Genomic DNA, 60,948 nt, shown 5'->3' with positions numbered 1-60,948 from the left:
TGCATGTTGGACTATTATTTACTTTTACCACAACTCACTTTTACACCTATCAAGGCCCAAATACTAGTATGCATAACGAGGCCCATCAGCCCATCAGCCCAAACACAAACGAGATGACGATATCACCAATACAAGCGATATTAGAATAAGTGCAAGTGATTTTAACTATTTGAGCTATAATTTATTTCTGACGACATAAATAAAAGTAATTTTTACATTCTCTTTTTCTCATCATGCAAAGTTGCATACAACTCTCTGTTTTCTAGCACTTGAAATTTGAAATTAGATAAATCAAAAGAAAATCACGAAATAAAAATAAGAAGAAGGGTGCAAAAGAAAACGGAGATGTGAAATCCCTACCCTTTAAAGACTAAATCACCTTCATAATTTACTTGGATTTTTCAAATGCAAGGAATTAAACTATTTTTCACTTGTTTAATTTACTTGGATTTTTGCATGCGGTCCAATATTCTAATAGATAGAGTGTTGAGTTTCCACTCATGCGTTCCGGATTCCAAATTTTACCCCCTCTAAATTATTGTAATAGTGTTGAACTCTCTTCCCTCCCTTATTAATAATAAACTTTTTACTTGACAAGAAGATTAGCAAATACATAAATGCATGGATTCACATAAACAGAAAAGCAAAAATTTAATTCATTAATTTCAATGATTCATGGTACCTAATTATTTGATCTAATATTTAATGATTCTTCAACCAATGTAGACCTAATTAATGTTGAAATCTCAATTCCTTTTCTGCTGGCTCGTACCATGCATCTTGCAAGGGTGGTTCTATCCGCATACTCAGTTTTACTTTTACATTTCTCTCTTAATTTTTGATCATCGGATCGAATAAATTAAAGAAGATTAATAAATAAAAATTACAAAGATGTGTAAATGATAAAAAAGAATGTATGAATAGCATTAGCAAAAACAATTGATAACCGGTAACGTTCTACAATTCTATACTTCAATTTTCAATTTTTTATTTTTATTTTTTTTTGTTTGAGAATTATATCATTCATGCAAAAATTATATTGTTTCATTGAATAAAGATATAGAATTTGGTGGCATGCAGCACATGATTGTGGCTAGCTATACGCAAAATACCATGCACCCACGTAACATTTGCACAAATTCCGACTTTGGAGAAATTTACATATTTAGAGGTTGTTTGATGAGTGCTATCCCTAGGGTAAAAGTTAAAAACAAATGAGAGTTACACTTTAGACGAGGGACACCCACTGAAAGACTTCGTCGGATCGATGAAACCCCTTTAATTATATTGTAATTAATTAGTTCTTAAACCCTAACACAAGTCCATATGTTCTGAACATATTTGCGAGCACTTAATTATATGCAAAGAGAGCAGTGATTAAAAAATCTACTACATGCAGCGGGCATATATATATATATATATATATATATATATATATATATAGTGGCGGATCCAGGATTTTAAACTCGGGGGGTCCCAATAGTAAAGGTTAAAAAATTTATAGACAAAAATAACATTGAAAAGTTAAATATAATACATTTTATTCAAAAATCATTTGCATAACAATATTACAAGCTATAAAATCCTAATTCAAGCGTCCACGACGAGGTTTCATGGTCTGAAAATGTTTCATGATAGCTTCATTACCAATACATGAAAAAACATCTTTCTCAATGTAAACAACTAAGCTGTCACTCAACCATTGATCTCCCATTTTGTTGCGAAGTGGACCCTTAATGATATTCATAGCGGAAAATGCCCTCTCCACTGAAGCAGTTGCAACCGGTAAAACCAAAGCCAACTGAACAAGCAAATATACATATGCAAATGTTCGATGCAACCCTTTCTTCACCATTTTCTTAGCAAGCTCATTAATTCCCCTCAATTGAGAAAAATCATTATCAGAACCCGAACAAGTAGATGGTGCTATTGGCTTTGGCTTGAAAAATCTTTCCATATTTCTTATTTCTACACATTTAACCAAAAACACAAAACATATACCAATCAACCAATAAACAAAAATTCCATCTAAAATTCAATTATAAAATGAGTATACAAACATAAAACACATCAACAATCATATCAATAATAGACTAAAAATCTCCACCAATATCTAATATAATTTAATTGAGATTAGATTAAAATACCAAAAAACTTGCTTGAATTTGGAACCAAATAGTGGTGGCTTGGAGAATTGAAACAAGTGGAGGTATAATATTGGAGTAATGTAATTATAATATTGGATTGGGTGGGATTAGAAATTTAGGGTTTTGGGTGAATATAAGAAAGATGAGGGGATTTGGGGGAAAAGCAGTGGAAGGAACGGGGAAAGGAGAAGTGAAAGGGACGACAGGAAAGATGGCCCTTCAAAAAGAATATGTAATTGGTGGACCAATTTCAAATGATGTTTCGACTATGAAGGTACATACAACATGTATTTTTGAGACTTGCTTTTTAATTAAATAGCACTCCAAACTGTATTATTTGCCATACTTGTTGTATGATTTGTAATACTGTATATCCTCAACAATACCTAGAGTCGTACAAATTTATTGATTATAACTTACATATATTATATGTACAGGGTGAAGATATTGATCATCATCAAGTGGTTAGTCCTCCTACTGCAACCAAGGAGGATAAGAGGATACGAGGAAGGAAAATGGCCGCGGCGAGGTTAGAAAAGGATGTTAAAGTAGTGGCGGAAGGCGGTGTAAGTGGAACTCGGAGGTCCAACAGCTCCGACCTTGAAGGACAATCTTCATGTGGCAATGTGGAATGCAGACAAAGTACTACTACAAGTCGATTTTCTGAGAAAATAGTCGATCATGATCATGAACATGCAGGTTTTGTAGCTTTTAGTCAGGACTACAATTCACCAAGGCACCACCCTCCTAAGAATAACTGAATGAACATGATTAATGAATGGAGAATTATATACTAATTTCAATATTGTACTAATTATCAACTTTCTAATTCTACTCTGCACTCTTTCTTAATTGGATTTTTTTTTTCCTCCACCTCAGTTTCTTGCAAATTTGAAATTTCTTAAATGTGTATAAGTGGTTGCCAAACACAACGATAAATGTGTTAAAAATTCCTTAAAATGCCCAGAAATACTAAAATAAAATTTGAAAAAAAGGAGACAAATTGATATTCTCACACTCTCTCCCGTTTCACACTCAATGTTGTATGGTAATCAACATTATAAACCACATTGATACATTTGGTAAATCATCTGGCTTACAGGACTGCTCCATTAAACTGTTTATCAAACCTGTGTTGACAACAACAATTAATCTCATGTTTTTTATGACTTCTTTAAACGTTCAAGGTTTGACTTCATATCTACCTTAACATGTTGTATTTTTCTTTTTTATTAATAAATTCTTCTCGTAGTCACTTTCGATGTAGTAATGCTAGAGTGAGATTAACTTTGCGGTCAAATTAAAAAAAAAAATTAAAATTATAAAAATTGGGTGTACATAGACTAGTACATAAAAGATCGATTCAGGAGCGCCAATAGCAGCTCCAAAAACAAATAGGAATTTGGGGAATAAATAATGGTTATTCTTTATTACCGTTTCATACAGTTCGTATCAAAGTCCAGGAGACTCTGTTAACTTTTCAGTAAATTATTATTATTCAGATCACATTGAATGAACTGAATGGTATTTTGTTCTTGCCTATGAGGCAGAAGAGCCTGATGATAAATTCACCTTAGCGTCTCTTTCGATTGTCCTGAAAACATGGGAAAGTAAGAATTAAAGAGAAGCAGAAGCAAATGGAGTGGTGCATTCTTTGAAACTCTCTTCAAGAAACTAACCTCCATAAGAACTCAAGGAACTAGCTTCCCCTTGCTGGTTGTTAATGAGGCAAAAGACTGAGACGCACATGGGTTACTACGTTCAAAGAAAAGGGCAACCGCCCTCATTGTCACCGGGGCAACATGATTCCCATTCATCTTTCAAATACGAACGAGAAGATTGTCACACAAATCCTCCAGTAGATAGTGTTTCTACTTTTAGAACAACTCTTGGTTTCAGCGATGGGATCATTTTGTTCAGCATTTTCCCGAGACTCCACAAGGATCTTAAACTAACTCTTGGGCGCACCTGAAATTTGGGACTGCATGTGTAGAAGCATCCTGGTTAGCCGGCACTCTTGTATAAGAACTCTTGGTTTCAACTTTCAGCTATTTAAGCCTTATCTTCACCAAGAACATCCTTGCTCCTAAGTCGTAAACTCTGCAACGAGAGTAAACAATTAATTTGAGATTTCTGCTGCACAGTCATAAAAATCATAACCACGTACAAAAGAATCTAGTTAATGAACGTCATTGATCAGTATTGTTCTTGAATGTACTTTGCATTTGTTTGTGCCAAGAAAATGAAAATAATGGATATAACTCGAGGTAGGGTGAACGACAACCTTACCTGAAAATCGGATGAGTGTTCGTTTAAGAGGAAGAAAGCAAAGGTTTGAGATGCTTTTCCCGCTCCTCAAGTTGTTTTAGCAACTAAATCTCAGCTGCCCTCTGGAAAAAAAAAAAAAAAAAAATTGGTCTGGTTGTCAATTTACAATTAGAATACCCACAAAAATGATAAAATGAATAAGAATTATAATTGGGCTCGTACAGCTAATCAACAATAACCTAGTGTTAATATGAAATAACTAGGAAAGGGGTCCTAGATCTTCTGACTTAATTTTCGTTTCTGGATGGATATGAAATAATTTATTTATCTTTTTGTGAGAAACTGGAGAGAGATTAATAGAATGTTATACCTTGTGAACGGAACTTTCTTTATGAGCCAGTAAACAGCTTTTCCCAATGGTCAAATCGCCTGATGCTAATAGATATAACTTTCCCAAGGAATTAATCAGGATGAAAGCCAAATTTGATCATCTTAGCGAGGAGTTCCGCTGCTGAATCGAAATCACCACCTTGATCGAAAACATTAAGCATCACCTCACAAAGTTCTTGATCAGAAGAAATCCCATCAGATAACATCATACAGAAAAAGTACTTTGCTTCAGTTATCCTACACCTTTTGCACAATCTATTAATTACAGCACTATAATCTCTGATGGAGATTTCAAATCCTTTCTCCACCATTTGAAGAAAGAGTCCCACATCCCTATATACATCACCCTTTGCACAATGTGCTTTTATTAACGTGGTATAGGCAAACTTTGTCAAATTGATATTGCCGTCATCGAGAGAAACCAGTAGCCTGTCAGCATCCTCTAGGTCACCATATACACAAAGACCATTGATGAGGAGATTATATGTAACAGGAGTAGGCTCAAGATTATGCATCAGCATCTCGTTGTGTAACTGAAAAGCTTTCTAGAAGTCTTGAGCTTTGCAGAAACATTTGATGATAGTATTATATGTGGTTTGATCCGGGGTTAGGCCTTAGCATACATTTTCTCGACTACGTGAACAGCATCCCACAGCTTCCCCTGTTTGCAAAGTCCTTTAATAACTACCGTGTAAGATACATGAGTTGGTTCTACAGCTTTTGCTTCCATGTCTCGAAGTAATTCAAGCATGCCCTTGATGTTTCCCTGTTCACAGTTAGCATTCATAAGAGTAGTATAAGTAACTGGACTGGGTAGCAATCCATGCAGCTCGATGGTATCCAACATCCTTCGAGCCTCAACTAGTTTCCCAATTTTGCAGGAACCATGAATACGAGTATTGAAAGTGACAGTACTAGGATTTATTCCCTTCTCAATTATTTGTTTATATAATTGTATGGCTTCTGCAACACTACCTAGTTTTACATACCCATCCATCATAATATTATACAGCACAACATCCTCTGTCACAGCCCTTGTCGTCAGATGATCAAAATACTTCCTTGCCTCATAAATATCCCCTTTCACACGCAGACCTAACAGAATAGCATGGTTTGCAGAGTAATTGGGAATGATTCTCTTCCTGTACATTTCTCTATATATTTCGCTAGCCCTTTGTACATCTCCATGCTTGCATAGACCCTGAATGAGGATTGAATATGATATAAGATCTGGCTCCAAGCCAACAGCTTCCATCTCATATAACAATCCCAATGTTTCTTCTACCCGTCCACTTTTACACATACCGTTGAGTAGTACACTGTAAATAATGACACTCAACTGAAAATCTCTTGAAATCATCTCTTTCCGCAACTTAAGGGCTTCGTCAATGTTGCCAACATGGCAGTGGCCACATATCATAATTGTATATGTAACACGATTCGGATTCAACCCTTTAACCAACATTTGCTGAATGACATTGCGAGCTCCACTCATCAAACCAAGTAGATGAAACCCCTTACAGAGAATGTTGTAAGTTACCGTGTCAGGCTGTACCCCATGCCTCTCTATGTCTTTGGTGAACTCCAATGCTTGTTCCAATGAACCTGCTACACATAGCCCATGAATCAGAATATTATAACTGTACAAATCAGGAACAAGTCCATACTTGAACATCATACAAAAAAAACGACTTTGCAACATCCACAAAACCCAATTTACAGGACCAAGACATGATGGTATTGAAAGAAACAACAGAAGGCCCAGTCTCCGTTCTTTCAGCATCCATGAGGAAAGAAACTGCATCTTGCAGACCGGATTGATGGCACAGTCCATCTATAAGTATGGAAGTAGTGTAGTCACTCTCCGGAGTTCCAGTATCTTTTATTTCATTATAAACATTCCACATGAGATCTGTATGCCTCAAAGCATAAACAACTACCATCATTTTTTCTTCTAGCTCACAGAAAGTAAGTAACAAAATAAAAAAATAAAAAAATAAAAATTGAGCTATTCAATAACTTCAACAAAACCTCATTACTCATTTCGGCCCAAAAATTTATCTGCCTTGCATAATCTCAGACCAAGCTGCAATCTATATGATAGAAGAAGCACTTAGAAACCATACCTTCTTCATCCACCATTTGCTTTACAACCGAACGCAACTCCTGAAACTGCCTATTCGCCGCCAATACATGAGCAACGATAAACTCCGCAATATTCGAATGCCGAAAGTCACACTCATTCCTCAAAAAATTGAAGAACCCGAAAGCCGAATCCGGGCTCTCAAGACTCAAACTTTCAATAATCAAATCCACCTCTGACTGATTCAGCTTCGAGATGAAGGTTCTAAAATAACGATTACCCAAAAAAATTTCTCAAACCAAAGATTCCCAAGCCCGCAATGACTCCGGAGACGTTGCTTGTAGGATTTGGGACGGCGGCGGCAAGCTCGTCGTCTAACTTTTCAGCGGATGCCGAGGGTTTAGTGAAGATGAGGCAAAAGAGGGGAGCGAGAATTTGAGATTTTTGTAGGAAATGTGAGGACTTCCGTTTCTGGATGTGATGGAGCGTGAATTGGGGATTAGGGTTTAAGCATGAAAAGGCAAGAGCCCTGTTTGGTTCCTGGGAAAATTGGAAAGCTGATAGAAATGATAGAGACCAGAGATTGGTTCGATGTTGGATCAGAATCCAAGCTTTATTGATGGAACGGCGGCGGAGGGGGGCGTTAGGGTTTAAGGAAGCCGTTGGCTTCCCGGCAATTTTGAAGGTTGGTAACCAAAAATACGAAACGGCGTCGTTGTGCTTCAGTTTTAACTTTTAAACGTTGCTTGTTTAGCTTTTGCTGACCAAAGATTGATTTATTACTTTTTTTTTAGCTGGAGAATTTTTCTATTGACATTTATAGTCCTGACCAAATGGTATTTTTCTTGAATGTGAAGTTCGAATTTTGTAGATGTTAAATTCGAAACCAATTTTTTATATTTTGAGTATAAAAATAATGTTGTATAAAAATACCTAAAATTAAAAATCTAACACACAAATGATCACAAAATCCCACCACCTTTATAACTTTGTCTATGATCCAATGCCTCGGAGACTCCATAAATAATGGCAAGCTGACCCATCACTTACCCAGTTTGCTCCATGGATAATGGTCCCAAGCAGCCCCCAAGAAGAAGAAAATTTGACGAAGTGAAAAGGGTGAGAGTGAGAGAGTAGGAAGCTTTTGATAGACGATGATGGGATATCTTTTTCTGTGCAGGCAACCAGTATGTCTCAAACCCTATTTGAAGTTCCAGCTACTGTTTTAGGGCTAACAGCTACAGAGAGAGAGAGAGAGATCGGGAGGGACCCATCATCCCATGACGTGCTTGCTCACTGAAACAAACACCACAACTACACCAACAAGAATAAGGATCATCTTCTCATCTTCTGAGAATTCTGGAGAACTATGAATCGTATTCGTTTATCGTACATCGTGTTGTTAGTTTTTATCAGGTACTGTTTATGTTTATTTTAAATAAAAAAAATTAAAATGATTTCTAACCGTACAATATACAATAAACAGACATGATTCACAAATCTTTGGAATCCTAACAAAAAAAATCCGAGGAGGATCCAGATTCACTACTACAAAGAATTTAGGAGGAGTACAGAATGGCCCATCATCCCATGACTTGCTTGCTCTCTGAAACAAGGAGGCAGATTTTGTGCCCTCTAACTTCTCGTGCATTTCTGTTTGTGTGGTCAATGTTAAGACACGTCAACATTTTATATTACTATTTTTTTTTGTCTTATTATTTCTATAAAAAAAATATAAAATATTAACTTAACTTAACCATGACCACACAAAACAGGAGGGCACGAAAAGTGGGAGGTGAAAGAGTCTGCCTCCCTGAAACAAACACCACAACTACGAAGAATTTAGGAGTAGAGAATGGCATGGACGTCCTACATCACATCATCCCATGACTTGCTTGCTCCCTGAAACAAACACCACATCTGCAAAAGCATTTTCACAACATTTTGATGATGAAGACATTGCTCTTTCATTAGAAACTGCTCCTTTCAATCTTCACCTTTTCAGGAAAAAAATAAAAAATAAAAAAGGAGAGAGATTTATTTGCAGAAAGTAATGTGATGACAACATAGGTTCATGGTTTGCTAAATGGTGACAAGGTTCTAAAAAATGCTAGGTGTTAGTCGGAAGGCAGGTTAGGGCCTAGTGATTAGGCAAGGACTAGGCGGGGGTCTAGATGAACAAAGCGGATTTAAGTAAATCTATTATATATTGTACCAAGTGCCTATTTATACTTAAAAAACACATAATTGTATTGGGATACATAAATTGCACAAAATAACATATATTATAAAGTTTTAGAACAAAGTGAAACAATAGGGAACAAGCATATAAAGAGTGTTCATTCAAGTATTCAGTAAGTCTATTACATTTTATTGAAAAAATAAAATACAAAATGAAAATTATCGATTTTCTATCTAAGTGGGAGGTGTGACCTAGACAGGCTAGGCAAACGCTTAAGCGGGTCTAGGTGCCATTTCTTAATATTCAAATACTTAGGGACTAATCGGGGTGGTGGCCAACTGCCTAAGCATCTAGGCAGGGTCTAGACAACACTGGATCGAGATTTTTAGAACAATTGTAATTATAGGGAATAGTGCACAAATAGAATCACTTAACAAACTTTGAATTGAAAACGGTACAAGAGGATACTAAACAAACGATAAAAATGGACCTAACTTGTGGTTTACATACGGTATATTGTTCGTGTAGTATCTCTCCATTTTTAATGTCCAATTTTTTGTCGGTTCTATTTCATGCAAATTCCCTTACTTATTGGCCAAGCAACAAAGCCCCCACATCCTTAGAAACATTAAGTAATCCCATGAGAAAAAGGATAGAAGTACTAATTAATTAATATCACTAAGTATATTAGGGGATAGCTCCATTAGGTCAACAGTTTCATTCATTCATAGGTGTGCTTTTTTCTTTCTTTCTGTTCTTATTTCAATATTTCAGGTGATCTATATAAATCACAGGGGATCAATAATTTCGAAGCCCTTTTAAAGGAAAGTTAATGTTTTGCCTCTCCAATTTTTCTTGTAAACCAAGGAGAAAAAATGGCAACACACATTTATGCATGAAACTCACATTTCACCAAACCAACTAAAAGCATACAAACTCTTATAAAATCTCAGCCCATTACAACATAGCTACTCCATTTGAGTTATTTGTTTCTATTTATCTCCTTACGTCTTCTGCAAGTAACAATGTCTGAAGCAAATATTGTAAGAAGACATGTAATTCTGGAGGAGAACAAAGTTGTAAAAGAGAGAGAGAAGACGAACAGTAGCTCTAAACTCCTCAAGAGAATTTACCCAATTGGCCTTCACAAGAGCACTTCATCTCTATCCCTATCCTCATCTTTGTCATACTCTATGTCGGAGAACTCGTATGATTATTTTCTCACTGATTCTAACTTCCCACTGGATCAGAAGATTTCCGCGGCTTTCCGGTTCTTTGCGCAACCACCTCCAAGAAGAGAGTATAATTCTCCAGTGGCTAAACTGGCCCAGCAGCAGATTAGTCTGGCTCAGGATGCTAATGATGGGGAGTTGAGGAGATGCAATTGGATAACAAAGAATAGTGGTGAGTTTTATTGTTTCATCAAATAATGCAGAAAACTTTGCTTTCTATATATTTTCATGCTTTCTCGAAGTATATATGCGTGTCATTTTTGCACATAAGCCATGCTAACCTTTATCGTATCGTTTCAATTTCATCGGAGACCCCGATGGGACTCCTATTTCCTATATTCCACCCTTTGAAAAAATATTTTATGACTTGCTCTGGAGAAAAATGGAAAAGGAAAATGGTTGTGGGAGTTGGTACGTGGAATCTATGGAAAATGATAGTAAACATATTAAACAACAAAGTCATCGAGGATTCTATAACCCTACAAACTAGTTGATGTTACAAAATGTTACAACAAGGTGTCGGACGTATATGAATACTTAAAAGTCATGGCTAACGATATATGCAAGTTAACATATATATTCTGAAAGATAATAATACAGATGACAACGATTATGAGGCAATTAACATTTTATTGACTCTAGAGCATATTAGAAAATTCTTTAAGGTTTTATAGTCAAAATGGTCATTGAGATTGACATAATTTTTCACTTTGATTTGATCTCTGACATTAAAAATTGATATAATGGTCCCTCAGTTTATCTATTGTAAATCATTTTGGTCATTCCATTAAAAATTTATCAATATCCTCATTAAGTTGGAAGGTTAGTTTGACAAAAGTACTGTTGAAAATGTGGTCACATAGTCGTTCATGTGACCAATTAAACGAGAAAATTGACAGATTTTTAATGAAAAGACCAAAATAATTTACGGTGGACAAACTTAAAGACCACTTCTATAAATTTTCATTGTCAGGGATTAAAATGAAGAATTATGTCACTTCCATGGACATTTTGACTAAAAAGTCTTTCTTTGCCTGCTACAATTAAGTTTTTGATTGTCTACTGCATAGCGTTTGGCAATGGATCGTGTTCAAAAGGTTTAATAAAAATATATTCGTTTTTTTCTTGGCTCACCCCGCGACACGCAACATATACACGTCGACTCGTCGAGTCTTATGTTCGTGCGAGTTTCAAGTTGTGTAATTGTGTCATGTTTGAACTTGTCAACTCTCCACAAGATAAAACTATCATTAAATATGTACACTTCAAATAAAATAAATTGTTTTGCTGGAGTAAATAAAGAATTTTAATGCAGACATGCATTGATCTTATTATTTCATTACAACAGATAAAGTTTATGTAGTGTTTCACGACGAATGCTGGGGAGTTCCAGCATACGATGACAAGTAAGTCCATCGAGACTCTTACGGTCCAGTCTAATTAATAAAAAATTAAGTGGTATTTAATTAAATAAATGTATCTATATGCATGCAGTCAATTGTTTGAGCTGCTTGCACTGTCTGGTATGTTGATGGACCACAATTGGACTGAAATTGTGAAAAGAAGGGAGCTTTTCAGGTAACCTAGCTCTTTTCTACATATGTCACTAGAATTTATGAAACTTTGAGTACTATTTCAATGATCTTATGATTTAATTTGTGACTCAGGGAATCGTTTTCTGGATTTGATCCGAACAAAGTTGCGAAAATGGGGGAGAAAGAGATTGCAGAAATAACCTCCAACAAAGAAATAATGCTGGTAGACTGCAAAGTGAGGTGCATTATAGACAATGCCAAATGCATATTGAAGGCAAGCAAGAAAACTTAAACATAATATTAATTATTTAATTACTTGCTAACACTGTACCGAAACTTAATTAGCTATCTAAATCAATGCAGATTGTAAGGGAGTTTGGATCTTTCAGCAGCTACGTGTGGAGTTCTGTGAATCACAAACCGGTCATAAACCGATTCAGATACCCGAGAAACGTTCCTCTGAGGACCCCGAAAGCAGAATCCATGAGCAAGGATTTGATCAAGAGAGGATTTCGGTACGTTGGACCGGTGATTGTGTACTCGTTCATGCAGGCTGCAGGGCTGACAAATGATCATCTGGTGGATTGCTATAGGTACAGTGAATGTGTAAACCTTGCAGAAAGACCTTGGAGACATATCTAATTAAGTCTACTTATTTAACCTTATCTGAATTACGTACCAAGAACAATACACACACACACACGCACACACTGTATATGCTTTTTCAATGTAATAAATCAATAATTTGAATTATGTATTATAATTACAGCTCTATTTTTTACTTTCTGTTTTTTTCCTTGTTTATATAAATTGAGATTGACCCAAAAAATATTATGAACTCAAGAAAGAATGATTATTTGGTTGGTGCAGAAATTAACAAACCATTGGTTTGTTTTAATTTTTTTTATATGGAAAATCTTTTAATTATCATAATTATTGGTTCATAAGGTCAATGACTGACACGTTTGCAACTGCATTACGGTTGCTGTTGTTGGCAGCGCAGCCTCGAACTTATTGATAATTCAAAATTATAGTTATTTCAACTTAGTTTAAGTTCCAGTAATGTGATGCAATGACGATACACATTTCTTATGAAGTTGATAATTAGTTGTGATCGGTCAATTGTGGTGGCGCAACTCTGTTGTTGCTTGTGGGTTGATTATCTCTTTGTAATAATGTTGTTGCTAACATTTCGTTTTTAACTGGTGTTCATCTCGATTTGTAAATGGAATGCCTCAAGTTCGACTAACATAAATAGCAAAAACCAGCGATATGATAAGTATATCAATAACAAAATTGACCCAAAAAAAAAGATAAGTATCAATCAATCCAGTAAAAGGCTCAATATAATTGATCCTTACACTAACCAGCCAATCCAAGCACCACTTGTGGGTTCTCCCTACCGTGCTAGTGTTGAAAATCTGCTTTCCAGGCTCCCATGACAATTTCTTCAACATGACACAATGAACACATCTGCAACAATTAAAGCCTTCTGATTGAAAAATAAGAAAAACTCCTCCAGATGACTAACATTGCATTGACAAAAAGATAAGCAGTCGTTAATGACGAGAAGAACTTCTATGCACTTGGGACTTGGGGTGTCATGTCATAAGTGGTGAACTTAAGATTCAAACATTGGGGGTCTAGTGTTAAACGTCTAAATTTTTTAATACAAAAAAAGCGTGCAAATAATTTGTTGTTTATTCACTAGGTATCGTCAAACAATATATGGGCTTGTTGTCATTAACCAAACTATTGTGCACATGTTAACTGATATTGATGTATGTTAAAGCAATCTGATGAGTGTTATCGAGAGAACTTGTTGAATGCTCTCGATGTAACTTGTCAGGTGCTGCCAAAATATGCATAGCAGACATTACATCAAACACTTAATGACATAAAAGGAACTCACATCAAACATTCGAAAGATCCTCAGAAAACCTTCACATGTATATTTCTCAAACTTCGAGTAATCCTAGGACCACCTTGGTCACAATATATATCCGCCACTGCATGTCACAGAGGTGGAACGCAAACTAATCACGTTGGTATCCCAAGCGTGGACAAATTTCTCTCGTCAGTAACCTCATAAAATTCATTAAGTGTACATACTGCATAACTAGTATGCAATGAGACAAGTCCGAGTCCCATGTTTTGTCTGTCTCCGTTCACTTGTTAATGGCATCATTTTGTCTTGCTGCATCATAAACCCTAGTTATCGTAAATCAAGTGGCAAATATAGTAATAAACAACAACTCGAATTCCATTCCTTATCATTGCAGTCTCTCCGTCGTACGTCCCACCACCAATTATACTAATTATCACTTGATTAATCTATCTATTAATTATATATTAATAATATCCATTCATGTGGGGTCTGCAGTGCTCTGATTAAGTAAACAACAATTCTCATCTTCAGCTTGTATGGGAAGCCCTTTGACCGCCCTCATAGATTGTCAGTTGAAAACCCTTCACCCATATTTCAATCTCTATCTTCTTTCAAGATGAAGTCCAGCAACCATGAACCTTACTCATAGTGAAAGCAATGAAACCCCACCGCTAAGTTAGGCATATAATTAAAGTTGGCCACTTGGCCTTTAATCTGTAGAGTTACCGACGGTCGAGTCGATCACTATTAATCAATATCAATATTGTACTCAAAAGACCTCAGTACAATTCAATATAAATGGTGATTAATACAATTAGGTTTCTCACGTAGAACTTTACATCTTTAGTACGCGTTTTCACGTGAAACCACTCCTTGATCACCCACGCGTAAAGCAACTCCGCATCAGCAATCCTTTTGTTTTTATTATTTGATTTGAGTTTCCGGGATTACATTCAAGTGTCCAGACTCATGACGTTGGGGTTTCAAATTCATTGTCTAAACTCAGGTCTTTAGGGTTTTCGATCCATAATTTCAATTCGAATTCAATCGTGCTAGAAAAATAAGTCTGCTCTGATACCATATCACGGTTTCATCAGGAACCAATAATACAGTGCATGGAAGCGTACAACAAAAAAAACCTTGAAAAACAGCAGGCAAAACAATCCGCTGCTCGAGGGAAGAAACGCAAAATACAAAAAACGTGTACTATCCAAGTGACGGCTTTCGTGTACTATCCAAGTGTTGGTAATATCACGTTTTACTTTCCAGTTTTGAACAACCGTGACATAAACAAGACTCACGTCTTTTCCAAATAGAATTAATTAATTATATAAAGTTGATGCATAATTTAATCCCTAAAATTGAGACAAATAATGCACACCAAAAATTCAATATATTAATCTGTGGATATTTTGCAACAAATAGGGACGTCATTTGAAACATATATTATACACTCTGAATACTGGCATCCACTTAACTCTTTTTCCTTTTGGCTACTAATAGGTATTTATTATTTAGGGCAATAACAACCAGGTGCAATTAATGACTTACTTCAGGAAAACCAAGTACATTTGAGAATGAAACGGAGTTTTCAAGAACTTATCATAAGTGATAGAGTAAGCGATTCGATAAATCCATAATTCGGAAACCCCTTATTGACGAAGCCACGTGAAGGCGAGGAGTGGCGGCCGCCACTTCCCTCACTGGAAAACACGATTGGAGCTCTGGTTCAGCCCCTCCCTTCGCCAGAAAACTCGACTCGTTCTGCCCCTTCGGCATTTGGTTCTGATGCGCGCAGATGGATAGTGAAGAAGAACATGTTCCCTTTTTAAGCGAATGGGCCAAAACGACTCGTTTGGATCCAATGCAATTAAAAAAACACGTGCCCTTCCTTTTAATAGCCACGTGATTCTCTATTTTAAATATAATCCTCTCCCATATGCTTTACAAACCCCCTAATGCCCAATACCCAATAAGCCCAATGTGCTTTTTCCCCTATTCCAATACCCTTTTTCCTTCCGCCGACCAAGCCACCATCACCTGCTCTGCTTCTCTCCTCTCCACCACCACCACCTAATTTCTTAATTTCTCTTTTTATTTTTTATTTTTTTATAATGTCCTAATTTCTAAATTTAAATAATTTTTTTAGTCGTAATCCAAATTAATAATATAGAATGCTATGAAAATTGATGTATATTGAATGAAAATTTTAGATCCCTAAGATATTATAATAATCATAGATTGTAATTGATGTTGTTTTGATATTAATTTGATCATGTGTTGGTTAGTTTATATATAGACGCACTTTAATTTCATTAACTGATATGAAAATATTGTTTAATGCATAGTTTATATATTAATTCGACCTCAGTGTATTTATCTTAAACTCTCACATTATCTGTCACATCCTGACACGGGCCCCCACCACATCCTGGGTTTGACTCCACCGCTTTGGGCCCCAATCATGCCCTCACGATTTTATTTCTGGGAACTCACACGAGAAATTTCCCGTGGGTCACCCATCCTGGGATTGCTCTCGCGCAAACTCGCTTAACTTTGGAGTTCCGATGGAGCCCGAGCCAGTGAGCTCCCAAAAGACCTCGTGATAGGTAGAGATGAGAATATACATATAAGGCTTAAATGATCCACTCTCATGAGCGATGTGGGATGTCACAATCCACCCCCCTTAGGAGCTCGACGTCCTCGTCGGCACACTTCCGGTCAGGGATTGGCTATGATACCAAATTGTCACATCCTGACCCAAGCCCCCACCACATCCCCAGGCTCAACTTCACTGTAGCACGATATTGTCCGCTTTGGGCCTCGACCACGCCCTCACGGTTTTGTTTCTGGGAACTCAAGCGAGCAAAACTTCCCAGTAGATCACCCATCCTGGGAATGCTCTGGTCTCTTTCTGGCTTAACTTCGAAGTTCCTATAGAACCTGAAGCCAGTAAGCTCCCAAAAAGCCTCGTGCTAGGTAGAGATGAGAATATAAATATATAAATATAAGGCTTACAAGATCCACTTCCCTTGACGATGTGGGATGTCATATTATCTATAAATATTGTATTAATTTTTAAAAAATAAGGTAAATATTGTTTCATGCTTATTTTATAATAAAAGAAATTTATTTAAATCCATCTAGGCTCCTGTCCAAATCTTGCCTAGTCACCTAGCTGCTAGGCTCCAGTTCGTTGTCTAACTAGCGCCTAATGTTTTTTAGAATCTAATCCTAACCATTTTAAACTTCTTACATGGATTTGATATTACGGCTTACAACCACTTTAGTGAAGCGATTGTTTTCTGTTATGAATGTTGACTCAAAACTTTGCACTTTCCAATGTGAAAGCAACCGTTTCGATTGAACATTGAACTCTTTTGAATTCCTCCCTTTTCCTCGGTAAATCCTGACTTCGTCACTGCATTCGAGGACACGTTGGTCAAAAGTTCTGAAAGCAAGGTTCGATCAGTTCACCGTTGGTCGGCAAGTGTGGTAGTTCTAATGATGATTCTGCACATATTTCACCTGTAGATTCAATTCAGTATTATTATATGTCTAAGGTCCAATATTGAAATAAGTTTAAAGGTTTACGTACCCAACCGCTGAATAAAAAGAGTGAAACAAAGTGTCGCTTCGACAAGGTGCAATGAGTTAGGCCGGTTTTCTTTTTTCTTTATCCAATTTCGGTTCCCTTGGGGACATAGAGTTATGAAACCAAAAGCATAAAAACACCAACTTTCTACTTTAAAGGGCAATGAAAACACGTACTTTGAAACAAGGCCGGAATTTACATAATCCTTCTTTTTCTTGATTTCATTCTACAAATTATTTATCCGACAACTCCATCAAGGAGTGAAAGAAAGCGAAGTTAAAAAGAAAAAAATGGAAACAAAAAATACAAAGAAATACATCCAATTCTACTCTCAGCTCCTCTCGCTCAGCTGATTGCCCATGAATATTTACGGTGGCAGTTTTCCTCCTACAGTCACTCGTCACTACAAACGCCTTCCAACTTCCGAGGGGGCAAAACCATAAACCCAAATGCCAAATCTAATCTCAACAAAACCCCAACATATCCTTCCACTCCCACACCCAAACCCTACTAATCTTATTACGCATCGTCTTCAGTTGCCTCTTATCATAGACCGCAGCAAGCGTTGCTGTCTCAGTCTCAAAACTGGCACGACGTGCCAAGCCTCTGTCTCTGCCTCTGACCTAGGGTAACAGATTTGCGTTTGGCAAATGCCGGGTACAGCATATCTTGAAACTTCTCCAGAAACAAGGTCCAGTCATCCTCGCTCATGTCAGCCAGCTTCACAAAGCTCATGCTTGCAGGAAGCTGCTCGCTTGCACTCCTGTGCCCCGATGATGTATTCACCATGTATCCGTTTCCTGGTTTGGAACCCATATGCTTCAGGTGGCTCTTCTCTCCCACCAAAACTGTGTTCTTCAGTGACATAGAAAGCTTTGAAACGCTTGGGACCTTTTCTGGAGTTGGCAGAGTTGCTAATGCCCCTTGCTCTTCCACTTCATTGTCCTCTTCCTCCTCGATGCTTTCTTCAAGTTTAGAGAGAAGCGAGCGGCCATGCCCACTCCCATTTGCAAATGGAAAAGATGATGCCCTGGTCAGATAATCATCTGCTGCAAATTTGAAGGTGCAGTCTTCCTCTGCTTCCTCACAGTCTATGTCAAATAAGAACTCCTGATCTCCCGAATCAGCCTTGGGGGACAGCACCTCCTCCCTCTCTGCTAACATCCTCCTTGCCTCCATACAAATTACCTCAAGTTCACTAGGTTCCTCCTCGCCACTTCGAAATTCCCTAGTCATCATCTCACCTACTTCAGCAAGACACAGACCATATGCAGCAGACTCCTTCAGGAAAATGGTGCAAAGAACCAAAACCCTGAGACAAGCCTCTCGAATCATGGGAAGCTCCCTTCGCAGCATCTCACAATCCTCAAGCGGATCAAGCTTTTCTATGTACTCAAGCTCATCATCTGAGAATGGAATAGAAGCCTGAGGCCAATGAATCCACTCAAAGTAGGGGTCCTCCAAAGTTTCCGGCAAACAAAGGCCATGGTCAATTGGAATGAGCTCCACTTGACCAAACATCCCGACACCGTCCAGTTTCCTAACTAAAAGGTTACCTGCATGCCTGTCAGTGTTAAGAATCCTAATGTCTAATATCCCTATACGATGCACAGAAGTTACAGGGAAGCTGGATGTCCCATGATCACTGGCATCAAAATCATGTTGTATAAATTGTTGGCAAGATGCAATCTTGCTAACCAGCTTCTTCTGGGGAGTCTTGTTCCCGTTCACCCCATCGTTTATGTTAAAGATAGAGTGAGTGATCTTCACCAAGGCAGTGGGAGGCACATTGGCAAAGTGATCTTTGTCAAGCAGGTAAGCTGCGACTTCTCGGAATCCAGTCTCCCCAACTCGCACCGAGCGCTTCAAACCTGGTTGCCCAAGAGCTTTACCAACAAAACCTTTTGGGTTATTAGGCGCAAAAGGTTCTTCATCAGTTGGCTTCACTATCGAAACACACTCACCTCTGCTGTTCCTGAAATAGTATGCACCTCCAAGCCCACTATGAACAGGAATTGGATCAACCCCCATCTTGATGGCCTTCACCATATCCTTGACCACTTGGCTTGTCCTAGTAAACCGATCTGAGTTCCCCAATATCTCTATAGGACCACTCCGATCTCTCTGCTGCAGATCCCTTCCAGTAGGCGAGAGACATGGAGTTGACGAACTTCTATGCATAAGGTTCCTTGTGAGAAGAAGAGGGGAGTCATTCCTAACTGCACTCAGATCGTTCTTCAACACCACATCCCCAAATGTCAACGAGCTTCCATCAGTTGGGACATTGAGAGCAATCTGCAATCTTCTCTTCACAGTATGGACATTATCACTGCGATCCAAATCCATCCCCAAGACACATCCACTTTCAGTTTGCACAAAAACTCGCCTCCTACCAGTGTGCTGCTTCCTTTCCATTCTGTTGCTTCCATGGTACTCCCCACTGAGCGGATTGCTAAATAGTGCCACTGCCATCTGGGTCTGTACTGGGCTGTCCAGCTTCTGAGACATAAAGCAAATGGAAGTGACAGTTTAGGAGGCCGGCAAGAGAGGCGGCGGTAAAAGAGAGCTTCTCCCCTTCCCGAACGTTGCCAAGCTCCAAAGCAGCCAATGATGGAATGAGTAGAAAATTCGATTCCAAAATGATCATAAGAGAAGGACTTCCAAAACCCACCAAGATTCCGTGAGCAAAATCACCTAAGGAACAAACGGGAGACCGAAAAGCTTATGCTGGAGCGCAATGCTACATTGAGTGAGAAGCCACTGCCATCCTCTACTAAAAGATAAAGATTCTGCATCGAAACGTAACAGCCGGATGTTAAATTCATTATTTTTCCATGGAAAAGAGACCTTAGAACAAAGAGTGGGTCAAATACAGAAATCAGTTCACTTAATTAATTGAACTTTACACAAATTAACATAAAAACAAAGCATCCATAACCTGTAAATAAATTCAATATACACTAATTCATTGATTTAATGCTCCAAGCATCCAAAATCACCAAATGCACAAATTAGAGATTAATGCACTTTACAGTTTCTCAACACCCAATTATTCTTAAAAAATTCGATTAAATTCGAAACGGAACACTTTTTAAATCCGAATCACTGAAACTGAAACCAAATCCTATAAAATTTCGATTCTCCGCCCCCAAATCAAAATTACTGAACCCTAGCATTGATTCGACTCGATCGACAAGGAGAATATCAACGACAATGCAAAATTAACGATAAAATGACAACATTGAATCGCAAATGACAATGAAGAACAAAATCTGAACATTATTAAGGTGGGAAACATCGCAGTCAGAGGCGGCGACTCACCAGAATGCAAGATCTGGACGAGCTATCAACCAAAACGCTCCGAAACGATGAAACGAGAACGGCCGCTAAAACAAAAAGACGGAATCCTTGGCGCACGCCTCCTTGAAATTTGACTGAGAATAACGGAGGCTTAACGGACCGCGCGAGATGCGAGTGGTTTGGGGGAGGAAGGACGAGAATCGTCCGAGTCGACTCACAAAAACCCTCGCGAGTTTTCCTGCGTCACCGTCCTTCTTCTTCTTCTTGCTCTCTGAGTCTGTCACTAATCTTTGCCTTCTCTCTCTCTCTCACACCAGTCTCTGCCCAGCCCTCGCTACGATCTTTAACTCAGAGCGTAAAGCCGGGTTAAACAAACTAACCCTGGTTAAAATCTGACCACACCCTCTCTCTCCTCTCTCTCTCTCTCTCTCTCTTGCTTCTGCGTATTTGATTCGAAGACTCTAGAACACGTAATTTGGGCCGCTGGATCGGTGGACTCTTGGCGATCTTGGACCGTGTGATGAAATTGGTCCACGGTGTGGTGACGTGGAGATAAGGGACCGGGTGATGATATGGCATTTGTCACCGTCGCTTTTTAATTAAATTTTTTTTTTTTTTTTTTTTTTTAGTTTTTACAGTTTCTATGCCGGTCTGATAGACGAATCTCTCGAGCCCACGGATGGGTCAACAGTTGGGTTTAATGTTTGTATGACGAAATTGACCCTGGAAAGTGCATGCCACCGCTGCCCCTGGAGAGTGGGAGTGGCAAATTTTGCTGCTGCGGAATCTGGGAAACTTGTGGGGCCGGGTACGATAGTACATGTGTTGCTTTTCGGTGGACTGATCGTACGGTTTGAAGAGACCATCTTCGATCAATCGAAGGAGGGAAGCATTGTGGGATTTCAATAAATTAATATTTTAATTAATAATGCAGGTTATATTTGTTACTATTTTTAACTGAGAGTCAGGTCAAGCATAGTCTTGTCACAAAAAATCATCTTCAACTGGACTAAAGGGTTATAGAGTCAAACATTATTTATTATTTTAATTGAATTACTATGATTACTTAAATTAAATTACCTCAATAATTTTATGTTATGTATTGTCAATAATTTTCATGTTGATAAATGTTTTTAAAAATGTTGTTTAAGTTTTATGTTGTTAATTTTTCTTTTAATGTTGTTTAATGTTACTTAATATTATTTATTGTTGTTTAATATTGTTTCATGTTACTTAATGTAAAAATAAATAAATAAATAAATTGTAAAAAAAAATCAATATGACGTCAACATGTGGCCCGGCCCGAGGTTGGCTGGCTGGCTCATTTGGGGCAGCCGGTTGGCCCTTTGGCTCTTTTTTGTCTAGTGGGGCCCACAAGCCTTTTGATTTGGCCCTTGGTTGGAGACGGTTTTCGGCCTATTTTTGGCCCTCTTGACCTTTCGGTTAGAGATGGTCTCAGAGAATTTATTGGATTTCTTCTTTTTATTGGAAAGAGAATTTGTGGATTTCTTTTACATTTTGTTAACTTTTATTTGTTGATCTCTTTGAATTCATTTGATTTGATGGTTGAAAATTGACAAAGATGTGAAAAGTAAAAATGAGTATGTGGATCACATTACTGTCTCATTTTCGGATCAATAGTGTATTTACAGATGGGTAATGCAGTAGACTAATTTTTTAGAACAAAATTGTAAACATGTTACTTGTTATCAATAGGGAAGAAGTGAGTTTTTAAACATTTATTTGAATTTCAACAACCACATCATGTGGTTTATTGTTGTAACATCCCACATCGCCCAGGGGAGTGATCCTTAAATGTGTATTCCCATCTCTACCTAGCACGAGGCCTTTTAGGAGCTCACTGGCTTCAGGTTCCGTAGGAATTCCGAAGTTAAGCTAGAAGAGGGCTAAAGCAATCCCATGATGGGTGACCCACTGGGAAGTTGCTCTTGAGTTCCCAAAAACAAAACCGTGAGGGAATGGTAAGCCCAAAGCGGACAATATAGTGCTACGGTGATGGAGCGGGGCGGGGAAGTGATTCGGCCCCAGGCCGGGGTGTGATAATTTGGTATCAGAGCCTAACCCTGGTCGCGTATGTGCTGACGAGGACGTCGGGCCCCTAAGGGGGGGTGGATTGTAACATCCCACATCGCCCAAGGGAGTGATCCTTAAATGTATATTCCCATCTCTACCTAGTACGAGGCCTTTTGGGAGCTCACTGGCTTCGGGTTCCGTAAGAACTCCGAAGTTAAGCGAGAAGAGGGCTAGAGCAATCCCATGATGGGTGACCCACTGGGAAGTTGCTCGTGAGTTCCCAAAAACAAAACCGTGAGGGAATGGTAAGCCCAAAGCGGACAATATCGTGCTACAGTGGTGGAGCGGAGCCGGGAAGTGATTCCTTCCCGGGCGGGGATGTGACAATTGTGGTTTGAATAGATGATCTCCATAAAATAACCCAATAAAATTACTCTATAAATTGGGTATGAAACAAATTTCAGAAGGAAGTAATTAGTTTTTTTTTTTCGCTAACATTGGTATAAATCGAAAGAAATAAAGAAATAAAATACCATACAAACCCTAAAAATAATAATTGAATCCAAGCTAGAGATTTTTAAGCCCGTTGTGCCGAAGTATGCTTCGAGCAACTTTAGTTTTGGAGCGAGAAACATTGATCAAACAAACATGATTAAGTTCAAATAAATTTCACCTACGGAGAACATATTTTCATTTTGGAGTGCTAAATATGTTCTCATGCTTGTCACACTCAAAGATTTACGATAAGGTGGCTGGTAGATTGGCCAAGTTGGCCTTGTTTTCTGTTGGATAGTCTTACTCAATCCGAGGCCAAAATTTGAGAGGAGTGTGCAATAAGTAAAAATAAATGTAGATAGCACTACCTTTTTTGTTTTGAGTCCTTTTTGTTTGAATATCCTTCAAATTTAATCGAATTTGCCCTATTTAAACTTTGTAAGTTTTCTTAAGATGCATATAAAACAGCTATCGTTTCATAGGAAAAAAAAAAAAAAAAAAGAAAAAAAAGAAAAAAAAAAGGTCAATGGGAAGATAAAGTCGAATACTATTCCATTTTAATACCTTCTTCCAAAATCCTTGTCAATTACTACTTATTAATAAAAATTGACCAATAATTATGATTCCTTTATGGAGAATAAAACTTTGCATGCAAATGAGCAGATTTCACCTTCAAGCTGTGGAAGGTCCCCTCATTTTTGGTTAACCTCTCAACTTCTCAAGCAAAAATTTCCATGACATGCAATGCAATTGATCTTTCAATTCCAAGTTGCATAACAACTGCCTTGAACATGCAAGAACCTGTAAGACAGAATGTGTGTTCGAAATCTATAAAGAATCTATTTGGGACCAGTTTCCGAAAGATATATGGAACTTGTGTGTGTTGATTTTTACACTTATGCGTCTAGTTATACGCTTTCCAACCTGGTTTCGTATGGAAATTCTTCATTGAGATATATGACCTCAAAGTTAACGAGCATGCAAATATATTTTCAAATTTATTTACAACGAATGAAATTGTATGAAATGAGTATGAGCATCGTTTTCATTGATATATCGAGCAACTAACGGAAAATTGTTTAGTTCGTGATGATTCATTCTCATCTTTGATGTAGAATAGCGGAGTGGATTGAAAAGGAAATGGACCGTTGGAAGACAAAAAGACGCAACGGGAATTTGCAAATTTGGCATCTGAGTTCCGATTTGGGCTCATAATATATACGCAGAAAGAGAACGATGTCACGTTCAAACTCACTAATTTGTTGTGACATAAGATAGATTTTAGCAATCTGATACCGTTTAGGCTTCCAAACTACGTGTTAATATCTATAATAAAAATTAGACCTTTCGTTTTGTTGTTCGCTTTCAAACTCAGGAAGTTGTAATCCGTTTATTTAAGTCATTAATTGCTTCATTTGGATTTCTTTAAAAAAACTGTACATTCCAAACTTTAGGTTCTTCAATATTTACATTTAAAATCATTTAACTTCGTACTACATCAATCTTATCTCTTACCAATTCATAATTTCTTCAATTCGAATTAAATGAACATGTCATCACTTTATTTAGTTTACATCATCTTCATAATGGAACAGAATCCACGATTTTATCATCTTGTTGACTAGATAACGACAAAGATTTTAATATTAAAAAAGAGTCTAAATTACGTTTTCGGTTTTGGAGGAGAGCAAGGACGGTGATATTAGAGCAACATTAAACTATAAATTTAAATAAAGTAAATAGGACACTTCACCCATAGCAATTTTTATTTTTATTTTTATTTTTTGAATAAACAATATTTTCTATACTAAAAAGGAAGAAGGTGATCTTAATCTCATAATAAATCTAAAACCTCTCATTTACAAATGAAAAGAAATACTATTAAATCGTGATACTAAGGTACCATTTGGTGGGCCTTAAACGGATGGAACGAGCTGTTCCACGGGACGAGATTTGGGTGAATTTTCGTTCCACCTCACCACCCTGGAACGACTCGTTCCACATTCGTGGAACACAAAATTATAACCTCTCCGTCTCCTTCTACTTCCTCCTTGTTTCCATCCGAGGGCATCTTTGCTCCCGCTCCGTTCTGTTCCGTCCTGTCTCGTCCCGTCTGCATACCAAACGATACCTAAATGAACACTCATAAAAATTAGCCATATGGCTCGATTACAATATTAATTAATGAATTAAGAAGTTTAAGATAGGTAGGGCCGGCACATGGGGCTCCGTTACAAAATTCCTCTCCTTCTCAATCAATCCAAATCCCCAAAGACTGCAGTCGACACACGTGATGGTGACAACGAAACTAATAATTACTTTAAAATCCGACTTGTCGATATTATCCTTGCCAGCTGCATTTTTTTAGTACAATTTTCATCTAATTTTTTATTTTTTGTTTCTATTTTGTATTACAAGTGGTGATATTATGAAGCATCGTGCTCTCTACTACCGTTTTAAGAGGGTGTTTTCTACGGAATTGGATCTTCTTCAAGACAAATCTTTGGGATTCTTCTGACCTAATAATACGGGTTGTTGGCTTTTGATCCAACGGTTGCAAACATGGGATCTCTCTAAAAGTTATAAGAATTTTAGCCGTTGGATCAAAATCCAACAACCCGTGTTAATAGGTTAGGAGGATCCTAAGGCTTTGTGTCGGAGAGGATCCGATTCCGTTTTCTACGACGATTTTGTTGTATTGAACAATTCTACCCAATCGTTGAAATGCTTTTGTAAGTCTTCTCGGTTATCAGAAATAGGAGTATTCTTGATTTAACCGGATACATATTAATTTTAAGTATCAACAGTTTAAAATCGACACAAGTTCATGTCTAATAGAATGCTTAATACACCAGGTATTGGTAATGCATGTTTAAGTGACTGTCTTCTGTTGATAAATTATGAAATATGATTACTTCAAGAATTGCTTATTAATTTGGTTTTTTGCAATTGAATTTGCTGGGTTTATATATTCGATGAAGATACCAGATTTTATAGATAGAAGAAATTTGATATGAGGTGAAACTATTTTTTTTTTTTTCTCTATCAATCAATATTTTATTTATGCGAAACGGACGTTGTGCTACAAACCTTTCGTGGGGACCGTGGGGTTGAAGAAAATTATGTCCATTTTTTAATTTTGGATTTAGAAGCTATGAATGCTAAAATGTTAAATAATAATATCTTGCCATACTTTAGATTCGTAGAACATTTTCGTCCACATTCATGGAACAAATTTTCTCTATCCATTGCCAATCAGATGGCGGACAAACTAATGAAAGTGGATGCCCATAAACAAGCCATATCGTAGAGCCACACCGGTTTGCCCACAGACTGGATACATTGGATTAGAGCAAGTCCATCCTAAAAAAAATACGCCAGCATCCAAGAGGTAGATTGTCTGCCTTTTCATTTTTATACTCTCCTTATACCCTCATGTTTGTGTGATCACGGTTAAATCACGTCAACATTTTATATTCCTATTACTTTTTGCTTTATTATTTCTATAAAAAATTAATATAAAATATTAACGTGACTTAACCATGATCACACATCACAAGAGGGCATGGAGAGAGTATGGAAATGGGAGGGCAGACAATCCACCTCCCCAGCATCCAGCCCATTTAATCCACTTAGTGAACAGTGATATACCCCAATGAACAGTAATAGGTCAAATGCATCTCCACCCCTAAAAAAAATAGCCTAGTCAATTTTATAAAAATATTATTATTTTTTATTATAGAATAATAAATAATAATAATTTTATTTTTAATTTCTGACGAGCAAGCAAGTAAACATTGAGCAACTGTTTTGCTTTCTCATCTGCTTTCCACGGCAGTACCACCACCACCACTGCCATCTCTTCTCCTCCACCCTCCACTTCAAACCCCCACTAAAACCTTCCCCTCACTCCCTCTACTTCCTCAACCTCCTCAACTAATCCCCCAAAGTACCCATTTTCTACTTTCCCCAAATCAGACTGTTTCGCTTTCAAATCCTTCTCCTCCCCATCTCATTCTCCCACCACCATCGCCGCCGCCACCACCACAGCTGTTGATTCCACTATTACTAATTCCACTACCACCACCACTACTGATTCCAATACTACTACTTCAACAACTTCGTCATTTCTCAAATACCCTCTTAGAACAGGTAAGTTTCTGAGCAGTGAAAAGCTCGAGCAACTCAAACTCCTCAAGGATTTCAGGTACTACCATGAATTGGAATATGGGTCGACGTGGGTTTGGGTGATGAGGCCAAAGGAGTTGGACATCACCATCGGGTTGCTCGCTGAGTCATTCGCGGAGTCGATGATTTTGCCTCCGACGCCACGCTGGCGTCAGCATGGCGTCAAATGAGCCAGTCCATGCCTCTGTCGATTCTGGGATGGCCTGGATACCAGCTTAGGCTCGGTGCTAACCTATATGCTGGGCTGGAATGGATTGGTTGGGTGGCGGCCTAAATGTTCCCTGGTGGAACTGCTCTTAGCGTATCTCTACCCTAAACAAACCAACAGGATCCTCTCCAGATTCCATTAATAAGGATCCTAGAGATCCATGAATCGTGTCCGTTCATCGTATAACATGCAATTAGTTTTTGTCAGGTACTGTTTATGTTTAATTTTAAATAAAAATATTTAAAATAATTTATGACCGCACAATGTACGATGAACATACATGATTCACATATTCTCAAAATCCTTACAAAGAGGATCCGATGAGGATCCAGATTCCTAAACAAATATAGTGGACAAATCCAGTCAATTGCATCATGCCACGTAACACCCAAAGATTCTCTTGTTTCATCAAACCAGTGGCGCCGTCTGATTGGTTAGCCAATGTCACCATCTATGAGGGTGCATATAGAGTTTCCAATGGGCAGTGAGCGCAAATGGATTTGGCATTTTTAAGGGTCAAAGTCAGAGACGAGCAGAACAATTTGTCGACGAGCAATGTTATTCATGCCATATTTTTATATCACATTTCTATACAATCTTAGGTGATATCTGATGTGGACATCCACATCATTTGAAAATTTTGCAAAACCCAAGGAAATGAAAGAGAAAGACTCATCGTATACCATAATCATCATTTAATTAACTAGATTTTCTTAATTATTAGTCTATTAAATAATGAACTAAATTTAAAATTCTGATTAATTCAAATGATGTGACTGTCCGCATCAAATGCCACCTAAGGTAATATGAAAATATAATATAAAAACATGGTATAAATAACATTACTTTTTGTCGAAACAACTGGGACTTTTACTGCTTGTTTTGTTGTTCAGAGCCCGTTCTTTTAGGCCACGTTGGGTCGTCATCTTTGTTATCGTGTATTGTTCACGTGGATCAACCTCCATGCAGACCGAGGTGCATCAACCTTCATGTTGCATATCGAGATTTAAAAAAGAGAAAATTAGTATCAGGTTCCTAGTTTTACTGTTCATTAATTAAAATCTTATTAATTTTTAGATTTTGATCAAAGTTTCTAGCATTAATATGTTAATGAATTACATGTAAGTTATAGTAATTGATTTAGAATTTTAATACTCACACCCTTATTAAAATCCTAATTAATTTTTAATTTAAACATTTCCAAAATAAAAAAAATAAAAAATAGAATTTGTACCCATTAAATTTTTATAAAAAAAATTTCTATTTTTTAATCTTATATCTACCCATTCTTAAATATACCAATTTATTATATGAAAAATGTACCTTTTTTTTTTAATATGTCCATTAACTATTGTGACTCCGGACCTTATTATTGATCACATTTGCTTAAGTTGTTTGTATATTATCATAGTGATACAGTGTACGTCATGCATTTTCTCGATCAGTTTCTTTGCTTCTGAGTTCTAACTGCCCAATTTATGAACAGGTTATTATACTCTCCGAGCCAGGTGCTGCAGACTGCAGGTGTTGATCTGTCGCAGGCTAGTATCTCAGTGCAGATTGATCTTGGGAATCGTGCGAACCGAGGGCTGTCCTCTGGAACACCTGCTTCTAAAGTATATGTTGGGTATTGATGACCTGGGTGGTATAAGTGGTTCCATTTATTTGCTTTTCTTTCCACTGCCTGACCACTCTCTCCGTTAACCATCTTTCTAAACCATGCGGGTCTGTTTATTTCAAGTTACAACACTCTTTCCATCCATTCCTATGGATTTGTAAACCTGTATAGTTACACTCTTTCCATCCATTCCTATGGATTTGTCAACCTGTATAGTTACGCTACAAGGGACTGTGCTAAGGTTTTTCACTCGTTCTCACAGACAGGAAAGATAAAGTCTCAAAATTTTTGTTGCTTTCCAGGATAATGAGAATCCCCATTCAAGCAATCAGACGATGGCGCATTTTAGGGACGCTGGCTGTGGAGAGGACTCCGATCAAGCTCATAAGCGCCTCAAGACATAAAACTAGTGTGGAGTCTCCTTCTTCTCCGCCGTCACCCATATTTTTACTCCTTTATTCTGCTTTGGGATGTCTTAGTGTCCATCTTCTGGTTAGTGTACATGCAGTGCTTTGGTTTTTTCCTTTACATATTTCATTGAACACATGTTGAGAACAATTTCCCTCAGTTATAGATTTTTTGAGGAAGGAACCCGTGTTAGGAGATGCCGTCACCCATATTTTAGTTTTATCGTACATAATTGTTTCGAACGTATCAATTGGAGCCATTCAGGTGCCATTTCGTGGTAATAAAGTTGTTAGTTCGTGTCTCAAGCATTATTTGTTGGGTAATGCTAGAGAGATCAATTTTTTTAAACCTAATTTACAAACCGAATGATGTGGTTGTAGATAATTAAATTATTAATTATCGATTAACGTGCTTGTTTCTTATTGGTGACACGTCATTTGATTTACAAATTAAGTTTAAAATTTTGGTCTTCTAGCACTATTCTTATTTGTTTAGGGCAAACAGTGGCATGCTTGCATCAGTGGCAAGGATCATTCAGTCTCGATGGACTGCATGGTGGAACATCACAAAACCCTAATCTTCTCCTTGTAATGTTTACTTCAAATTTCAAAGAAAATATAAATAAAGGAATAGTTATTTTACATTTAGTGATCCTGGCTAGGGAAGTGGAATCTAAGGGTACATACCAACCACACTACCCAATTTTTGGGTAGGGGTGTCTACGTTATTCGTTGAGCAACTTGTGGGTACCTTTTATAATAATATGATACTTCTTATATTTTGGTCTGACACTGGTCTCACGGTGTGAAAGCTACACTAATCAGACATGTTCACCAAAGTCTATCTCCGCTATACCACAGGTCTTTTGGTTTTTAAACAATTTGTGGCAAACATTCCTGGGGATTGCTATAGAAATATTCTTCATCCTTAGGCTTGCCAGGCATCTCCAATCTTGGAGCTGGGCTTCCCATGCGATCAGCGTGCCCTGTTTTCACTGCCTGTGAAAATTCATCCCAGCTCAGACTTCCATTTTTGTACTGGCGTATCAATTCCACCAGAAGCTTTCTGTGTAGCCGAATTGTCATCCTGAATCCCAAGTACCTGCGCTCTCGCGCACGCTCACACATATGTATGTATAATTATGTATCAAATGTCATTGAGAAAGAAATTAACATAGTAATATATTGGTAACGTATGTTACATACCTTCTATGGCCTGCAACAGTTATTGCCATGTTTCCTTTATAAGTAGGAATGAAGATGTCGCTTTCCAGTGACACCATATAATCCAATGCTGCCATTCGGTTTGAATGGTTCCTAAAGGGCTCGAGGTCGGAGGATTCCAGCAACGTCTCCTTTTTAACCTGTTTGCAGACGATAATAAGCGTCAAACATGGGTATAATACTTGTAATTGAGTTGTTTCTTGAGGTTCAAGCAACTAACCGTATGGGGAAAAGCTAGTCTCAGAGGCGCCATTCTTCTTTCTCCGCCGTATATATCGCCGGCAGCGATATAAATTTGGATGCCAGGATCAATATCCAAAGCCCTCAGTGCAAGTGCAGTTTCCTCAGGAGTTAAAGGGCACGCCCCAACTCTTCTTTTCCTAACAGAGTCTATTATTTTCTGCTTCCACCGAGGGTAAGCAAACCTGTTTAATATATTAACATCTACAAGTTAATCGTATTTGAATTTATGAAAAGAAACAACTAAAAAGGAACTAAAATTAAGATTGAGAAAATCTTAAAATCTTTAGGGTGGTCTGATCACGTTATGAAGTTTTTACAAACGAGCCGATCCCCGCATTTGGGTTTTCACGAGACCCCACATTGTCTCTATGCTTTTGAGAGATGTCATAAGAATGACGTGATCATACTGCCCTACCAAAGATTTTCTTCTCACTCTAACCTCATATTTGTTAATTCTTCAATTTCTTTGGCATTGCAACCTTCCGTACAACCAGAAGATGCCAACATGTCCATTTCATATCTCAGATGAAGAACTAGGAATGGACCCTTTTCCCTCAGAATCCTAACAATCTTCTTTCCCAGTTCCTCAATAGGAGGAGTGAATCTTAGAGCTCTGTAATTCGCTTTGCACCGCAGTTTCTGAACCTCGTTCGGGATCCCATTATTCGCAAGCCTGGCATTGGTCTGAGTGAAATGCAGCACTTCATACTTCTTTATGCGGGGAAGAATCTGCGTACGAATCAAGTATTAACAAAAGATTAGTGATAATTAACATTAATAGTATAACACAAGGGCGATGGTTAAGGAATTAATCTTGACTACCAGTTCGTAGTAATATTTCATGTTGGCCCAGCTAACAGGAGCCATGGAATAGAGGGTAGCTATCTCTACTCTTCTTTTCTGCTTATCAGGCAGAGCTTTTAGTATCCTGACTTCATCTCTCAGAGATGCAATGAAGTAATCCACATCAAATATATCTTCAAATCGACTGCAAAATTAAGTATTCAACTCTGTCAGATTTAATTTATTGTTAATGAAGGTACTTGGCTGGGGTTGCCTCACTAGTGACTAGGGAGAAAAACATTTGTCTGACCGACCATATACGGTTATTGAGAGAATCGGATGGTATCATGGGTAGGGACGGGAGAAAAGAAAATATAGACGACCCTCTTTAATTGCGTGTGATCGCACAACCATGTGGTCTAACAGGCAAACTCTAAAATTTGTTCTAACTCAAGCATCTTTTATACCGAGTGGGACCAGAGTTGAGTTGGAAGATAACCAAAGGGCAAGATCTTATGCTTTTGTAATGGTGGTTTGACAAGGCACCCTACTCAAGTTTAAGTGAAAGACATAGGGAGAGAGAGTTGTAATTTGACTAACCTGCGATCATTCCAAAAGGAGGCATTGTCCAACTCAGGAACTATAAGCGTGACATTCAAAAAACTTGCAATAGCTACCATGTCACAAATCTGCAGTGTAAGATTTTTAAAAGCATTACTTGAATTTTCAAGAAGATTAATGCAAATTAAGAATAAAATATAAGTAGAAAAGTACTTACACCAACCCGCATTTGATTCAATCCTCCATTGGATGAGACCATCAGATATCCATTATTCTCAAAATTCCCTGCAAAAATGAACACAAGTCTTCAAACCAAATGTTGACAATTATAAGATACCATGTTAGACAACTACTTGCCCAAAAAGCTTAAGTTATCAAAAAGCAAGCCAACAATGTATATCAAACTAACCGTTGGCATAAATAACAAGTATTATTAACCTTATGAGAAAGTTGCGGACACTCACTTTCAGTTCCAGTAATTTGTGGTGGAGTGATGGTTTGAGAATTCGAGCGAAACATCAAAACCCGGGTTACATCGCTGAGCATGCTCAGCTGCACCGCGCAGACGCAGATGAGAATCAGCATGGTTGTGGCTGTAAAAACAAACAATTTGAGTCTGCATAACCGTGACTGCGCAATGATCTCGCCTTTGAAGTTGGATCCTCCTATCAATTTGTCCACTTTGATTCCTCCAAAGTACTTCAAATATTGTTCCATCTTATGTTGCTTCACCTTGGCTTCCCCAAATTCAGACTCTTCGACACCACCTTTAGTTTTTTCCATCTCCACAATACTTCTTCAACTATATTTATGAACTAGATCTTGCATTGACAGCAAATATTAAAAAAAAATTGGAAATTTTGAGGCGGTTTTTTTCCGACCAGCTTTTTGTATAACAAAGCTGGCCTGAGGAGCCACGAGCTAACAATGGAGATACATTGTTGCTTTTAAAGGAAGCTCATGCACTCTCATCATTCATAAACATTGAGAGTTGTATTAATTCATTACCGTTAGGCATGAAAGGAAAGAGAGAGAGTCACGCATCAACCATTCATTTGCAACAAAATTAATGCAAGGCAATTACAATTTCATACTAATAACTGTTAGACAAGCATATTTTCACAAAATTAATATGCATCGAGTCATAATATTGATAGGAAAAACTGATCTTTAAATGAATCTAACTATTTTTTTTATCAAACAATTTGTACAAGGTGAGAGCCATTGTGTTGTAGAATTTATCTTAGATATTTTTTGGTGTGACGCATTGAGGCTACATGGTGTTATCACTTTATTTAAATTATAACTCATATCTATTTTTATTTTTTCATCTTAAGTCCATGAAACATCAAACATGTTGGTCATGCACTCATATTATAAACTCATAAAGTAATAATACTACATGACAGTGTGACCGTCACCTCAAAGTTATGACATGTCTGAAAAAATAAAAAGGTGAAGTTCTATTATAACACCTTTCCCCATTTTTGAATGTTTTGGACAAACACACTTTGATTAATTTTGACGCACCTTTTGTAGTTACACCATTCAAAGTAATTAAGAATATCAAAATAAAAGCAGAAAGATATAGATCCGATTAAAATTTTCAAAGCGTTTGTGAGTAAACAATCTTACACAATCCTGTAATAAATATATGATTGTGCTTTTCAGAAAATAAATTAAATGATTGTGAACTAGATGGATGATAGGTTTTAATCTTTAATTACAATCCGAATCTTGGAAATCTTTGGTACCACTTACGTCAAGTTAATGATTAATACAAAGCAAACCTTAAAAGTTTACAAGCCAATTACTTATGAAATTCACAGCAAATGCCAGGTTTATTAAAGACACCGATAGATGTATTGGGCCCAAATGTATTAATTATTTAACGATAATAACACTAATTCTGTTATTTAAGACTGAAAAGGAAATGTGGTGGATTTAGTTTGCTTGACGAAACTGAGAATGTGATTGCATGGCTACAGAGAGTTGTGCCTCGTACACATGTCACATGTGATATATATATATATATATATATATATATATATATATATATAATTTGACAGTCAATTTTCTTGAAGTAACAAAATAAATAAAAATTAAAAGAAAATAGTGTATGAGTTTCACATGATTGATGTATTTAGCTAATTTAGTTTTCATTTCATATTATTTATATTTATTAGTGACTAGCGTCTATTGATATTTTTTTTCTTAAATTTGAAGCACCTTTACATCAAGTGCTCAAACTGCTCCCAATTGATAAATTTTTCTAGTTTATTACATTGTTCATCGCGCATTACAATTTTGTAGGTAAGCCATGCCATATTTTTGTTGTTGAAGACATTAAACAGCCTTTCACTCGTTCTCACAGACAGGAAAGAAAATTGTTTAGTTCGTGATGATTCATTCTCATCTTTGTTGTGGAATAAATAGCTAAGTGGATTGAAGAGGAAATAGACCGTTGGAAGACAAAAAGACGTAACGGGAATTTGCAAATTTGGCGTCCGAGTTCCGATTTAGGCCCATAATACATCTTCAGAAAGAGAACGATGACACGGTTCAAACTCACTAATTTGTTGTGACATAAGATAGATTTTAGCAATCTGAGACCGTTTAGACTTCCAAACTACGTGTTAATTTATATAATAAAAATTAGACCTTTCGTTTGTCGTTCGCTTTGAGTTATTCTAAGGGAGTTGTAATCCGTTTATTTAAGTCATTAATTGCTTCATTGTAATCATCTTTCATCAATTAATCAAATAAAACTTGTGGGATTTCTTTAAAAAACTTGTAAATTCCAGACTTTAGGTTTTTCAATGATTTACATTTAAAATCATTTAGTTTCGTACTACGTCAATCTTATCTCTTACCGATTCATAATTTCTTCAATTCGAATTGAATGAACATTTCATCACTTTATTTGGTTTACATCATCTTCATAATGGGACGGAATCCATGATTTTATCATCTTGTTAACTGGATAACGACAAAGATTTTAATATTAAAAAAAAAAAAGAGAGCGTAAATTACGTTTTCGGTTTTGGAGGAGAGCAAGGACGGTGATATTAGAGCAACATTAAACTATAAATTTAAATAAAGTAAATATGACACTTCATCCATAACAATCTTTTTTTTTCTTTCTGTTTTTTGAATAAATGATATTTTTATGCTAAAAAAAAAAGATGAACTTAACCTCATAACGTGATTCAAATTCGTTTTTCGTAAAAATTGAACTTCAAACCTGACCAATCGTAACAATTAGCCATATGGCTCGATTACAATATTAATTAATTAATTAAGAAGATTAAGATAGGTAGGGCTGCCACATGGGGCTCCGTTACAAAATTCCTCTCCTTCTCAATCAATCCAAATCCCCAAAGACTGCAGTCTACACACGTGATGGAGAAAACGAAACTGATAATTACTTTAAAATCCGACTTGTCGATATTATCCTAGCCACCTGCTTTTTTTAAGTACAATTTTCATCTTATTTTTTACTTTTTGTTTCTATTTTTATTACAAGTGGTGATATTATGCGGCATCATGCTCTCTACTACCGTTTTAATGGCGTTTTCTACTACGGTTTTGTTGTATTGAACAATTCTACCCAATCGCTGAGCCACACCCGTTTGCCCACCGACCGGATACATTGGATTAGCATATACTTACCCTAAACAAACCAACATGATCCTCTTTGGATTTTTTTGTGAGGGTCCTAGGAATCCGTGAATTATGTTTGTTCATTGTATATCGTGCAATCATTTTTTGAGATACTATTTGTGTGTTAATTTTAAATAAAAATATTTAAAATGATTTCTGATCCTATAATGTACAATGAATATACACAATTCACAGATCCCCATAATGCTCACAAAGAAGATCTGACGAGAATCCGGATTCCTAAATAAATACAGTGGACAAATCCTTGTCGATTGCACCTTGCCACATAACACCCAAAGATTCTCATGTTTCATCAAACCAGTGGCGCCATCTGATTGGTTGGCCAGTGTCACCGTCCACGAGGGTGCATATCGAGTTTCCGGTAGGTGGTGAGCGCACATGGATTTGGAATTTTTAAGGGTCAGAGTTAGAGATGGACAGAACAACAAGGACTTTTTTTTTTGGTCGAAACAACTGGGACTTTTACTGCTTGTTTTCTTGTTCAGAGCCCGTTCTTTTAGGCCGTGTTGGGTCATCATCTTTGTTATCGTGTACTGTTCATGTGGATCAACATCCATGCAGACGAGGGTGCATCAACCTTCATGTTGCATATCGAGATTTAAAAAATAGAAAATTAGTATCAGGTACTTAGTTTTAATGTTTATTGATTAAGACCTTATCAATTTTTAGATTTTGATCAAAGTTTCTAGCATTAATATATTAATGAATTACATGTGAGTTACATAATTTTTATAATAAAAATTAGTAATTGATTTAGAGTTTTAATACTCACACCCTTATTAAAATCATAATTAATTTTTAATTCAAACATTTCCAAAATATAAAAAATAAAAAATAGAATTTGTACCCATTAAAAGTTCAAATTTTTAATCTTATATGTACCCATTCTTAAATATACCAATTTGTTATATGAAAAATGTACCCTTTTTTAATATAAAATGTACCCATTTTTTAAATAAAATTCATTCAATCTTTTCTCTAATCCATTTTTTAAACTTATATGGGTACATTCTATTTCGTTGATTTGAGAATGTATCTACGTCAAGTTTAATAGAAGAAATTTAATAATGTTATTAAGCCTATTATCTTTTATTTTTTTTGGTTTTTGAAAAATGTACCCATGCTTTGGTACAATAATTTTTTGGTTAGTTTTGATGAACGTACCTATCACATCCTGGCCCCAGAGGGACCACTTCTCGGGCCCGCTCCACCACCGTAGCATGATATTGTCTGCTTTGGGCCCCCCAGTACACCCTCACGGTTTTGTTTCTAAGAACTTACACGAGAACTTCCCGATGGGTCACCCATCCTGAGAGTGCTCTCGCGCGCTACTCGCTTAACTTCGGAGTTCCCATGGAACCCGAAGCCAGTGAGCTCCCAAAAGGCCTCGTGCTAGGTAGGGATGAGAATATACATATAAAGATCACTCCCCTGGGCGATGTGGGATGTCACAATCCACCCCCCTTAGGGACTCGACGTCCTTGTTGGCACATCACGACCAGGGTTAGGCTCTGATACCAAATTGTCACATCTCGCCCCGGGGGGGGGGGACCACTTCCTGAGCCCGCTCCACTACCGTAGCATGATATTGTCGGCTTTGGGCCCCCATCACACTCTCACGCGCTACTCGCTTAACTTTGGAGTTTCCATGGAACTCGAAGCCAGTGAGCTCCCAAAAGGCCTCGTGCTAGGTACGGATGAGAATACATATAAAAATCACTTCCCTGGATGATGTGGGATGTCACAGTACCCATATATAGATATATATACACAATATATAGGAGAGTATAATTTATCTTTAATATTTTTAATCCCATATATTATGAGTTTTATTTAAAATCTCATTAATATAAATAACTACAAATTTCATTTTAATTTAAAAATATAATAACCTACATAAAAATATATTATTACATTAATATCAGGGACTTCAATTAAAAACTAAAAATCACAAAGACTTCAGTCAAAGAACATTGGTAGGTAAGAACCGCATCCAAAGTATCCCTTTAAAATATGACCGAAGGATTATGGTTATGTAATAAGGAAACGATTTTAAATTCAACTTTCATGAATTACAAACTCGATCGTTTAATGGCAACTGACTCATTCAATGATACAGCATATTCTCACTATAATAGTGTTGTTCGAAGAAAAGCGTTTTGGTATAACTCTCAAAATCACTTGAATTTGTATTAGAAATTTGACGTACTTATTACAAAGCGTTTGTAAGGAGAAGCACATCGTAGATAAACATTTCCAAACGGACGACCCTAAAATAGCATATATATAAGTACTTTCAGTGTTGTTGGGGTCCTTTTCATCAACGAAAAAAAGTTATCAGGCTAAAATTGCGTTCTTATCTCAACTTGTTACCCAATTTCCCGCTCAAAAAGAATAAAATATATACATTACAGTAGATTTAATCATGCAGAATTGACTCAAAACGAGTAAGCTAGTGTTTCCACACATTTTTACTTTAGTTTACAGAAGTACGTTGACTTCTGAGTCCAGTATAATCTTAATTTCCTGAGGAATTCTGCAGATACATGTTTGACTGCTACTGCTACCTAAACAGATTTAGTTCCCAAGATATTGAATTTACAAGTATTTCCAGACTGGGTGTCCAGACAAACGTCACAATCTAATCTACCATCGTTGGTTGGAACTTCCACTCGGAATCAATTTAGTCAAGCTTATACTGAATTAGAACTTAACAAACAAAGGTGATTGCTATGATTCTCAACAAACAAAGGTGGTAAGGTGGTAAAGAAGCAAATCTAATGGCTCGTTTGAAAGCTTTTAAAATGACTAAAACCGCTTTTAGAAAAAATAAAAAATTTTGGGGTTTCAAAAGCACTTAAAGTACTTCTCACAAGAAATTCTTATAGATTGGTTCCAAAAACATTTTCACAAAAACATTTTCACAAAAACGTTTTCGGCCATTTTAAAAATAGTTTCAAACTAGCCTTAAGTCTATAAGGACAAGGTAACCTAGATTTATTTTCTTTCAAAGGCTAACTTATGACGTAAACTGGATGTACACATAACTACTCTAAATTATGGCTCGTTTGGAAGTGCTTTTAAATGACTAAAACGTTTTTGGAGAAATTGATTTTGGATTCCAAAAACATTTTAAATGTTTTTTTGGAATAAGCACTAGATATATGCTTCTTACTAAAAGCATTTAAAGTGCTTTTCCATTGTCCATTTGATGACAAAGGATTAGTTTCAAAAATATTTTTACCAAAAATTTTTTAGTCATTTTAAAAGTACTTTTAAACAAATTGTTAAATGATGATTAGAAAAAAATGGGCCATACACAAGGTGTTAGTAGCTACAACATATACCAAAGTCTAAAGCCCACCTAGTAAATTATGGGCTGATTAGTGATGATTTTTTTTTTTTTTGTTTTGAAACCAAGATCCATATCATAAAAAAGCCTACAGAGAGGCAAACAACATAACAATACCAAGCAGTGTCAAGGGATAAACCACAACGACCCCTCCACCAAGTAGAGGCGTCACCCCCAGCACCACCATAACCCATTAATGAGGGCAAGGTAATCCGTCATTGTTCAATACATAGACCAACGAAGATGGGGGCCTAACGACCCAAACGACATCACTCATCTCCGTAAAACCAATCGATGCAATCTTGTGAGCCACGCCATTAGCAGACCGTGGCACCCAAGACCATCGACAATCAATGAAATCCCCCCCCCCCCAACTGTTTAACCCTAGCCAGCACCGGGTATGCCTCCCAACTACCCATTGACAGCGAGCTAGACAGACATTTAATCGCATCCAGAGAGTCGGATTCCAGAATTACATACCTTACACCCAGCTCTGCACCTAGTCTGCACCCGTGCAACAACGCATAAGCCTCCGCTGCTGCAGCAGAAGGAGCAGTAATAGGATGCCGCGCAGCAGCCACGAACTTATTCTCCATGTCCCTCACAATTAATCCAGCAAAACCCATCTTTGAAGCCTTGGACCAGCTAGCATCCACATTAATCTTCACAAAAGGGTAGGCCGGAGCACACCATCTCGTAACCTGAGAGTTCCTCCTGCCGACACCCATTCCACTATCCCCAGCCTTTGCCATTGCACCAAAAAACGAGCTCACCGCCGCAGAGACATCAGCCAGGACCTTTAACGGGTTAATGGGCACCCCTTTGAAAATAAAATCACAGCGAGCCTTTCATATGCACCAACAGGTAAAAACAATATAAGATTGTCTCCACATTATATCTCCAGAGTTGCAAAAATTCGGAGAGAAAACCCCCTGAAGCCAGTCCGACCAAGAAGGAAGAGAAAGACGATCCATTTTATAACCCAAAGCCCCTCAAAACCAGATTGGCTCAACCCAAGAGCAGGAAAGGAAAATGTGCTCAATAGTTTCATCATGGCAGCAGCAAATAGGACAATTAGAGGTTTGAGAGGACCTTCGTCGGAACAGTGCATCCCGAGTAGGAAGACAATTGTGAACAGAAAGCCACAAGAAATGCCGCAACTTGGGGGGCACCTCCAGCTTCCAAATCCCCTTCCAAAACGCTTTGGGAACCCCACGAACAGAAGGCCGACGCAAATCCCTTCTCGCCAGCGATCTTCCTTGCATCCATCTGTATCCCGACTTGACCGAATAAGAGCCGTTCTTACTCATATCCCAGATAAGCCTATCTTTACGACTTAAATCTCCAAGAGGCGTCGCCTCAATAGCCTGCATAGCCTCCCCCGATATGAAAGGCTGTAAAAAGTTAATATTCCACCGCCCCGACTCCGGACAGATAAGTGCACTGACCCTTAAACTGGGAGTAACCGTAACCTGGCCAACCGGCACCGGGTGTCCAAGGGGCAAGGATGGAAGCCACCTATCCTGCCACACCCGCACCTCCTGACCACCCAAAATCTGCCAATGGGAGCCCTCCCTAATCAAGTCCCTGCCACAGATGAGGCTGCTCCACGCCCAAGAGGCCCTCCCACCCTTCTTCGCATCCCAGATTGAGCTATGTGGAAAATACCGAGCCTTAATCACCTTAGCCCACAGCGAATCCGGTTCCGTGATTAAGCGCCAGCACTGTTTAGCAAGCAGAGCATCATTAAAATCCTGAAAATTTCTGAAGCCTAAACCACCCATGTCTTTTGGCAAACCCAAAACCTCCTTTGAAACCCAGTGAATCTTGTGGGCTCCCTCCTTGCATCCCCACCAAAACCCAGTCACCAGCGCATCCAATTCCTTACAAACAGCGGCTGGGAATTTGAAAATGCACATTGGGTATGCCGGGATAGCTTGGATAACAGCCTTAATTAAAACCTCTTTACCGGCACGGGACAAAGTATTTTGTTTCCACCCTTGAAGCTTTTCCATAACTCTTCCTTTCACATAAGCAAGACCACCCTTTTTCGACCGACCCCATATGGTAGGGACCCCCAAATATGTTCCCGGATTGATTACAACCTTCATACCAAGGGCGTTCCCCATCTGATTAGCATTCACCTTCGGAACATTAGCCCCAAAAAATACACTGGATTTCTCCAAATTGACCTTCTGCCCCGACGCGACACAGAAATTGTCCAGCAGATGTCTCAAATTCCGGCAGTTTTTCATATCAGCCCGCAAAAACAGAAGGGTATCATCCGCAAAGAAGAGGTGAGAAATCACTGGTCCGGAACCACCCATCTTAACACCTTCCAATCTACCTTGGTCAACCGCACCCTGAATCAGCTTGGATAGAACTTCCCCCATCAAAATAAATAAATAAGGAGAAAGAGGATCCCCCTGTCGGAGACCCCGCGAGGGAGCAAAAGACTTCCCAGCCTGCCCATTTAGGAGAACAACGAACTTCACAGATGAAATACACCCATTAATTAGCGATCTCCAGCTACTGCAAAAACCCATTCTTTCCATTACCGCATCCAAAAAATCTCATTCAACCCTATCATACGCCTTCTGCATATCAAGTTTAATCCCCATTTCAAATCTATTCCGAGCTTTCCTTCCCTTCAGATAATGAAACATCTCATGGGCTATGCCAATACAATCCTGAATTTGTCTACCCGCCACAAAAGCATTCTGAGAAGGAGAGATGATTTTGGGTAACAATACCTTCAACCGGTTAGCAAGAATCTTTGACAGAATTTTGTACGAGTAGTTGCACAGGCTAATCGGCCTGAATTGCGACACAACTTCCGGGTTCGGGACTTTGGGAATCAGCACCACATGAGTCTGATTTATCAAACTCGAACCCGCAGCATCCTGAATCAAATCTCTAACCAAAGCCGAAACACCCTCCCTCACAATCTCCCAGTATGTCTGATAAAAGATCCCCTGGAAACCGTCGGGGCCAGGAGCCTTAAGCCCTCCCATATTCCCAGCCGCCGCCTTTATCTCCTCCTCCGTGACTGGTGCAATTAGCGCCTCATTCATTTCTGGCGAGACCGAGGGATTCATGCAATCTAGCAGCGACCCCCAGTTACGATCCCCTGCCGAGCTAAAAACTGAAGTGAAGTGATTATCCACCAATTGGCGCACCTTAGCCGGATTCTCCACCCAGTTCCCATTCTCATCCCTAAGCTTCACTATCTTATTTCTTCTTCGCCTCTGAAGGGTTGAAGAGTGAAAAAACTGAGTGTTGGCATCCCCCTCCCTCAACCATTTTACCCTCGATCGCTGGCACCAATAACTCTCCTCTTGGAGTCTTAATTCATCAATCCGCCGAGAAATCTCCCTTATCTCATCATAGTTTGGACCCCATTCCCGCTGGAGCAAATCTAACTGGGAAAGAAGATCATGGATCCTGTTCCCTCGCCCCATAAACTTATTGCGATTCCACCTGCTTAAACGATAACGGCAATCGTTTAAAGATCTCACCCACCTATTCACAGGGCTGCCATTATGCCGCCTATCCCAGCACTGTTCCACCAAATTCTTACACTCTTCCTCTGAGACCCAATACGCCTCAAACCTAAATATCTTCCTTCCTTTCTGCCCTTCAATATTAGAAATAAGACTAACTGGGCAGTGGTCTGATGCTAAAACTGTTTCATGTATAACTTGGGCGTTCGGCCAGAGTTGCTGCCACTTTTCATTCGCCATGACCCTGTCTAACCTCTCCTCCACCCAATCCCTTTTTCTCAATCCTCTCCACGTAAAGGCCGGCCCATTGAAACCCAAATCCATCAGCTGGGAGGAAGACAGAAACTCTTCTAAGAACCTTGGCCTGTTGTACAAAACCTCAACTCCACCAGACTTCTCATGATCCCACAGGAATTCGTTGAAATCCCCGCCACAAATCCAAGGAATGTCCGTTGGGGTAAAGTGGTTAACCATCCATTCCCAAAACAGATTTTTTTCAACTCTATACGGCGTTCCGTACACCCCCGTAATCCGACTCCAATGCATTTGCCCTTTAATTTTCATCACAGCATCAATAATATTCTTGGACGAAAAGATAATATTAACCTCCAGATTGTCCTCCCACCACAAGCTCAATCCTCCAGAAACTCCAACTGGCGAAACATCAAAGCCATGAACATAACCCAATCTCCTTCTCACCCCTAGAATTTTATGATCTTTCATCTTAGTCTCCGATAAAAAGATCATAGAGGGTCTCTTTTTTCGAATAAGCCCATGGAGAGCCCTGACTGTCGTGTCCGACCCAAGCCCACGACAGTTCCAGAAGATATAACTCATGGCTGGCCTGCGGCTGTTGAAGGCCAGCCGCCACCGCCCCGAGCCCACTTGCCCGCCTTCCGTGTCACCATCCTACCTTTATCGAAATCCGACCCCCCTTCCATTACATCCTGTCTTCCAGTATTCTCACTTATTTCTTCCTTATTTTCCTCCGTCGTACGGTTCACGCTTTCCATCGTTAGCCCTCCATCCTTGCTGTTTAACTTCCTTCCTATCTCTGCCGCCCTACCTTGGCAGTTCTCCTCCGTAACCGGGCCCTTTAGTTTCTTCTGTGGAGCTTGAGTTAGCATCAAATCCTGTGCTTCCCCACATCTTTTACTGCTCCAGAGTGGGTCATTACCCTGGACGGACAGAGTATCATTGCCCTCCTGGACATCGCCCGATTGTCCTTCACCAACTGTTTTGATGCTTTCCATTTCAGAGCAGGAAGACGAATCCTCTCCCTCCCCCCGCATTCTTCTACGCCATTTTTTTTTATCTGTGCCACGACTCTTAGATGCTCCCCCAGTCTAAATGGTTTGATTGCGCTCCCTTCTTTGTAAGTTTGACATCCGTAATCTATCTTGATTATGTGCAGACGTGAAGCCCGGTCCGCGCACCGCCCCGGCCTGCCGGCGTTCCCCCCTGCCCACACACTCCACTCTCTTTGGTATCACCACCTCTCTTATCGGCGGCGCCTTAATCCACTCTCCATATGCTACCTCCCATTCTCCAGACATCTCAGCGGAGCATTCTGTATTGATATGCCCAATCCGTCCACACTTGTAGCAGAAATCTTGAAGCCGTTCATACCGAAATTCCACCCAGGTTTCCTTATTTGACTCCCTTCGAATCCAGCATCCCTTAAATAAAGGCTTCTCCGTATCAACTGAGATTCTTACTCGGACAAAACCACGAGCGTGTCCGGGATCCTCCATGGCTATAAATTCCCCAACTTCTTTGATTACACGCCGAACATTCTCAACAGATGCTAAGCCTAGCGGAATTCCCCTTATTTGAATCCAAAATGGAACAGCATTCAACTCCAGCTCCTCTAAGGCGAGCTCCGGAGGCCATTTCACGACCGAGAATACCTTCTTCATCACTGCCCAGGGGACCTGCTCAATGATCTTTGAAGCCACATGTTCATCTTTGACCGATATAATAAAGACATTCTCCCTTACCCATTTTATTTCCACCTCACCCAATTCTTTCCAAGCCGCTCTAAGAATATTCTTGACTCCCCATTTGTTCACTGGTTTCAGCGTAAAAACCTTCCCAACCAATTTAACTCCCTGCTCCATAGTGGATAACTCCAGTGTTTGGTTCAGTTGAACCACCAGTTCCTCCACCCCACTAGTCGCCATCACACTGTAACACCGCTGCCCCACACTCCCAACCTGAGACGTAGAAAAACCTGTACTTTCTGTAAACAACCTCAGACCACCCTTATAAGCCCCCCAGATATCAGCTGATTTCTTTCTTCAACTCTGCCACATAGTCAACACATCGATAGAATCCTCATAAAAGCAACCAATCAACCAAACTAAAAGCTGGTACGCCACTCCTCCCACTCGCTGACACCCCCACCCCCCAACCAAAGTGGATCGGAATTATCCCCCCTGCTATAATCACAGGTCTCAAAAGAGCAATGGCATCAAAAGTCTCAAAAGCATTGTATTACCTTTCGACCGAACCTACTCATCCATCAGCCTCATTCTTCTCTCAGAGGCTTAGACAATTAAGCAGGAAGGCGAATCTTGTGAATCAAAGCTGGGAAAAACTAACCTTGTGAACAGGAAGGCGAGGAGCAGAACGAAGCCGAACATAATCAAACCCAAGCTTCAGAGAACTGATCAGACCTTTGGTATCTAGGATTTGAAGGGTGCAAACCCAGCTGGAAACAGCCAGATGAAAACAACAATTAAGAGGCCACAGTCGAGACAGAACCTTGATCGGTGATGATTTTTATTGTTTCAAGGGTATCAACTCAGGCGGAAACGGAGCTGTGAGAGACCAGCTGAAGCAATACAACTCGATGATAATGGGCAAAACAGAAAACCCAGCACTCTTTTTAGCCCCCAACATCCAACGAAGCCACCCACTCATACATACACACACACACACACCCTCAAATGGATCACCCAAAACATTCTTTACTCGGGTCACCCCAGCAATCCCCACCACCCTCGAGACGGAAGTTTATCAGAATTTGAAACCCCACCCCATTCCACCTACAGACCCATCCCCACAACCTAGACAGAAGACTTTATAATCTCCAACCCATCCACAACGCCCACCCCAGCACCCCCCGAAGAGAGAGTCTCCCTAAATTGATAAACCCCAACACACCCCAGTCCCCCACGAAGAGAGAGTCACCCTAAAATTGAGAAGCCCCACCCCTTGCCGTCACCCTAAACCCTTACATCACCCCCCTCTACTACCTACCCGTATGATAGAAACCCACTGCCCCATATAAAAATCACCACAGGTGAAGCCCCAAAACGCACAGATCCTACAGATCCAAACTGACAGAAGCCAACCCCCCAATCAGATCAGCGCAACATCCCCTGCATCCTTCGTGGGGTAGATCGACCTAGGTTGAAAAGCCCCAATCCCGATCCGTCACCCTAGGCCATCTCTCCACCAACCTTCCTGCTTCCAGAGACTCAGTTGCCCACCACCCAGTAGATCAAAGCCCACGATCTTGACCTGAAAAGCACATAACAGAGATCGAAATAATCCGTAACCACACGCACAGTGGCGGAACTCACGAAGGAGGAAGCACTCTCACACCAGGAGAGAGGAAGCACTCTCACACGAGGAGAGAAAACAGCCAACAACGCTGATTAGTGATGATTATGCGTAAGTCAGTGGCTCGGTTTTGGCTTACTAACTTGTGCGTGATCGGGGATTTGTTCAGGTCGTGTAGCAATATGTAGGCAAATACAAGCTCTGTCAGCCTAAGTTGAGCACATTTAAAGAACGAAAATATGCACACTTTTTCAGCTTTTTGTGCGGATGCATATTGAGATCAAGATAGTCTTATGATCATTTGGAGTTGGAAAAATATACATGTGAATGTTTTAAACCCTCAGAATATTTCGTACGAGTTTCTTTTGTACATATCAAGTGTTTGATGTAATACCTGCTAGACATATCTCGACAGATTGCATCAATAATACTTGATAAATTCTCCTGATATCACTAATCAGATTACTTTAGCATATGTTGATATATGTTGACATTGTGCAACATGGTTGCTGACGACAATAAGCCCACCAAGTGTTCAACGAAATACCTCAGTGAATGAACTGAAATTTATTTTTTGCACGCTTCGCGTTGTTTCTATTTAAAAAACTTGGACCTTTAACATTAGGATCTCCAAGATTCAAATCCTGAATCAGCCACTACTTCTCGCACCTTGGTGTTTAATGTTTTCTGTTAATTTCTTTGGTTTATTCAATTCAACAATCACAATAAGAAGAGTGTGAGAAGTTTAAAAAGTTTGTGAAAATCACCCCATTTTCAAAGAAATTATTTTCCCAAGCAAAATTTGAATTTTTTTTTTGGTCAAACAATAGATTTTGTTAGATTATATGATAAATTAGTCACCAACAAATTTTGAAGTCACGCCGTCATGTAAAAGCTTAACACATTTCCAATACTGCACTATGGGTTTGAGAAAGATTATAATCTTAGCTTTGGTCGTCCATTACATCGTGACCGTTAATCCATCAACCCTCGTAGCTTTGCCAAGTAGGAAAAAGAAAAGAGAAAATAATAAATAAATAGATAAAAAGAAATTAATGAAAATGGTTTGAAAACTTTGAGTTTTAACGAAAATGACAAAATAAGGAGTACAGTGAATAGTCTCAAGTTTGATTTTTTAATGTAAAAATGTGATTTTTTTAAAATGAACAGTTGCGTTAAAATTCTATTTTTAGCAAGCCCACTTAAGTGACCTCACCGGAAGCACGTGAGGTTACCCACAAGCTAATGTTTGCTCCATCAAGTTCTCGAGTGACCGGAGTCACGGTGGTTGCAAGCCAGCGTCAGTAGCTGCCTCAACTAAACCGGGGTTCCTCTGCCGGCAGAAAACCCGAAAAAAACACCCCAACCCAATTCTCCGCCGTCTTCAATTACGCAATCAGCCACCTCAAATCTCCAATTCCGGCGCCGAGCATAAAGTATCTGAGATTTTCTTATCCGGGTATTTTTCAGATTTGTCCATAAAGTCTTGGAATTTAAATCCAGACCCATAAGAATTCACATAGAGGAGGATGAGAACCGCCACGAAAGGCAACCAGGAGGAGGATGAGTACGACGAGGAGGAGTTTGGCTCCAGGAAAGAAGGTCCTTCCAATTCCAACAGCAAAGGTGACATATTTATAACCACCTTGTTTTCGATCATGGTTATCTCGAATTTGTAGATCCAACGTTATAATTTGAGGATTTACTACATTGGCAATTGTAATGTTCTTTGTTTGATTGGAATTTGAGTAAGAAATATTTCACCTTTACTGTTTTTAGCTATGTTTTTCCTTTTGATTTTATGGGTGTTTAGAGGGAAGCATGCATTTCTGTTTTCTAATTTGGAATTCTGGATTTTGGATATGGAAACTAGATGCTAAGAACAACGATAAGGCTAGTGCTATTCGATCGAAACATTCAGTCACAGAGCAGAGGAGGAGGAGCAAGATCAATGAGAGGTAAGCTTTATGTGCATCTGTTCTTCAGCAAATTTTCGCATTTCGAAATTTACTTTGGCAAATTGGGGTTCGAAACAGAAGGGGCGGGGTAGTTTATTCGGAGGACATTGCGCACTATTTACTACTCGATACTATTGGATTGGTGTAATTAGTTTGACAGTGCTTTTGATGTTTGTACGGTACTTAGCAGCTGATTAGTTGATGATGGTGCTTGTTTAGCCAATTACTTGTCACCTTGCGAATATAATTTCTTCTTTGAAAACAAGTCCATTACTTGATTAGTTCAACTTCTATAGGATAGATAAAGTTTGAAGCTTCCATGGTTTTTATTTAACCAAGTGCTGTTCATGTAGTTTAAACATGGATCGGTCACATGGTCATTACATCATAGACGTTGAAGTTCTGGTGTTACGATTGGTAGCCCATGGAATTATGTGTTTCTTGTTGTGTAATTGGTTTAGTGAGCTGTCAATTTACTTGTCAATAGAGCTTAAGGGAGCTTAAATTTTTCTTTCAGGTTCCAGATATTGAGAGATCTAATACCCCATAGTGATCAGAAAAGAGATACGGCATCATTCCTGCTCGAGGTACGTTCTTTGTGTATGGATAACTGTGCAAGTTGTCAAACTAATTTTGAAACCACACTGTAAGCTTACTTGGTTATTTATCATTTTTTTTGCAGGTGATCGAGTATGTCCAGTACTTACAGGAAAAAGTCCACAAATATGAAGGTTCATACCAGGGTTGGAGTCCTGAGCCCACAAAGTTGATGCCATGGGTATTGTTCTGAATCTTGGTCTTATATAGTCTGGGTGTAAGGTACTATGTTCACCTGAAAGCACAAAGGCAGGTGTTAATAGCTGCATATGTGCATACTATAGAAATCGGATTGATCTATGCAATTATACTGAGGAGCATCTGACTGCTTCCCGAGTTCCCGTCCTGCATAAAGCACACTATAATTCCTTTCAAGAGTATGTAATTATTTATGGCCCTACTTTGGCTAAGCATTTTTGGCAACCTTTTTCCTTTTGGAGTTGTTGTCATTGGTTCTTTGCATAAAAAGTTGATTAATTGGGTAATTATGGGATGGACTCAATTGTTGTTAAGGTGGAATCATATTAAACTGCTTCTAATTCATGTTTTCTGGTGGACAAAAGACAACGACCATAGCATCTGAATATGTCACTTACTTTCTTGTCAAAGATACTTTTGGATCTAACATGTACCTCCTTCATGAAACAGAGAAACAGTCACTGGCGTGTTCAGAGTTTTGTTGGTAATCCTCAGGCCATAAAAAGTGACACTGCACCGGTGTCACCATTTCCTGGGAAATTTGATGAAAATAACATCTCTATCAATCCGAACATGCTGGGAAACAGCACTTCGAATCCAGTAGAAACTGACCCTAGCAGGGATGTTGCCTCCAAAATAGTGGATCAGCAACCTGAGATAGTGAACAAGAGGATTCCTCTGCCTATGCCACTACCAAACATTACTCCCCCGGTCAGAAGTGGTGGTGTGCTTGCCCATCCTCTCCAGGGACAAATTTCTGATGCTCAATCAACTCAGTGTCCCACCACTAGTGCTAGTGATGCACTGAGCCAACACGAGCAGCTGACAGTTGAAGGAGGAACAATAAGCATCTCAAGTGTTTATTCACAAGGGTGAGTACTCAAACTATAGTTATAGAACCACCAGTTTGAGAAACATCGAAATTAGAACATACTATGAGTCTCATTTAACTTTTGGAAATATTTTCTGTACTACGTTTTGCTTCGATCCTGTCGATTAACTATTATGACTCCGGACCTTATTATTGATCACATTTGCTCAAGTTGTTTGTATATTATCATAGTGATACAGTGTACGTCATGCATTTTCTTGATCAGTTTCTCAGCTTCTGAGTTCTAACTGTCCAAATTATGAACAGGTTATTAAACTCTCTGAGCCAAGTGCTGCAGAGTGCAGGTGTTGATCTGTCGCATGCTAGTATCTCAGTGCAGATTGATCTTGGGAATCGTGCAAACCGAGGGCTGTCCTCTGGAACACCAGCTTCTAAGGTATATGTTGGGTATTGATGACCTGGAATAGTATAAGTGGTTCCATTTATTTGCTTTTCTTTCCACTGCCCGACCACTCTCTCCGTTAACCATCTTTCTAAACCATGCGGGTCTGTTTATTTCAAATTACAATACTCTTTCCATCCATTCCCATGGATTTGTCAACCTGTATGGTTACGCTACACGGGACTGTGCTAAGGTTTTTCATTCGTTCTCACAGACAGGAAAGATAAAGTCTCAAAATTTGTATTGCTTTCCAGGATAATGAGAATCCCCATTCAAGCAATCAGATGATGGCGCATTTTAGGGACGCTGGCAGTGGAGAGGACTCCGATCAAGCTCATAAGCGCCTCAAGACATAAAACTAGTGTGGAGTCTCCTTATTCTCCGCCGTCACCCATATTTTTACTCCTTTATTCTGCTTTGGGATGTCTTAGTGTCCATCTTCTGGTTAGTGTACATGCAGTGCTTTGGTTTTTTCCTTTACATATTTCATTAAACCCATGTTGAGAACAATTTCCCTCAGTTATAGATTTCTTTGAGGAAGGAACCCGTGTTAGGAGATGCCGTCACCCATATGTTAGTTTTATCGTACATAATTGTTTCGAATGTATCAATTGGAGCCATTCAGGTGCCATTTCGTGGTAATAAAGTTGTTAGTTCGTGTCTCGAGGATTATTTGTTGGGTAAGGCTAGAGAGATCAAAATTTTAAAACCTAATTTACAAACCGAATGATGTGGTTGTAGATAATTGAATTATTAATTGTCAATTAACGTGCTTGTTTCTTATTGATGACAGGTTATTTGATTTACAAATTAAGTTTAAAATTTTGGTCTTCTAGCATTATCCTTATTTGTTTAGGGCAAACAGTTTGCATCAGTGGCAAGGATCATTTAGTTTCGATGGACTTAATGGTGGAACATCACAAAACCCTAATCTTCTCCTTGTAATGTTTACTTCAAATTTCAAAGAAAATATAAATAAAAGAATGCTTATTTTACATTTAGGGATGCTGCCCAGCGAAGTGGAATCTAAGGTACATACCAACCACGCTACCCAATTTTTGGGTAGGGGTTTCTACGTCATTTGCTGAGCAACTTTTGGGCACCTCTGATAATAATGATACTCCTTATATTTTGGTTTGACACAGATTTGACGGTGTGAAAGCTACACTAGTCAGACATGTTCACCGAAGTTTATCTCCGCTATATCAGAGACCTTTTGGTTTTAAAACAATTTGTGGCAAACATTCCTGGGGATTGCTATAGAAATATTCTTCTTCCTTAGGCTTGCCAAGAATCTCCAATCTTGGAGCTGGGCTTCCCATGCGATCAGCGTGCCCTGTTTTTACTGCCTGTGAAAATTCATCCCAGCTCAGACTTCCATTCTTGTACTGGCGTATCAATTCCACCAGAAGCTTTCTATGTAGCCGAATTGTCGTCCTGAACCCCAAGTATCTGCGCTCTTGTGCACGCGCACACTTATGTATGTATAATTATGTATCAAATGTCATTGAGAAAGAAATTAGCATAGTAATATATTGGTAACGTATGTTACATACCTTCTATGGCCTTCAACAATTCTTGCCATGTTTCCTTTATAAGTAGGAACGAAGATGTCGCTTTCCAATGACACCATATAATCCAATGCTGCCATTCGGTTTGAATGGTTCCTGAAGGGCTCGAGGTCGGAGGATTCCAGCAACGTCTCCTTTTTAACCTGTTTGCAGACGATAATAAGCGTTGAACATGGGTATAATACTTGTAATCGAGTTGTTTCTTGAGGTTCAAGCAACTAACCGTATGGGGAAAGGCTAGTCTCAGAGGCACCATTCTTCTTTCTCCGCCGTATATATCGCCGGCAGCGATATAAACTTGGATGCCAGGATCAATATCCAAAGCCCTCAGTGCAAGTGCAGTTTCCTCAGGAGTTAAGGGGCACGCCCCAACTCTTCTTTTCTTAACAGAATCTATTATTTTCTGCTTCCACCGTGGGTAAGCAAACCTGTTTAATATATTAACATCCGCAAGTTAATCATATTTGAATTTATGAAAAGAAACAACTAAAAAGGAACTGAAATTAAGATTGAGAAAATCTTAAAATCTTTAGAGCGGTCTGACCACGTTATAAAGTTCTTACAAACAAGCCGGTCATTTGGGTTTTCATGGGACCCCACATTGTCTATACTTTTGAGAGATGTCATAAGAATGACGTGATCATACTGCCCTACCAAAGATTTTCTTCTCACTCTAACCTCATATTTGTTAATTCTTCAATTTCTTTGGCATTGCAACCTTCCGTACAACCAGAAAATGCCAACATGTCCATTTCATATCTCAGATGAAGAACTAGGAACGGACCCTTTTCCCTCAGAATCCTAACAATCTTCTTTCCCAGTTCCTCAATAGGAGGAGTGAATCTCAGAGCTCTGTAATTCGCTTTGCACCGCAGTTTCTGAACCTCCTTGGGGATCCCATTATTCGCAAGCCTGGTATCGGCCTGAGTGAAATGCAGCACTTCATTCTTCTTTATGCGAGGAAGAATCTGCGTACGAATCAAGTATTAACAAAAGATTAGTTGTAATTAACATTAATAGTATAACACAATGGCAATGATTAAAGAATTAATCTTAAATACCAGTTCGTAGTAATATTTCATGTTGGCCCAGCTAACAGGAGCCATGGAATAGAGGGTAGCTATCTCTACTCTTCTTTTCTGCTTATCAGGCAGAGCTTTTAGTATCCTGACTTCATCTCTCAGAGATGCAATGAAGTAATCCACATCAAATATATCTTCAAACCGACTGCAAAATTAAGTATTCAACTCTGTCAGATTTAATTTATTGTTAATGAAGGTACTTGGCTGGGGTTGCCTCACTAGTGACTCGGGCGAAAAACATTTGTCCGACCGACCATATACGGCTATTGAGAGAATCGGATGGTATCATGGGTAGGGAAGGGAGAAAAGAAAATATAAACGACCCTCTTTAATTACGTGCAATAGCACAATCACGTGGTCTAACAGGCAGACTCTAAAATTTGTTCTAACTAAGGCATCTCTCATACCGAGTGGACCAGAGTTGAGTTGGAAGAAAACCAAAAGGCATGGATCTTATGCTTTTGTAATAGTGGTTTGACAAGGCACCCTACTCAAGTTTAAGTGAAAGACATAGGGAGAGAGAGTTGTAATTTGACTAACCTGCGATCATTCCAAAAGGAGGTATTGTCCAACTCAGGAACTATAAGCGTGACATTCATAAAACTTGCAATAGCCACCATGTCACAAATCTGCAGTGTAAGATTTTGAAGAGCATTACTTGAATTTTCAAGAATATCAATGCAAATTAAGAATAAAATATAAGTAGAGAAGTACTTATAAAATATAAATAGAAAAGTACTTACACCAGCCCGCATTTGATTCAATCCTCCATTGGATGAGACCATCAGATATCCATTATTCTCAGAATCCCCTGCAAAAATGAACACAAGTCTTCAAACCAAATCTTGACTATTGTAAGATACCGTGTTAGACAACTACTTGCCCGAAAAGCTTATGTTATCAAAAAAACAAGCCAACAATGTATATCAAACTAACCACTGGCATTAATAACAAATATTATTAACCTTATGAGAAAGTTGTGGACACTCACTTTCAGTTCCAGTAATTTGTGGCGGAGTGATGGTTTGAGAATTCGAGCGAAACATCAAAACCCGGGTTACATCGCTGAGCGTGCTCAGCTGCACCGCGCAGACGCAGATGAGAAGCAGCATGATTGTGGCTGTACAAGCAAACAACTTGAGTCTGCATAACCGTGACTGCGCAATGATCAAGCTCGTCAACCTCTCGCCTTTGAAGTTGGATCCTCCTATCAATTTGTCCACTTTGATTCCTCCAAAATACTTCAAATAGTGTTCCATCTTATGTTGCTTCACGTTGGCCTCCCCAAATTCAGACCCTTCGAAACCACCTTTAGTTTTTTTCCATCTTCACAATACTTCTTCAACCATATATATGAACTAGCTCTTCCAGTGACAGCAAATATTAAAAAAATAGAAATTTTGAGGCGGTTTTTATCGACCAGCTTTTTGTATAACAAAGCTGGCCTGAGGAGCCGCGTCTAAAAATGGAGATACATTGTTGCTTTTAAAGGGAGCTCATGCACTCCCATAATTCATAAATATTGAGAGTTGTGTTCTTGATTACGGTTAGGCATGAAAGAAAAGAGAGAAAGAGTCATACATCAACCATTCATTTGCAACCAAATTAAAGTAAGGCAACTACAGTTTCATACTCATAATTGCTAGACAAGCATATTTTCATGTTGTAGAATTTATCTTAGAAGTTTTTTGGTGTGACACACTGACATTATGTGGTGTTATCAATTCTTTAATTTATAACACATATATCTATTTTTATTACTTCATCTTAAGTCTGACGTGTATTTAAACCAACCTAAATAATAGATTAATTTAAACCAAATTAAACTCGCAAGCGCACGAATCAATTGTAGTAATATATGCAAATATGAGGTCGATTCCACAGGGATTGCTTTAACACCAATTTAACCGATTAAGCATGCTAGACTTAATTAAACAAACAAAGGATATATTTAATTGAATAATTGAGTAAGACTAAAATTAACAAGAAAAAGAAAAGACAATTAACTAAAACAAACACACAACACAAGAAAGCCTAAGGTTATGAATCCACCAATAACAATCCTATTTACTTTTCCTAGAGCCAATTACTATCCAATAACCATGTCAATGTTAAAGGTTGTTCTTTCTAAGGTATGAATTAATCTGTGGTCAGGCAAACTCTTGTATCTCTACATGATAATTATATCCTATTGGTTAGACATACAATTAAACACATAAAAACCCATTAAGCATAGAAGAATCATGTCAACCAAGTAAGAAGGACTAGCTTGATATTGGTCATCCTCACTAGTTTGTCTACTCTTCTTAACCTTAGTTCCAATAAACCTAATTGATTGGTCATCCTCATAGATTTATCTAACTATCTAGATGCAAAATTCCCAAAGGTGATAAGTCATTAGAAATTCGAACCTAGAATAAAATACCGACAAAGATTAAGAATATAACATGACATATAATCGGATAATAATTAACAAAGTACTTCGCAAATATTCATGTCATGGCTTCATCATAAACCTTAGAAAATAACTTAGTTACACATAGAAATAAAAATAAAAGAAGATAGAACCTGGAGTCCATGGCAAAGCACGTCCCTAAGCTCTTCTTCACTTATTGCGGATATGGTGAATGGTATAGTATGGTGTGGGTGATATAGGGGGATGCGGGGGTAGATGGATATCTTAGAGAGAGCTTAGGGCACTTATTTATACTAGAAAAACCCTAAAAGGTTTGGGAGAAACTCTCCTAAAACAAAACAAACTCCTAAACAATTAATGACACAAACTAAGAAAGAATACTTCTTGACTTGGGAAATACATTATCTGTCTTGCACGCCAGTTTTGGGGTCGATTTATCTTCTGGAAAATTCTGTAACAATATGGGAAACGTATCTTTATCTCTTATCTTTCCAGGCATATATCACACACCACTAGGGAAAATCAGGAAAGCCTTCAAATCTCTATTCTCCCACAGTTGCGCAATTCTGACCGGAAAACAACTTTTGCGGAATTGATTTGTAAAACTAGAATGAATGGTTCCATGGAAAATTATGAAATTAGGACACAACGATCTTCAGCCTCTTAGCTTTCTTCTCCAATTGGCATTGCATCAAAACTCCTTCGGAAAGTCGAATTATCACCAAAAACGTCCTAAGTGCATAGAATGGCTGAAACTGAGAAAAGGAAAGTAATAAGGCTCTTTTAAGATCAATTCCTTAACAAAACATAAGGATAATTATTATGAAAATATGATAAATAATGCACCTATCAAAGTCCATGAAACATGCTTGATGTTAGTCATGCACTCATATTATAACTCATAATATTAACATCATATGACGGTGTGACCGTCACCACAAAGTTGTGACATGTCCGAAAAAATAAAAAAGTGAAGCTATATATATATATAGAGAGAGAGAGAGAGAGAGAGAGAGAGAGAGAGAGAGAGAGAGAGAGAGAGAGAGAGAGAGAGAGAGAGAGAGAGAGAGAGAGAGAGAGAGAGAGAGAGAGAGAGAGAGAGAGAGAGAGAGAGAGAGCACCATTCCCCATTTCTGACAACACACTTTGATTAATTTTGACGCACCTTTTGTAATTTACACCATTCAAAGTAATTAAGAATATCAAAATAAGAGCACAAAGATATCGATCCGATTAAAAATTTCAAAGCGTTTGTGAGTAAACAAACAATCTTACACAATCCTAGCTAATATATGATTGTGCTTTTCAGAAAATAAATTAAATGATTGTGAACTACATGGGTGATAGGTTTTAATCTTTAATTATAATCCGAATCTTGGAAATTTTTGGTACCACTTACGTAAGTTAATGATTAATACAAAGCAAACCTTAAAAGTTTACAAGCCAATTACTTATGAAATTAATTCACAGCACATACCAGGTTTATTAAAGACACCGATAGATGTACTGGGCCCAAATGTCTATTAATTATTAACGATAATAACACTAATTTTGTTATTTAAGACTGAAAAGGAAATATAGTCGATTTAGTTTGCTTGACGAAACTGAGACTGTGATTGCATGGCTACAGAAAGTTTTGCCTCGTACACATGTCACATGTGACATATAATTTGACAGTCAATTTTCTTGCAGTAACAAAGTAAAAAAAATTAAAACCAAATAATGTATGAGTTTCACATGATTGATGTATTTAGCTTTTTTTTTTTTTTTTTGTCAAACAATAAATTTGTTAGATTAGATGTTATGTTAGTGACCCAGGAAGTTTGAACCCACGCCATCATGCAAGGACTTAACACATTTCCACCACTATAGTAAATGGCCACTTGTGATGTATTTAGCTAATTTAGATTTAATTTTATATTATTTATATTTATTAGTTAACTAGCTTTAGGTGTAGTGATATTTATTTTCTTAAAATTAAGGAAGTTTTAACGAAAAGTTCACAGTACTCTTCACTTTAACGAAAAACCACATTTTTACACTAAAAAGTCAATTCTGGTACTATTCACTTTACTCTTTATTTTGTCCTTATCATTAAAACTCAAAATTTTCAAACCTATTTCATTAGTTTTCTTAAAATTAAAGCACCTATACATCAAGTGCATAAACTGCTCCCAAATTGATAAATTTTTCTAGTTTACTACATTGTTCATCGCGCATTACAATTTTGCAGGTATGCCATGCCTTTTTCTTTCTTTTGTTTTTTTTTTTTGGAAGGAATTAAACAGCTTTTCACTCGTTCTCACAGACACGAAAGACAAAGTCGAATTTTTTTTTATTGCTTTCCCTGATAATGAGAATTCCCATTCAAGCAATCAGAAGATGGCGCATTTTAGGGGCGCTGGCAGTGGAGAGTGTAGGAACTATAAATGGTTAGTCTTCAACAAGGATCACAAACAACATATCTTACATATAACATTACAAGAGTTGGCATTAAAAAGAGATCGACCATACCTGAGAACCCATCTGCCCAGCAACAAAGACAGCATCAACACCAACTGAAAAACCTGGTGCAGGGTGTGTTTACTGGTAACACATGAGAATTCTTCTACTCACTCAAGACCTTATGTTCCAATGGTGATAGAACCCTGATTACAGAACATTTTCTTTGTGAGCAGGGAATCCTTTATTATATCGAACTGAACTTCTCCAACTTCCATCTATCAAGATGATTGGATAGCAACTGCTATGAACTGCAGCAATCAGTTTCTTTTGACGTGGAGCAATGTAAGCATCCTTATCACGTCCCATATCCCTTAATTCTAGGAGATCAGTTATTGACATGGCCATGACTCCTAATTGGTTTGAACCCACGTTTAGGTATCCTTATCATGATATGTGTAAGTTCAAAACCTAACATTCTCCCACTTTTGAACTTCCACTTATCATGTTCCTTGTCCAACGTATTAAGCCAATCCCTTTGTGATCACTCAAGTCATGTCAACCATACAACAACTCATATCTGCCATGAATAGCTTCAAAAGTTGAACCCCAGAAAATTAGTACTTCATAATTTGTACTAACACTCTGAAATCACATCCCCCAAAACTACTCATGCATGATATTAACAGAGCAAACAAACATATTTAACATGTCTATTATTTACACTCCCACTGATCAAACCAAACATCATTGTCAAGCCATTGTTCTCCAATGATAAGCCTTTTACAATAACCAGCTCATTAAACCTCAGTTTGATTAGTAATTCATCATTTCAAACATTGCATATATATATGAAACAACATCAAATATGATACAATCATATTCGATCCTTTATCAAACTCCAATGAGTTTGCCTAATGCTTCCAACCGAGCCTCAATTTTGCCTTATGCAGATAAACTAGTCATTGAGTGAATAACCATGACATGCAATTTTATGTAACACCTTTGGGCAAGAGACATAAAATATCAGTTATGCAATCTTAATCATGCATCCTTATTTGCAGAGCTATTTCACAAAAATTTCAAGTTACAACTCAAATCATGTCTTTGGACAAGGGAACAAAGTTGACTTTAAACTTTTATAAAATACTACACACATCACAGTTCAAGCCATTCACTATTTCTTTCTTTTGAAAGATTGGTCTTATGCAATGAATTGTCACTCACAAAATTCAATTAAGAATCCCTTGAACAAAATTTCTTAATAATTCCCACTTTGGTGAAGATTTATTCAAACATTTGTTCAAGTATAGAGATTATTAGTGTTGAAAACCTGCATAAAACTTTAGCATTTCAATTTGATTGTAGAAATCATCCAAACGTCAAATGAAAAACCAATTTTCTACACAAGTAAGTTATAATTATAGATCGTTTTCACATGTATCAGGAACCTTGCAACCTACCAGCCATATTCAAGTTCAACATAAATTTACTAAGCTACAATCTACACCAATGCCTATTGCCAATACATATTTAGATATCAAGAAACTGATTTCAATCATATACCAGATTTCAATCAGATATCGATCATCGTTTGTGAATCTGAAACAACCATGACTACCAATTCTAGAATGATAAAAGCGCAGCTTACAGTGTTTTAATCTCCAAACCATATATTCCTTTTCCTGCTGTGAATAAAACTTTGGCAGCAGCATATGGCATTAGAACAATTAATCATGCTATAGAAAAACTGTAGCAATCATCATACGAATTTTATACATGCATAAAGCATTAGGATTTCTTATCACAATAAACAAATAGCACAGGTTCATAGCCGAGGTATTCACTGAAGAAGACATGGAAAAATCGTTGAAATGCATGCTTATAACATACCTTTAGTTAAAACTATAAGCAACCATTCATTCTTTATTGTACACCCACCATTACAAGATCTTTTCATGCAATTATATCAAGTATATGGCAGTACCATCTGCTGTCTTCTGACAGCACGCATGGGAAAGACTTGTGTAACACACATGGGAAAGAAGTCTGAAGGTTATACTTCAACAGTAACAACATGGGAAAGAATGAAAGCATTAGAGTGATACCTCAGCATCTGCTTTTGCCCGCATAACACAGCAGCGGCACAATCTCAAAACGTGAAGATTCCCAGTCCTTAAATCTATCCTGATACGCCAGTTGAAATCATCTGGAAAACTGTAAGGACTATCTTAAGAAGACATGGAAAACTTGAAACAATCATTAGTGATTGTTAAATGCATGTTTATATCACACCTTTGGGCAAGAGATATAAACTGACATTGACCTTCATTGGATAGCCATCATTCAAGGATCTTATCATGCAATTATTACAAGTCTTTGGACAAGAATATGGCCTGATCTACATGATGCCATACACTGATTAAAACCACCAACAATTTATACATCCCTTTCTTTGGAAAAGAATGTGAACATTTCTTGAGTTTTAAACAACAACCATTCTTCCTTTACTGTAATCGAACAATGTTCTTAATTGTTCTTAACATTTACTGCAAACCAAACTGTTAGTATAGTGGCAAAAAAGATAAAACTCAAAGTGATATAGTCCCAACAATATACGGATCAGTATATTGATCACAACAGAAATAGATGAAAAATGCATTCTCACTGCAGCCAAACACGTTGCATATGCAGATCATAAAGCCACTTCATCTTCCATTTTTAAATAAATGGGATATAATCATACTAATAAACTAATGAAAAACATCATTTGATTAGTCATGTCCCAGAGCATGCACTCAATCTGTTGTTTAACGAGGAAACTTTACCAGAAGAATCACAGCAGCAGATAGCACACACACTGCAATATAATTTTACCAAAATACATTCTCGCAATGTTCATTTACACACCATCAACCAG

At 38.2% G+C, this 60,948-nt stretch overlaps 7 protein-coding genes and 1 pseudogene across 7 annotated transcripts; 2 read left to right on the top strand and 6 right to left on the bottom strand.

Annotated features, from left to right (window-relative positions):
• Positions 1-1,585: 1,585 nt before the first annotated feature.
• LOC137736338 (uncharacterized) lies at positions 1,586-1,957 on the bottom strand. The gene has a single exon (XM_068475623.1). It carries the CDS (start codon positions 1,955-1,957, stop codon positions 1,586-1,588), a length of 372 nt encoding a protein of 123 aa, XP_068331724.1.
• Positions 1,958-3,451: 1,494 nt separating this feature from the next.
• On the bottom strand, positions 3,452-6,849 carry LOC137738093 (putative pentatricopeptide repeat-containing protein At1g13630; annotated as a pseudogene).
• Positions 6,850-10,095: 3,246 nt separating this feature from the next.
• Positions 10,096-12,479, top strand: LOC137736716 (uncharacterized). Its single transcript, XM_068475954.1, has 5 exons — positions 10,096-10,474; positions 11,651-11,708; positions 11,797-11,880; positions 11,970-12,111; positions 12,201-12,479. Exons 1-5 carry the CDS (start codon positions 10,096-10,098, stop codon positions 12,477-12,479), a joined length of 942 nt encoding a protein of 313 aa, XP_068332055.1.
• Positions 12,480-17,479: 5,000 nt separating this feature from the next.
• Positions 17,480-20,952, bottom strand: LOC137737662 (phosphatidylinositol 4-kinase gamma 7-like). Its single transcript, XM_068477205.1, has 2 exons — positions 20,642-20,952; positions 17,480-20,109 (listed from the first exon to the last, which is right to left on the bottom strand). The coding sequence occupies exon 2, from the start codon at positions 19,826-19,828 to the stop codon at positions 17,900-17,902; it is 1,929 nt and encodes a 642-aa protein (XP_068333306.1). The 5' UTR covers positions 19,829-20,109; positions 20,642-20,952; the 3' UTR covers positions 17,480-17,899.
• Positions 20,953-30,277: 9,325 nt separating this feature from the next.
• On the bottom strand, positions 30,278-32,640 carry LOC137736472 (rhamnogalacturonan I rhamnosyltransferase 1-like). Its single transcript, XM_068475736.1, has 7 exons — positions 32,599-32,640; positions 32,421-32,509; positions 31,860-32,025; positions 31,477-31,766; positions 31,015-31,219; positions 30,777-30,934; positions 30,278-30,672 (listed from the first exon to the last, which is right to left on the bottom strand). The coding sequence occupies exons 1-7, from the start codon at positions 32,638-32,640 to the stop codon at positions 30,444-30,446; spliced, it is 1,179 nt and encodes a 392-aa protein (XP_068331837.1). The 3' UTR covers positions 30,278-30,443.
• Positions 32,641-39,767: 7,127 nt separating this feature from the next.
• LOC137736337 (uncharacterized) lies at positions 39,768-41,972 on the bottom strand. Its single transcript, XM_068475622.1, has 2 exons — positions 40,590-41,972; positions 39,768-40,262 (listed from the first exon to the last, which is right to left on the bottom strand). The coding sequence occupies exons 1-2, from the start codon at positions 41,970-41,972 to the stop codon at positions 39,768-39,770; spliced, it is 1,878 nt and encodes a 625-aa protein (XP_068331723.1).
• A 5,754-nt stretch (positions 41,973-47,726) lies between these two features.
• Positions 47,727-51,405, top strand: LOC137737933 (transcription factor BIM2-like). The gene is made up of 7 exons (XM_068477521.1): positions 47,727-48,116; positions 48,364-48,448; positions 48,966-49,035; positions 49,131-49,226; positions 49,694-50,115; positions 50,382-50,511; positions 50,772-51,405. The coding sequence occupies exons 1-7, from the start codon at positions 48,020-48,022 to the stop codon at positions 50,871-50,873; spliced, it is 1,002 nt and encodes a 333-aa protein (XP_068333622.1). The 5' UTR covers positions 47,727-48,019; the 3' UTR covers positions 50,874-51,405.
• Positions 51,406-51,674: 269 nt separating this feature from the next.
• Positions 51,675-53,967, bottom strand: LOC137736436 (rhamnogalacturonan I rhamnosyltransferase 1-like). The gene is made up of 7 exons (XM_068475702.1): positions 53,914-53,967; positions 53,711-53,799; positions 53,150-53,315; positions 52,767-53,056; positions 52,312-52,516; positions 52,074-52,231; positions 51,675-51,969 (listed from the first exon to the last, which is right to left on the bottom strand). Exons 1-7 carry the CDS (start codon positions 53,953-53,955, stop codon positions 51,723-51,725), a joined length of 1,197 nt encoding a protein of 398 aa, XP_068331803.1. The 5' UTR covers positions 53,956-53,967; the 3' UTR covers positions 51,675-51,722.
• Positions 53,968-60,948: the final 6,981 nt, after the last annotated feature.

This window comes from Pyrus communis, chromosome 6 (assembly GCF_963583255.1).
Source record: "Pyrus communis chromosome 6, drPyrComm1.1, whole genome shotgun sequence".
NCBI lineage: Eukaryota > Viridiplantae > Streptophyta > Magnoliopsida > Rosales > Rosaceae > Pyrus > Pyrus communis.
This window is presented reverse-complemented; position numbering and strand designations above follow the sequence as displayed.

Bases quoted from the DNA above. Each gene is read 5' to 3' on its own strand.
- LOC137736338 (XM_068475623.1), bottom strand. From the start codon at position 1,957: ATGGAAAGATTTTTCAAGCCAAAGCCAATAGCACCATCTACTTGTTCG.
- LOC137736716 (XM_068475954.1), top strand. From the start codon at position 10,096: ATGTCTGAAGCAAATATTGTAAGAAGACATGTAATTCTGGAGGAGAAC. The intron at 11,709-11,796 runs GTAAGTCCATCG...ATATGCATGCAG, and splicing joins GTTCCAGCATACGATGACAA to TCAATTGTTTGAGCTGCTTG. The intron at 11,881-11,969 runs GTAACCTAGCTC...TTTGTGACTCAG, and splicing joins AAAAGAAGGGAGCTTTTCAG to GGAATCGTTTTCTGGATTTG.
- LOC137737662 (XM_068477205.1), bottom strand. From the start codon at position 19,828: ATGTCTCAGAAGCTGGACAGCCCAGTACAGACCCAGATGGCAGTGGCA.
- LOC137736472 (XM_068475736.1), bottom strand. From the start codon at position 32,640: ATGGTCTCATCCAATGGAGGATTGAATCAAATGCGGGTTGGT. The intron at 32,510-32,598 runs GTAAGTACTTTT...CTTACACTGCAG, and splicing joins TGAATCAAATGCGGGTTGGT to ATTTGTGACATGGTAGCTAT. The intron at 31,767-31,859 runs GTAGTCAAGATT...ATTCGTACGCAG, and splicing joins TGAAATATTACTACGAACTG to ATTCTTCCCCGCATAAAGAA.
- LOC137736337 (XM_068475622.1), bottom strand. From the start codon at position 41,972: ATGGAAAGAATGGGTTTTTGCAGTAGCTGGAGATCGCTAATTAATGGG. The intron at 40,263-40,589 runs GTGCCCCCCAAG...TGCATATGAAAG, and splicing joins AGGGGATTTGGAAGCTGGAG to GCTCGCTGTGATTTTATTTT.
- LOC137737933 (XM_068477521.1), top strand. From the start codon at position 48,020: ATGAGAACCGCCACGAAAGGCAACCAGGAGGAGGATGAGTACGACGAG. The intron at 48,117-48,363 runs GTGACATATTTA...TATGGAAACTAG, and splicing joins TTCCAATTCCAACAGCAAAG to ATGCTAAGAACAACGATAAG. The intron at 49,036-49,130 runs GTACGTTCTTTG...TTTTTTTTGCAG, and splicing joins CGGCATCATTCCTGCTCGAG to GTGATCGAGTATGTCCAGTA.
- LOC137736436 (XM_068475702.1), bottom strand. From the start codon at position 53,955: ATGGTCTCATCCAATGGAGGATTGAATCAAATGCGGGCTGGT. The intron at 53,316-53,710 runs GTTAGTCAAATT...TTAATTTTGCAG, and splicing joins TCCTTTTGGAATGATCGCAG to TCGGTTTGAAGATATATTTG. The intron at 51,970-52,073 runs GTATGTAACATA...ACAAGAGCGCAG, and splicing joins ATTGTTGAAGGCCATAGAAG to ATACTTGGGGTTCAGGACGA.